The 54,639-nt window shown below is 31.6% G+C and overlaps 2 protein-coding genes across 2 annotated transcripts; one reads left to right on the top strand and one right to left on the bottom strand.

Annotated features, from left to right (window-relative positions):
- Positions 1-1,096: 1,096 nt before the first annotated feature.
- On the bottom strand, positions 1,097-33,092 carry LOC134727488 (centriolin-like). Its single transcript, XM_063591869.1, has 23 exons — positions 33,003-33,092; positions 23,627-23,719; positions 22,926-23,086; positions 22,290-22,398; positions 20,794-21,714; positions 20,203-20,447; positions 19,496-19,721; positions 18,801-19,010; positions 17,701-17,844; positions 17,141-17,233; positions 16,387-16,521; positions 15,801-15,894; positions 15,297-15,444; positions 14,401-14,463; positions 13,274-13,469; positions 12,704-12,744; positions 6,794-6,965; positions 5,408-5,985; positions 4,751-4,931; positions 4,203-4,367; positions 3,027-3,101; positions 2,093-2,173; positions 1,097-1,275 (listed from the first exon to the last, which is right to left on the bottom strand). Exons 2-23 carry the CDS (start codon positions 23,666-23,668, stop codon positions 1,150-1,152), a joined length of 4,206 nt encoding a protein of 1,401 aa, XP_063447939.1. The 5' UTR covers positions 23,669-23,719; positions 33,003-33,092; the 3' UTR covers positions 1,097-1,149.
- A 177-nt stretch (positions 33,093-33,269) lies between these two features.
- On the top strand, positions 33,270-37,576 carry LOC134680729 (transmembrane protein 17-like). Its single transcript, XM_063539935.1, has 4 exons — positions 33,270-33,412; positions 34,684-34,787; positions 35,619-35,732; positions 36,631-37,576. The coding sequence occupies exons 1-4, from the start codon at positions 33,295-33,297 to the stop codon at positions 36,904-36,906; spliced, it is 612 nt and encodes a 203-aa protein (XP_063396005.1). The 5' UTR covers positions 33,270-33,294; the 3' UTR covers positions 36,907-37,576.
- Positions 37,577-54,639: the final 17,063 nt, after the last annotated feature.

Below are 54,639 nucleotides of genomic sequence, written 5' to 3'. Positions count from 1 at the left end.
ACATTTATATGAACAATACTGCCTGAGAGTTGAAGAAAGTCTAAATATAAGTAGTATTAAAGTATTTACATGAAATAAGAAGGGGCATTACAGAAATAAATAAACATGTGGTTTGGGGGCTGGTTTCTATTAATAAAAAGTAAGCTACTTTCATTTTTAGCTTCAAGTACAAGGATGTGTATTTTCAAATGGAAAAAAGGATATATGGGGTGAGGACTGTTCCTTAAAAAGATTTCGGACCAAGGGAAGTTAACTTGCACTATGGTTGGGTTGTTTAACTTTGAAATTGCATGCCATTCTCCAATTCTTTTCTACAATAGTCATTGATGTGGTCTTCCCTGGGTTCCATCAATCAGTCCTAAAGTTTTTCAATATTGTTGAATATTTGAAACTTTATTATTACATTACATTTGAAGTATTTTATGTGCCATTTTTACAGATCACTGTTATTTGTATAGAACTCTTTCTTTAAATGACTAGATAAGATTTCTTGTTTGACACCAAGAAATCAAATGTATCCCTCAACCTCAACAAAATTAAAAGTTAAAACAGTTACATGCATTTCTAAAAAATATCATAATCTTCTTCATTTGTTTTAAAACTATGTTAATTTGTAGTTCCTATAATTGTTCAAGCTACCTTTTGTGAATAGCACCAAAAATAATATTTACATATAAGTGCAATATATCCTTTATAGTAATTCATGATATATACTGTGTACATGTTGAAAGGAAGAAAATGGAGAATGGAAATGGGAAACGTGTCAATGAGACAACAACTCGATCTATTGATGGTCTTAGTATTACAAGTGATGTACTTATGAAATTACTATTAAGATTAAAAAGTCACTTAAAATTATATCAACATAACAGACACTTTGCAAATTTACCTTTTTCAAATTAAAATAAAGACAAAATTTTTCTAAATAACCATTTTTCTGAATGTTCCTGTAAGTGTCAGAAAAACAAAACTAATCAAGAAAAAATATGTACTTCAATTTAATGCAATTATCAAATTAGTACTTTCACCTTAATAATCATACTAAAAACACTTCAGAGTTAGAAAAACTATAATGATGTAGTAAATTTAATTGATGATGATCTGAGGTATATATTGTTTTTGGCTTTACAAAGTCTTTTGATAACTTCACTACCATAGAGCTGTCTTTACTGGCTTCAATGGTTTGGGTTGCACACTTTCAAATCCATCAATCATTCTTATAATACGTGCTAATGGTTCCTTGTGCTTTGGTATCAATCCTGAGTTTATTAATGTCTGGAAAATAAAAACAAAATGAAATGTTTTGAAATTGTAAAAAGACTACAACTAAATTTCATGAAAATATTTTGGACCAAAGAAATTACAACGAATGATGCATTTAACACACAATTTAATCTTTTGTACATTACACATACACTGTTGGATATTATAAAACTTTTTTTTAAGAAAATGTGAGTTTTCCAAGCTGAAAGATTGGAAACCCCTAGTTGATCAAACATGTACACTTTATATCATAACTTGCCTCCCTAATTGTATCAAATTACTAATCAAACTTGTACACTTCCTCTTTTGACTTACCTCCCTGATTGTACCCACTAACTGATCGAACTTGTACAGTTAATATTTTGACTTACCTCCTTGATTGTACCCACTAACTGATCAAACTTGTACACTTCCTATTTTGACTTACCTCCCTGATTGTACCCACTAACTGATCAAATTTGTTCAGTTAATATTTTGACTTACCTCCCTGATTAAACTTGCACAGTTTATATTTTGACTAACCTTCCCTGATCGAACATGTACAGTTTATATTTTGACTTACCTCCCTGATTGTATCCACCAACTGATCAAACTTATACACTTCCTATTTTGACTTACCTTTTTGATTGTATCAACCAACTGATCAAACTTGTACACTTCCTATTTTGACTTACCTCCCTGATTGTACCCACTAACTGATCAAATTTGTACACTTCCTATTTTGACTTATAAACCTCCCTGATTAAACTTGTACAGTTTATATTTTGGCTAACCTCCCTGATTGTATCCACTAACTGATCAAACTTGTACAGTTCCTATTTTGACTTACCTCCCTGATTGTATCCACTAATTGATCAAACTTGTACACTTCCTCTTCAGCTTTCTTCCAATTTTCATCTAAAGTTTTTATCTAAAAACATATGAACACTGCTATTAATAACAAGAATTTGCAAGGTGTTCCTATTTATGTATCATTGTAATTTTGCTTAGTTTCTTTTGTTACCTGTTCTGAAATCAGACTCAAACTTCTTTTAAACTGTGTTTTACTGTATGAATTGCGTTGAGTTTGTTTTTTACATTGGCTAAAAGTGTATGAGGAGGGTTGGGATCTCACTAAACAAGTTTAACCCTGCCACATTTGTGCCTGTCCCAAGTCTGGAGCCTCTGGCCTCAGTTAGTCTTGAATGTTTTTTTGTTTAATTTCATTTGTGTGTTTTGAAGTTTTAATAATAGTATGATGTCCATTTTCACTGAACTAGTATACACAATTGTTTAGGGGCCAGCTGAGGGACGCTTCCATGTGCTGGATTTTCTCACTGTGTTGAAGATCTATAGGTGGCCTTTGGCTGTTTTCTGACCTTTGGTCTGTCATATTACCTGTTTCCATTCTCAATTTTATACCATATATGTTAGTAAATATTTACAAACATTAGAATGTTTAGTGTGAATAAAGGAAATCCAAACTATTAAAGGTAGTGAAGGTCTGATGAGCTGAAATTTCAGATGTAGATCAAATACCAAATCATTCCTTAATATAAAAAGCTGAGAAATATGTGACAAAACATCAAAAGTATGAATAGACAGACAAGACCAAAGAGTTATACACCTCCCACTAGATGTATAACTCTTTGGACAGGTTGTTGTCTCTTTGACATATTCCCCATTTCTATTCACAATTTTAATTGTCACTTTTGATTGTAGAAGATACATTCAATATATCTATGCTTTAAAGCAGATGCATGATATTGTCTGTTTCACCTTACCCTCTTAGAAGCCTTTATAGCTAATGTTTCATGGTATTCTTCCCCTTGTTTCACCTTTTCTTTTAATTTCTGAATCTGAAATAAATTAAATATAACTTTCATCTTCATTTCATTTCATTGCTTTGTATTTCTAAAGCAGTTAAGAATATTTGTTTGAAAATATCAATTCCAAAAAATTAATTAATTCTGATATATCAGGTTTCTTCTTGTAGTTGTTTTTGTGGTGGGTTTTTTATAACCCAGATGGACATTTATCTGTCTATTTATTTTGTCTTTGATGGATAGTTTGACAATCATATACCGAAACCTTATTTTCATATTTGGCAAAAGTGTTCAAATACAATACTTTTATTTCCATTTCAATGAAGAAGATTAATCTTTTCCATTCATATTAACCATATATAATTGTTTACTGCTCATACCCCAAAAAGCAGTACTAATTACAATCTTATTTTAAAGTGTTTATGCTTTTAATATTTGCAAACTTTGACGACATTTGATATATGTGAGAAATATATTTTTCCTCAGTTGTGAAATATCTGTTTTCGGCAATTGATTGGTCCAAATCTAATTATGATATCAGATTTTCTTGGTTTCCTCTGAATTTTCCTATTGTGATGTCATAAAAAAAGGCAAACATGACTGATTGTCATATATAAAGAACACAACTTTCTGAAAATCTTTGAAAGGGGAGAATAAAAGTCATTAGAGAAACCCATTCCACCATTTTAACTTGTGTATAGAAATATTTCTCCACTCTCAATTTAGTTAAATTTTAATCATTTAAATAGTTTGGCAAGCCTCACAATTTGAATGCTAAACAAATAACTGTCTCCATCGGAGAAATTTTGTAACACATTTGTTGCAGTGCTGAAATCTACTGTGGATTCATTATAATTAGTTGGGTACCCATCTTCGTGGATTTTGTGGGTACAGGTGAACCACGAAAATTAAATGTACAACAAATGACACATTTTCTGAAGGCATGTATGCAAAATTGGGCAAGACCATGAAATCATTTTTATACCCAAGAAAATGCAAGTTTTTCTCAATCCACAAATAAAACCCAACATATTCATCCGAAACACAACAGTAGCTACTTGATATTTGTGTGGACTTCCAGTTTATGTGTAGTTACATGGTTAAGGTATTTAGCTACTAATTATTGATGTGTACCTTCAGTTTAAGAGTAGTTATATCATTGTGGTATTTAGCAAAGTTGCCTGTAGGTTCTCCTGTTACACCTGCCAGTACAGCCTTCAGCTGAGAAGATAAGATCTGTTTTTCTGCCTCCAGCTGTTCAATCTGTGACTTGGCATTGGAGAGGTGGGATTTCAAATACTATAAATAGATTAATTAGTAACTTATATTTGTTTGACAAAATTGATTTCATAGAAAACTTGTATAAGTACAACATAGTTGTCCCTTTTTCAAATCATAATTTTAATTTTAACAAAAGTAATCTCATCTGAAAACTGAAATCGGATGTTGGTGCAATAGAAATGAATGGAGCCTATAATTGCACTTTCTGAAATGCATTTTTACACCAAGTTCAATAATTTTAAATCACTCTGGAAAAAGAAAGACTTGAATATTTATATAAATCGGTGAAGTGGAAAAAGTAATTAAGAGGATGAGATCTTCATAAAAAAGTTAATATTTGTCATTTTTTAATAACATTTTTTTAATATAACCCCTTCATTATCAGGATATAATAAACCTACACTAATTTCTGCCTCCTGCTTTACATAGAATCCTATCTTGTCAGAGAGACTTGTAATATTGTCTGTCAGTGTGGAGATGTTTGCCTGTGCTTCAGTAAGATGACTTTTCTTCAAGGACAATTCTTCTTTTGTTCTCTGTTCTGATGTTTGGCATATATCTAATTGTTCACATAATTCTTTACTGTAAATAACCAAAAAAATCAATACAGAAAAGCTGAAGATCATTTAACATACAGCAATATTTTTAGCATGCAATTTTTTTTATAATAATTTGAATCAATCTGACCTAGTGATTATTTGATCTCTTTGGAATAGTTTTACATTTTGTTATCTCAGGGCCTTTTACATCTAACTATAGTGTACAGGTTTTTATGGTTATTTAAGGCTATAAGTAATTGTTGACCTTAAGTATTCACATCCCTACCCTTGGTCTCAATTGACACCGTACCATATCTTCCCATTTACAAAATCATTTTCTGAATAATAATATATTTTTTATGTGCAAAGACAAGAACATTATCTCAGAAAATAAGTATGTGCAAAAAGTGTGAGTCTTAATGCATAAGTCATGATAAGTTATTCATATTTTTAAAAGTTATTATGATTATTACATCTACATGGCAAATCACATGCATGACATGTAAAAGTTGAACTTACTTTTCTAATTGTAAATCATCGATAGAAAGCCTTGAAGCCTTTTCTATGATGCTAGCACATCTAATAATTTCACTAAATGTTTCCCCAATACATTCTATCTGTTCAGCCAACCTAAGGTTTGTATCCTCTAACTGTGACTGTGACATAACACTGATATTCTTCATCGTAGAATCTAATGGACCAGGCTTGGATTTAATTACACTAGTCCCAGTTCTTACTGGGGCAAAGGCACTATCTCTCTTAGAAAAACCTAATCTATCCCTACTCTGAGCACCAGGACTTTCCTCAATGGAGTCTCTGTCTTTAAGTTTTTCACAAATAGTGGACATTTCATCGAACGGAGTGACGCCATCTATGTAGGGTGATATACTCCTAGATGATTTGTCACTGGGACTAGATTTACAGGATTCGTATTCACTGTCACTCTGGCCTTCTGCTGCTTTAATGACCATAGATAAGAATGATCGATCCTGGGTTTTACGACAAGAGTCTGAAATATTGTTTGTTAGTGTCTTCCTTGCAGACTTCTTAGCTGATGGTTTTAATCTTGGTTTCATACAGCTGGTTAGTGGACTTGACTAAAATAAAAAATATCTTGTATATTTTACAAGTACATGTCTTTATGTCATTGTGGAAATTTTATTTGTTAGTAGATCAGGTGTTTTTTTTAAACAGTGATCTTGAGGATGTATTTAGGTAAGGTTTTGTAATTTCTGTCTGTTTGGACTCCTTGGGTGTTTTTCCTTTATACCATACAAGGTAAAATATTTTACTCCATAACACCCTTTTATTTTTTCACATAAGACTTAAGGTGGTACCTAACACTAGAGGGAAATAACTCTGTTAAGTCAGCTTAATGTTTTAATTATGTTGTGTTGTAAAAGGAATGTTAAGCTTCTCAATGATCAAAATTGGTGTTTGTCAAACTGCTTTAAAACCAGTGTAATTTTTCTGACAAAACGGTTGGTTCAAATTTTTTGATTTTTTTTATATTTTTGTTAAAGGGTTTAAGTAAGTACTTTGACAAAATTTTATGAAAATTAAACGAGCCAAATTAATTTTAGTGCAAGTGTTAGGTACCACCTTAATACCATACAAAAAGGTAATTTACCAAAATTTAAGCAGATTCTTGATTTCATTTGTATTGATTTGAGACCTAAATAATATATATATGCAAATATAAGGTAAAAGTTGAGTCAGCCTTTTCCAAATTAAAGAGTTTCAGCTAAATGATTAATTGTCACCATACTAAAACCTCCGAATATGAATAAAATTGCTTGGACATATTTTTACTTCTTTCCTTCTTCCAGTGTATTAAATGTATATGATTATATGTGAACAACTTCATAGCTTATGTATCATTAAAACAAATAAAATCATTCATACATTTATATGTGATCTATCAAGTCCTGCTCTGCTCCTCAAACCTTGTAACAAACTAGCCATTTTGTTTTCTAGGTCCACTAATAAGAAAGTGCTCTCCCTTAGCTCAGCCTTCCGTGTCTCAAGTTCTGAGGACTTTCTCTGGAGCTCACTCTCTGCTAGATCAATACCCTGTCTACAATGACACAAAAGTACCAACTAGAATAATAAGATTTTTTTAGTAAACAGTTTACATTTTAAATTCATACAGCTAGAAAACCTATTCTGGTTTGAACAGACAACCAAGAAGGAGTTTTTAAATAAGATTTTTGATTTTACTAGAAAACTCATTTAAAAATAGGTTATCAACACACAACTTCCAATGAATGATATAACAAACAAGTGAAACTGTGAGCTACTGCTCACTGATGATACCCCCGCCGCAAGTGGATAATATTAATAGTGTAAAAATATGCAAGTGTTCGGTAAACAGGAAGTTGTTGAGAGATGAATCTGAAAACGCATCACACAGTATAGCTGACTTATATAAATCCTGAAACCAAATTTCAGAAATCCTTATATTGTAGTTCCTGAGAAAAATGTGACGAAAATTTTCAACTTGGCTATCATGTGTAAAATCATACAAGTGTTCGGTAAACAGGAAGTTGTCAAGTTATCAATCTGAAAACGCATCACACGGTATAGCTGACTTAGATAAACCCTGAAACCAAATTTCAGAAATCCTTGTATTGTAGTTCCTGAGAAAAATGTGAGGAAAAATTTTCAACTTGGCTATCATGTGTAAAATCATACAAGTGTTCGGTAAACAGGAAGTTGTCAAGTGATCAATCTGAAAACGCATCACACGGTATAGCTGACTTAGATAAACCCTGAAACCAAATTTCAGAAATCCTTGTATTGTAGTTCCTGAGAAAAATGTGACGAAAATTTTCAACTTGGCTATCATGTGTAAAATCATACAAGTGTTCGGTAAACAGGAAGTTGTCAAGTGATCAATCTGAAAACGCATCACACGGTATAGCTGACTTAGATAAACCCTGAAACCAAATTTCAGAAATCCTTGTATTGTAGTTCCTGAGAAAAATGTGACGAAAAATTTTCAACTTGGCTATCATGAGTAAAATCATACAAGTGTTCGGTAAACAGGAAGTTGTCAAGTGATCAATCTGAAAACGCATCACACGGTATAGCTGACTTAGATAAACCCTGAAACCAAATTTCAGAAATCCTTGTATTGTAGTTCCTGAGAAAAATGTGACGAAAAATTTTCAACTTGGCTATCATGTGTAAAATCATACAAGTGTTCGGTAAACAGGAAGTTGTCAAGTGATCAATCTGAAAACGCATCACACGTTATAGCTGACTTATTTAAACCCTGAAACCAAATTTCAGAAATCCTTGTATTGTAGTTGGTGAGAAAAATGTGAAGAAAATTTTCAACTTGGCTATCATGTGTAAAATCATACAAGTGTTCGGTAAACAGGAAGTTGTCAAGTGATCAATCTGAAAACGCATCACACGTTATAGCTGACTTATTTAAACCCTGAAACCAAATTTCAGAAATCCTTGTATTGTAGTTGGTGAGAAAAATGTGACGAAAATTTTCAACTTGGCTATCATGTGTAAAATCATACAAGTGTTCGGTAAACAGGAAGTTGTCAAGTGATCAATCTGAAAACGCATCACAGGGTATAGCTGACTTAGATAAACCCTGAAACCAAATTTCAGAAATCCTTGTATTGTAGTTGGTGAGAAAAATATGACGAAAAATTTTCAACTTGGCTATCATGTGTAAAATCATACAAGTGTTCGGTAAACAGGAAGTTGTCAAGTAATCAATCTGAAAACACATCACATGGTATAGCTGACTTAGATAAACCCTGAAACCAAATTTCAGAAATCCTTGTATTGTAGTTCGTGAGAAAAATGTGACAAAAATTTTCAACTTGGCTATCATGTGTAAAATCATATAAGTGTTCGGTAAACAGGAAGTTGTCAAGTGATCAATCTGAAAACGCATCACACGGTATAGCTGACTTAGATAAACCCTGAAACCAAATTTCAGAAATCCTTGTATTGTAGTTCCTGAGAAAAATGTGACGAAAGTTTCATGTGACGGACTGACTGACGGACGGACGGACAGACAGACAGAGGTAAAACAGTATACCCCCCCTTTTAAAGCGGGGGTATAATTATAGAACCCTTGAAAATATTTAATTCACTTTGTCAGCTTTTGAACACATCTAAACAGATGGCTGTTTGAATACCAATGCCATTCAAGGGTAATACATGTTCAAATAAATGTTTGTTTTATACTGGTATGGCTTTCTTGTTTTGTAGGTAGAGTGAGTGCCCCTTTTTTTTTTAAACTTTTGATATAAGTAATACTGTCAAACTTTCTGCTCTTCATGGTTTTCTCTTGATTAAATTTATACTCTTATAGTGCTCATCTGTTGTTTCTCTTAAGTAGTTGCCTTTACCATTCATAAAAGTTTTTTGGTAGGTTTGTTTTTTATGCTAAGAGCCTATCTTACTAGTCACACACTTTCAAACAGATTTTTGGTTTGTTTTCATGTTGTGTTGTACATGTAACACCATTGTCCCAGAAAAAAGAGGAGGGTAGGGCACCAAAAAATTGTTGAACCCCACCATATTCTCAAAGTACCAGTAAGGTCTCTGTTCTTCAGAGTTTGACATTGGTTGTCAAACTGAATCTCCTTTTTATAATGTCTGTTTTTTTGGTTGCAGAACTCACCATTGCAATACTGAAAATAACATCAGTCAACAATATCAAAGGAAATATATTACTAGTTGAAGTGTCTGATAAGTGTAAATATTAGAGGTTCCTGTATAGGTGTGTGTGAACCACTACTTTTCGTCTTGATTTTTGTGAAATTACGAAAGCAAAGAAATTGGTCTGTAGTAAAATAATATAAATGAGGTGACAAAACTAAGTAAATATTGCATTGCTTATGATCTATACACCATGAAGAGCACATTATTATAATGAGCCAATGATAAGTGATTTCTCCCAATCTTACATAAGGGCTATTCCATTTAAACATAGCTCAACCCCAAGGAAGGCACCTGAAATTTCAAGGTACCCCCCATAGAAGTGATATTTTTCAAGTTCGGCAATGGTAGTGAAGTGTTTTTTTCTGTTCCACCACCACCAATAGAAGTGGCTTTTTTTACATGCAGACACCTCCTACAGAAGCATTTTTTTTCTTTATAATTTACTACCACCAACAGAAGCAAATTTAAAATTCTTAATTTTTTTTGTTTAAAGGCAAAATTGGAGGGTATCAAAATTAATTTAATTTTGAGATGAGAAAGGTTTTTTATAACAATTACTGTCAGAAACCTTTTAGTTTAAACAATATTTATTAATAAACAATTTCAAGACAAATATTACAATGTTACATAAAGTACAAATATGGGATTCGGAAACAAGTTTGGAAAAACTTCTATAAATCCGTCTCCCTTTGCTTGGTATATCATGTTGTTTTGTTATATATACTGTATGTACCTATGTTTCTGGGATGTGGAATGGCATAATACACTGTCCAAATTGTGTGAAAGTAAAGGGTACAAGTTCACTATATTATTATTTTTTTCAGAGGAAAGGAAAAAGTTTCAAGATCCAATTTATGGGCAGAAGCAAAACATAAATTATTTTCAATTCTAACGACAGAATATTGTTGATATCTTAAACTAAATTTTGTAAAATTATTTTGTCATTTTTTTTGTAAGGCAATACAAAGTATTCTGTTTAAATACTCCCATGTAATTACCTGTATATTTTTGTTATCACTTGTTCAATGAATTTATGCAACTGTTTGCACATCATGATTGGATTTAATCGAGTTGTTTGTTAAAATCACATACCCCTGGTTGCAATCAGGGATGGATCAATGATTTGATGTTGGGGGCAATGGAAGGCTGATTGCTTCTAGGCCTAAAAATAGGGAAAATGGGCTAAAAAAGAGAAAAAAATAGTGGAGGGGTGGGAGCACACAGTTTTTAAAAGAGATCCTGGTCCACCCCTGGCAAGCACACTGAGGTTTGATAATAAATATTCATAACTTGAACTTTTAATCAGTATTAAGGCAGTCTTTCAATATTAAAGAGATCTTAAAGTTATGCATCTTAAAATTTCTACTTGCAAGGTTCACAATCATATAAAACTGAAGCAGCTGTGAATGTAATTGAACTTTGACCTTAAAAATCAGAGAGATTGCTACGTATATTTGTGTTAAATAAAAAATCTTGGAATGTTGCAGGAAATTTAGGCCTTAAAAAAATAATGCTGCGTTTCCGATCACCCCCTTGAAATGTTGAAGGGACGGAAGGTAGGTTATTTTTTTTTTTTTTTTTTTTTATATTATTAACAACAGTGTATACATAACATTTCATGTTTCTACTGTATATAATTTTTGACTTTTAGCTTGACAAAAATAGTTGACGGACAGATAAACAAAGTGAAAAGTATAGAGCTCCTGCATCCTTGATGCAGCAACTGAAATATAATACAGCAAGCTATAAAAGCTAAATCAAACCCTAAAAAAGGGAAGCACTTCCCCTTAGAAATAAGCTTAAAAAAGTTTGGGATTTAATAGAAAGAGATTGATTATATTAACCCACTTTAAAAATCTCCCTGAGATAACTTTTAGTTTACCCCTTTTAAAATCCCCCTGAAATAACTTTTAGTTTACCCCCTTTAAAAATACCACTGAATAAAAACTAAGTCCAAACCTAAAAAAAAATTGGGCAGCACTTCCCCTAGGAAATTAGCTTTTTAAACCCAATTCCCCTATTTCAGGACCAAAAGTTTAGAATTGTCAGAGAAAGAAATTGAGAAGATGTGGGGCAGATTCTTTTATAGGAACATGAACCAAACATCATCCCAAACCTACAGATAGACAAATATATTATATACACTGTACCTGGCAGGACACTTTCTTGTGTGTTACAATCTGTAAAATTTGGAAATATTTTTTTCTCCGCGAAATGGTCACACTTTCCGCGTTGAACATTGAATAGGACGCGTTGTGTTGCCATGTTCAAACACTGACAAATGTAAATAACTACTGCGCATGCTCCCGCAAATATAATTAGCCAAGAAGATTCCACTTTCCAGTACTGTGACATTCTAAAAATAAGCCTCGAGTTTAAAATTAGCGTTGTTTTTTTTGGGGCAATAAAAAGATTGAGGGACTTAGAATTATTTTTTTTCCTTCAAAAACGGTCGGTAGGTATACAAATTATTTTTTTTCCCACATCAGCTTTAAAAACTTTTGAGTTGAGGGTCTGAAGGACGGTAGGTATTTTATTATTTATCATTTTGTTGCAACAAATGATACATTTAAGGCCAAAATTTTTTTTTAAATGTTTGTTTCAGGTAGCCTGATTGAGCCGATTGAGAGCCTCCCGACTGTAAAATTTTTATTGAAAAAAATTGTAAATTTTTTCGATTTCCGGATTTTTTTCGTTTCTTTTCCATATCCGGTTGCCTTTTTCTCTTCTACTTCCATCCCGCAAATGCGCTTTGAACTAAATCTGGATTCCTGCGTATACCCGTGGTTCAAAGCGGTAAACTGATTCAGATGTCAGATGTTTTGGTTTGGCTGAAATTGTCAAACAAACGCAAAAAAAAAACACAAATGATTCTCTCACCACTCATAAAACAGCCCCCCCCCCCCCCCCCCCAGAGAAGCGTTTTCATTCAAGCTAACAATATCCATGTAGTGATGCATTTTTTATAAATACACACACATGGATAGAAGCAATTTATTTCAGACAACAGCCAGGGATAGAATTTTTTTTCTTTGCCGTCCGTGGGTATGAGCTATGTTTAAATGGAATAGCCCTAAATTGAATCATAATAAACTGTCACATTTATCTAAAACTTACTGCAAATAGTCCTGATTTCCTCTGAACACAGCCAAACGATCCTAAAGAAAAAATATTTACAAATACATTGTATATCAAAGTTTGGCAATATCAGTTTATTCGTTGTATCCATGTTTACATTCTTACTATGTTTTCCAAAGTTTCCTGATGTTTTCCCAATTTACTTAAATTTGCTTTTTTATGTGATGGTAACACTTTTTTTTTTATTGAATATCATTATTATAACTAGCCTCTTGCAGCTTTAGGTCAAACAGGATTAGAACTGCTAAACATAAACAATATCATAAACACAGAGAAGGAATTTTAAAAGACGTGTGTCAATATTCCTAATATGTTCTATATAGTGTAATCTTAATATTATACTAATCAAAGGTGAATCTATATTGCAGTGAAGAAGATATTGCTATCATCCATTTCATTTGTTTTTGAGTGGAAAGTTTTCTCATTGCCAAATTAAACCACATCTCCATATTTTCATAAGTTTACCCTTATTTCAGTTTCAATATCCATATCTAAACTAGTTAATTTACTTCAAAATTTACTACCAGCAGGAAATAGTCAAATACCTACTCTAAATTCCATATTTTCTAGTCTGGTATGACTCAGTTCTTGGTTTGCCAGGGATAAGTCTTCATCTAGTTTGACAAGTCTGGAAGCTTGCTCTGATGAAAATTCTCTGGTAGAAAACAGATCATTCTCTAAAGTATCTATGTCTTCATTTAATGAGTCCACTGTCCTCTGGAGGTTTACTGATAGTAACTCTAATCTGTCAAACAGAGAAGTAAACAGTATGAGCATTCCTGATTGTTGAAGGCCATACATTGACCTATAAATTTTAATTACTGTGTCATTTGGTCCCTTGTGGAGAGTTGTCTCATTGGTATTCACACCTCATCTTCTTTTATTAGTGTGAATGAGTCCTTAAAATCATCATCAGTAGACAACAGACCGATTCCAAATAAAATTAGTCAGAACTTTTGATTTTGGGGAATCTCTAATGCCGTAATGGAACCTTATACAAATGTGCAAATTGGAAAGTGTTGACATGTAACTTATGAACAACTTATATAAAAATTCTCACTTAATTTTGATTATCTCACAGATACAAGAGTTTAAATGTAAAGCCATTTTTTATATAGTGTCCAAGTTGTCTTTGGACTGAATTGAATTTTTCCATCATGAACAATCTTGCTGTCAGTCTAATCATTTATCCTGACAAAAGACATGCACTGTTACCTGATTACTAACTTCATGTGTTTCATCAATTAAAGTTCCATTATTATTGCCTGTTATGTTATCTTTACCATGCTTCTGAGTATGGAGTTCCACAATATCTAACAATATTCTTATTTAAAAAAACTATTAACCAATGCAAAGGGAAGATTTAAACAGTTGAACACCAATATTTTTAAATGAAATCAAATTACATTGTTGCAAAAGTGACTGAACATTCTCACTTAATGGGGATTCATTATTATTCATTGGATACCAATTTTTTAGGGTTTCGTTGGTACAGTTGAACCACAATTTCAAATATTCAACAAATTACAAATTTCTATAGGCTTTGTTTGCAAAGATTGGCAAACCACACAATCAAATATCCAAAAAAAATGCAAGTTTTCCTGAAAATTGATACCCACCTAAATTAATGAATCCACAGTACTTTATTAAATACTAATAACAAACTATAATCTTACCTCTCTTTTTCCTCTTGGAACATTACTATTTTTCCAGCTAATTTCCTTTCATTGTCATTTGACCTACAAAATATATTGTGTCATATTAGATCTATTTCTATTTTCTTCTTGTGTAAAATAATCATGTGTTATTTTCAATCTACAGTCAGAAACTGATTCAGGCATTATTATGATAATGCATGTGGTCATTATAAATATAATATTGATGCCTGCTCTTTATTTCAATTTATAAACACCATGCTGATGCAGACATTATCTGGGACTAACAACTCTTAAAATACATTAATGACCATTTGGTCCAAGATTTATTATTCTTTTCTGCAAATTTTAGAGGCTATTTATTTGAGCAAATAATGTGATTTTGTAATTTGGACTTATTTTTTTTTTGTGCAGTCCGACTTTTTCTTCAAGATTGATTTTAACTTGCATAAATGTAATTCTAGGTGTGTTTATCAACTGCGGCAAGAACGATACCACCACCGTAGAAAATTATACATAGCTGGCTAGCAGGGCCTGGGGAGTAACAGACTAACAAATAGAAGCACTGACCAAAAACATTATGCTCTTAACCCTTTCCTCCATTGAATATTTCATTTGGCATACCTGATTCGCATTGGATTTTTCAATAAAATGCTGAAATTATACTTGAAGTTTTAATGCATTGTGAAAAACAAATAATTCATCAAATAAATTTAAGTCAGACATTCCTATGATAGTCCTTTTCACATTGAATACAAATTTTATTAAGTCTACTACAGACACTCTGTAGTCAAAGTGTTTCAACTGAGTTACTACACAGGCGTCAAAATGTGTCATTATGGAGTAAAGGGGGTGGTTTCAAAAAGCGTCATTATGGAGGAAAGAGTTAAGTGGGGCATAAATACTACAAAACAAACCATTTCTTGAAGTCTTGATATTCATTTTCTTGAGCTTCATTGATGTGCCTGAGATTTGATATTTCCTGGACTGCAGCCTTGTCGTTCTCTTGTAAGTCATCTACCTGTTCTACTAGTGACTGTTTTACCTGGTTGGCTTCTTCTAATGCTGTTACCCAAAATTACAACAAAAATTAGGGTCAAGCATGATATATGTGGTTTATGTCCATGTTCAGGAAAATATTGAAATCCTTTTTACAAGAAGTCTTCTTTTAGTACAAAAGTAAGAAATGAATACATAAATTCCAAACTACCTTTGCTTTAAAACTATAAAGACTAACATTAAGTTGCATGAATATAAGATTATACATATATCCAAGACTACTTTCATGCATAGATGTGTTATTAACCTACATAGTTTGGTGTTAAAGATGAGTTTATTGCAGCCACTGATGTGATTAGTCTAATTTTCAAAATAAATCCTTCTTAAATCCTACTTTCCAACACAAAAAGATGTAAACATACCTGATCTTGTGGTCATCAACTCTCTACTCAAGATCTGTACTTGGTTTGAGGCACTTAACAGATCAGCTGATGTACTCTCATACAATGTTTCAATCTGAAAAGAAATTGATGATATATTATAATGCATCATGTATATGTATATATTCACATTCATTAGAACCAATTTTCTTTACCAAAATAAATTTTGCATATTTAGATTATGTAGCTGTGCCTACTAACTAATTATGTTTTTGGGCATTATCTATTACTAGCACTTATTTTTTTATAAAATATGCCAAGCTTAAAGATTTTACATTTATAAAATGAAAATATTCAAACTATTTGAAATGAGTAATTTTTTTTTACACTAATGTCAGTTTTGGGGGCCCTTTATAGGTTGCTGTTCAGTGAGCCAAGGCTCCAATAATGGTTTACTTTTGCAAGTTGTGACTTGGAGGAAGATAGTCTCATTGGCACTCATACCAAATCTTCTTATATCTATAAATTTTCTATCTGAATGACGTAAAAGGGTCTAACTATATGAACCAACCTAAGTCAGCAGGGCCATAAAAATCCTAAATCATTTTCTTTTAATCATTTTATTTACCTGCATCATACTAGACCTAGATGTTTCCAGAGTACTCTTCAGACTGTTATAATTGTCAGCCATTTCTTTCTTCTCTGCAGTAAACCTCTCACATTCTTTCTCATTTTCACATTGTTTTTGCACAACTTCAAGTCTCTATAAAAGAATAAGGTTTTATTAATTTCTTAAATTTTTCTGGTTCTATTTTAAGTTCATCATGCTGTCTTATGTTCCTTAGGTTTAGGCAACTAGTATGTAAATGAACTACCTCACAGATTATTATGCAATTGCATGCAATTAGAGGATGAGGAACTCCATATCAATATCAATAAAAGTGATAAATATATCATATTTATATTTTAAATGATAAAGCAAATTAAATATACTATCAATAACTTAACATGTATTGACCAGTGGTAAAAAAATCAGCACTTTTCTATCTCTTGATATCTAGAAGTTTAAAAACCTATACTAAAATTGATAATGGAAATGGGGAATGTATCAAAGAGACAAAAACCCAACCATAGAAAAAACAACAGCAGAAGGTCACCAACAGGTCTTCAATGTAACGAGAAATTCCCGCACCCAGAGGCGTCCTTCAGCTGGCCCCTAAACAAATATATATACTAGTTCAGTGATAATGAACGCCATACTAATTTCCAAATTGTACACAAGAAACTAAAATTAAAATAATACAAGACTAACAAAGACCAGAGGCTCCTGACAGGTGCAAAAATGCGGCTGGGTTAAACATGTTTATGAGAACTAAACAAACCTGTATATCTACTCCTCTCTTCATGTTCATTAATCTGTCAGCTGCTGACCTGACTTTCATGTAATTATCTGACACAACTTTCTGTATCTCACTCTGAAAAATAGAAAACTTGGTGATAGTGTTTTTTTTTATCTACCTGGCAGTTGGTAATGAATTTGGCCTTTAAACAGAAATTGAGTGTGGTCTATTATTTAAAATTGAAACCTGGCAACCTTAATCATGGAAATTCAATGATAACACACTGTTGGAAAGGAGGGGGATAATTAGTAAATAAATTAATGATATGACTATGTTTTATCATAGTTAAAAACAAAACAAAAAGTAAATAAATGAAACATAGGAACACTATTTTCTAGTTTGTTTTTTGCATGAAGTTCAAATACAGTTAATTATATGGTGATGTTGGGTTGGCAGAGAAAAAAGTTTTAGAACTAATTTTAAACTGTTACTGATTCTAAGTGTTATTTGGATCATTTAAAAAGACATTTGATTATTAACTAATGACAGAATGTTACCATCGTTTATAAGCAAAAACTATAATACCATATGATAATGAATACCTGTAATTGTTCTGCTAACTTGAGACTGTCTGTTAGTTCTTTATACTCTACTAACTCAGTCTGTAATTCTAATATCAGATTATGTGCACTTCTCATCTGATGATCATTCTGTTTATGTTCTAGTTCTTCTTTTAAAGTGGCAATCTATAAATATATAATTTAATTTTGGATGCAACGCGTCTTCTGATTGGCTGACGTTATTTTGTTATGAGCCCATATAATGGTATAAATCATTCAATTAGTGAATTAAAATAGTAGAATAATACGAACCTGTAAAGATAAACATAAGTTAACAGAATCAAAATCAAATATTTATCTAGCTATTTGTAGTAAAAGATAATATGTTATAAATAACATTGTAGTTATTATTGGTAATCATGCAACATCTCCTTATTTTTCAGTTTAAATCTGATAGTATAAAGTGTTATTTTCATTTGTATCATCGTTTTCAATATAAAAATTGAGAAAAAAACAGCAGTCTTTTCCCTTCACTTTAGAATGGTGTACACATTCTCAAAAAAAAATCACCAAAAAAAATTATTTTCAATATTAACTGTAGCCTGCTATAAAACCACAGGAAGAGCTTATTCATTTCAAAAATATTAAGATTAGTCATTTTGTTTGTTTGTCCAGTTTTATATAAATTTTCAGGACATTTCGTTTTGTATGCAATAGTTGTAAATTATCTCCCTTGAAAATATGGATTTGCAGTAATTTTTTTCCTTCAAATATTCCCTTTTAAAAAAACAAATATTGCTGTTCTATGCATGACTGTTGAAATTTTTAGAATTAAAGTATGTTATAACCACTACACAAGGAACTAAATAATTTGTTTCAATGTAAGGATATACAATTTGATTTTTTTTTTAATATTAGTTTAGATCCTGAATTATCTCCCCTCTTATTTTTTTAATAGATGATTGTCAATTACATTATATGCCAATGCTAGATAATCAGTAGCAAGCTGGTAAATGGTATGTTTAAAGTCAGATACATTATCTGTTTGTATGAATACTTATTACTGAACTTCAGGTACCAAACAACCAATTAAGAGTTACATTACAAATCATGGATGACTAAAATTTTCTTGATGCTAATACCTCAATGGTTTTTGTTTGTGTAGAATCAGCTAATTGTATTTCCATTTCACTACACTTTATTTTCAGACTTTCAATCTCTGAAACAATTTGATCTTTTTCTGTTGAAGAACTGGCATTTAGCTGAAAAATTTCTTCTTTCTGATCTCTAACTATCTGTTCACTTTCCTGAAGGCTTTTGGTTAATTTTTCTATTTTCTCTTCATAATCTTCCTAAAAAGGGTATATAATTAGAATAAATAAATAATAAAATTTTTGTGGATTCTGGAAAGCTTGCATTTTTGTGGATAATTTATTCCTGGTTTTGCCATTCTCTGCATACAAAGTCTATAGACAAGTTGTTATTCATTAGATATTTGAATCTGGTTCTCTTGTTACCATGAAACCACCAAAATTGTTATCCAACAAATAATAATGGATCCACAGTATATCAAAGTAGTTTTGTCCATATAGCTTTTTAAAGTATTAATGTTGCATCTTTGGCAATTTTGATCACAATCTTTTTTTTCTGGTCTTTATTTTATAAGGCTAAATCATCATGAAGAGTTATGTATGAAATTTTTAATTCATAATCATATTTAAACTCATATTTAAAGGTAAAATAAATCCACAAAATTTATATGATTGAAAAAATTAAAAATCTTAAAAAAATTCTCTAAAAAAATCAACCAAACTTCACAATAAAAAAATGTGCATACCTTCAAATTCTTTTTCTCCAGATCCACTTTCCCTTGGCTATCATTTATCATCTTCTGTTTCTCCTTAATCACTGCCTTTAGTTCTGTTATCTTAGACTTAAAATGGTCTCTTTCTTTTTCTACTTTCCCTATATCAAGTTTATAACGTTCAGCTTCCAGGGCATAAGTGTCCAGTTTATTGGCCAAGATTCTTGGATGCTGCTTCCTAATCTCATCTGCTGTAATCCTATTTATAAATAATTTTCAAATTTCTTCTGTTACAAGTTTGATGACCTTGATTTATTAAATTATATATTTGGCTACCTATGCCAATAAAATGCTGGCTATATAGTGTGCTGTTTTTCAAGATATATATAGAATAACTGATCGTTTTTCCCCCATTGTAAAGAGTATAAAATGTTTTGTATTAAGTCTATGTTATTATAGTGTTACTGTTAGTCTAGAGAAATTTATTCCTGTTAAGACCAACATTGAAATGGTTGATGCTGCTAAACATTTTTAAAGTGACATTGTTTCACAATACAATATTGATGTATATACTATTGTTTTGTATAGCTGTAAAGTACATAACATTGCTCCAAAAATTAAAATACATTTTCCTTGGATTTGCATCCAATCAATTCTTTTTTAAATTTTAAATTTTTAATGTATAGATTTGACAAATATACATCTGTTTATAAAACAGATACTATTAGCTAATTTGTTACCTATGTCCTTTCTTATTGAGAAGTTTAACAGGTGTCATTGATGTTTCATTGTTTACTAGGAGGTATTCTGTCATTGTTGACCCTGTGTTCATCATTGGACGGACATCCACACCTTGATCCATCTGTTCCACAATGACCGTGTTGGTCATCACATCAGCCAGTGTGGATGTGGCTGATATTCCACAGTCCTTGGTTTGTAGTGGATGTAGAGGTGAACATAAAACAGACCTTGTATCTGGTACTGCCTGAAAACAGAACTAGGTGTCATACATATTGCAAAAACATCTAAAGGTGAAGAAAAGTATCACTGTAAATATTAGGATGTAATTTTACATGTTTGAAAACCAATTTTAAGATGCAGTTGAATGCTTTAAGCAAATAAAGGGAGTCTTTTGACAACTTTTTATTTCTTTTTCTGTTTTTTTTTTGCAAATGGCAAATGCTTTTTCAGAGGTATTTTGTTTTTATTCATATAAGATATTTATTTCTTAAAATAAAAATAAAAATGATAACTAAGATGATCAAAGTTGCCTCTGTTGGTAATTTTCCCTACACAGTTTAACAACTGTCTTAAATTCAAACAATTATTACCTGTAATGCCATGTCATGTTTTACAGGCGTAGCATTTGTCATAGTTGAAACAGAACAACTGTCATCACTATACAGAGCTGTAAACTGATTGGTTATGGGAGAACATGCTGTAGATTTCATGTCACAAGGTATAGGAGAACATGCAGCTGTTACAGTGTCAATCAAATGCTGGACTGATATGTCACACATCTCTGGCAGTTTGACAGGTGTGACAGGTTCCGTCATAGTTTCCTGCTCCACATTACAGGTGTGACAGGGTGAACATGCCATGTCATGTGTGCTAATCTCAACCAAAGAGCCAATGTCTCTGGTCTCTGTAACAAGAGGTGAACATCCTGTCTCCTGAAGTGATGGCATTTCTGTAGAAGTTTCTGTACTGGTTTTAGATACAGGCGTCATTGGGGAGGTACCACACTCATTGACATCATTTCTGTCATCGACACTACACGTGTGACATGAGAACCCAGCATATGTGTGGTCACTTCCATTCCCAATTATAACACTTCCATCATTCTGGTCTGTTACAGAACTTTCTAAGGGAGATAACTCAATGTTACTTAAGTCTTTGGTAGTTTCAGATAATACACCTGAACTGTCAATGTGGGCGTCACCATAAATTTCTTCATGACCAATCAAAATGTCACTGCCAACAATAATCTGATGATAGTTTTCTGCATATAAATCACTGTCCATCTTTGTTGGCTGTAGTTCCTCAGATTCATCTGTCTCCACTGGTTGTGATGTGTTAATAGATGTCTTGCTTCTGCATGAAGTCTCCTGATCATTATCTGCTGATTTGAGATCTTCAGTGACTTGACAATCGTCAAATTGTAGATCTCTGACATTGTCAGGACTATAAGATACTGTTTTATTACATATTGGTGTTGCTGGTACCACATTAACAACAGGCGGACAAATTAACTGCAAGTAAATAGGAAAGTTTAAAAACAAAAACCGGATTTTGAAAATATGTTGTTGATTTCTTAACAACAAATTATAGATCAAGTTTGTAAAATAAACATGTTCACATTCAGTTCTGATCATAATATGATTGTTCAACTATCTACATTATCATGATTATTTTTCATTCTTTGTTATTATTTCAGATAAAATGTATTTCTAATTTTATATAGTAATTACATGTTGCTTGTTTTCAAGAACTCTACAAACATTGTATAATAACAACTTTGTACAGTAAAAGATTCACTACAAATGCCAGCTTCATCACATGCCTGTTCGAATTTTGCACAAATGAAAGAGATCACTACTGTGAAAATATAAGTCAAGATGGACTTTAATTCAAGTTTGTTAAAGATGAATTTGGTCTTTTCAAAATTTGCCAATCATTTGCTTCTAAAGCATGTAAAGGTAACAAACAATGACAAGGGTATATCTTGAAATTTGCACCTTAAGCAATACTTCACGCTCAAATTATATATGTTCATAAATATTCCTTGATGTACCAGTCTGACCTATCAATGCCTTATATGACTTACATGCTGAGCATTGTTGATGACTTTTGACTCTTCCTTAAAAGCTAATTTCTTTATTTCTTCTTCAGGCTGGTTCTCTTTGTCTTGGTACACAAGAATTGACCGCCTTATTCTACAAAAATAAGACATGAAAAATGTAAAATTTTAAAATGAATATTTCATTTTGAAAACAACAAATATATCAAGATTGATATTAGATGTTTATCTGTAAATGATATAAAAGTGATAAAAGTTTGAAGTTTTGTTTGTTTATGTCACATGTGTTACATGTTTTTCTTTCATTTTTTGTATATAAATTAGGCCGTTAGTTTTCTTGTTTTAATTGTTTTAAATTGTCATTTCTGCCCTTTTATTTATAGAGCTGACTATGCGGTATGGGCTTTGCTCATTGTTGAAGGCCATATGGTGACCAGACCTATAGTTTCTATTTCTGTGTCATTTGGTCTCTTATGGAGATCTAGAGTTGTCTAATTGGCAATTAAACCACATTTCTTTTTTTTTTTATAATTAGCATCCCTATTCCTTACATTATGTTACTTTCATCACATGTAACTTGATAAAATACTTTACAATAATCCCCCAATTTTTTACACTATGACACATTTGGTATACTGTTATCAATGCAGTTTAAATACACACTTGGAAGATTTTCTTGTAGGTGTCCTCAGTGAAGGCTCTGCAGCTATCACATGACTAAGAACTGTCTTCTTTAAACTTCTGTTGATGACATCCTGGTTCTTGACATCATGAAGAGGTGTCCTCAATGGAGTCCTTGTTATTTTCTGTATGTCCATAACAGTCTAAGAAATAAAAGGTAATATATCAATGATATTACATGTACAAAGAAAACTTTAAACTAAATTAAATATTGAACAAAAGGTTTATTGGCTTTTGGCAATAAAAAAGCTAGTATTTAGTAAATTAAAATGCCGATGATTTCCTGTGAATTTTATAAGTCCAGAATTGCTCGTTTTTGTATTTTGCAAAACTTCAAGTTTTAATTTTGTCTTCAAAAACAAAAGAAATGTTAGCAATGTGTGATAAATTTATTGTTTTGAGTCATTAATTTATTTCATTTTTTAACTGTTGCCTTCCCTTATTGATGATAAGCTCTTGCTCTTGAACGATTTTAGGAAAATGGTAGGAAACTTCATGAGGTAAATGCAATGCAACAGTTAAACAAATTCATTGAGGTAACAAGTATGAGCATAATCAGTTATAAATGTGATTTTTACAATCATTTTTTTAAGAAGGGCACCAACTTTTAAGTTATCTGATTATCTCAAAATGACCAAAATAAGGTAAAAAAAATCCAGATCCTTGTATATGAATATGAGTACCTTTTCAAACTGGTAGACATTTTCTTTATTTTGTAATTCCATTATATTCAGAGTTTCATAACATTTTGTCTAGTCTTTGAGTATACTCAAAACCTGGAAAAAAACATCATCATGAATAAAAGTATAGGAATTTTGATAGGTGAATATTTTTTATGCAGCAAAACTGCATCATGCATACACATGAAATGAAATTTAAACTGATTTTCCAATAATGATAAAGTTTGATATCTTACATAGGGGCAAAGTCAAAATAAATGGTTCCTTGCATATATAGCAATATTTATCAATCATGCTGATAATTTTATTGGATAATTTGATTTCAAATGATGTGGCTTAATGTGTAGAATATTCCTGCAAAATGTCTTTTGAAAATCTCAAGTATTAAAAAAATTATGTTAAAAAAAGATGCCAAAATTGTCAGGAGTGCAACGCTTTTTTGTGACATTTTGAAAAAATACTTTTTTTTCAAGACACAGCAAATTGTTTTATGGAGTGATATGCCTTAAATTCTTATTTCTTTGTAAACTGTTATATCTTAGTAATGACTTTAGCTCCAAATGAAGCTTTTCCAATGAACCGTTTTGATACAGATGTGTTTGGGAAAAAAGTTGTGCCATGTCAGGAGTGCAACACAAAAATTAGGATTACTGAGGAATAGAATGAATTTTGCTCAAATGACATATACTTAAACATAAACAAATGTCTATACTGTTAAACAAATATGTCCTTTCTAGAATAAATAGGTTATTTACCTGATTATTGATATAAATAATGTGCTTGAGTCAAGTAAATAAGGCCTCCCTATGAGTGTCAGGAGTGCAACTTTGAAGTTTAAAGACTCACACTTCAAAAATGCAAAAGCAAATATATGGTTCTGTTTTATTTTTCAAAAGATACTATACTAGATACAAGATTGCACCCAAAGAGTAGTCTGATAGACGAGGAACATTTCTTTTAGAACCATTTCTTTGATGTCAGGAGTGCAACACTTTTAAAATGACATTTTCTTGGACTTACATTTTATGATAATCTCACCTCCTAGTGACTTATTTACATGTAAACATGTTTTCTAACTATTTAGATTACATGTATGAGATATAATAAATTCTTAAAGGTAGGTTTAAAAGCAGGACTTAGATCCAAGAATTGTTTTTTGTCACAGGCAAACATATTTTAATGCTAAATACTCAAATAATTTTCAAATTATGGAAGGTAATTGTCTTAAACTTTGTCATTTGATTAGGAAATAACCATATTTCATTTTACAAGTTTTAGAATGGTTTCATGTGACACTTATTAAATTATTATAATTGTTATACCAAACTATTAATTGTGTTGCACTCCTGACATGGATTTACTATAACAAACCATTTATCACATTTTAAGTTCAATTTTAAGACCCAACCTGTCAATGAATGAAAGATGGGTAGGATGGTTATGAAACAAAGCTTAAGAGTAATATCAGACAGGCTAAGTGCATACCAAGTCAACAACAACTTCAACTTTGAGGAGTAGAAAATTGAGAAAAACATTGAAATAAGATCCTAATCTGAAGGACCATCTGGACAAATATAAACAAAGAAAGAATAAAGAAAACAAAATAATGTAAAACTTAATTCAAAAGACTTTGACCAGAATTAAAACACATATGAGAAAAGGAAAAAAACCCAGAGAAAGTGGCAACAAAAGAGAAGAAGAAAATTGGCACAAGCTGAAAAAGTTGCAAACCAACAGAAAATTTTCCAGTCATATAGCAAAAGTACAGATGCACTAACAATACCTAAAGAAATCAGAAAGAGAAGTCAAAGAAAAAGACATTATCTGCCTGACCATTCCAAATATTGGGCTAAAACAATAGACCACTTTTGAGTTCATCCGTCACTGGAAAAAAATCGTCAATTATACGCGCCTTTATCATCGTCATTTGTGCGTTTAGGGGCGTCGTCACTTCCTTCTTATGTTGAGTGAGTGGTTGGAAAACTATAATTCTATATTGTACGCATTATTCGGTAAACTGAATTCTCAAAATTGACAATCAACACTGCTGTCATTAGGGAATTGTCAGTAAGTACCTACAGAGCAACCATTATTTCTAGTTTATCCTGCACAAAGAGGATCACTAAGACGCTTGATGAGCGTAAAGAGTGCAGGGATACAGGCGAGCCCCTCTATCTGGTAAATGACGTCATAAAGACGTGTATAATTGACGAGTTTTTGCCGGTGACGGATGAACTCGAAAGTGGTCTATTGAGAACATCATATTCACAGCTTCACCAAAGTGGTTGTCAGAGTTAATGAGGACCGATGGCAGCTGTGTACAAGAAATTGATGAGTCTTAAATATGCTGAAGTATAAACAAAGATGAGGAACCCCTTAAATATCATGAATATCTGAAAACTGTTGAAAAGAAAATGACATTTTCAAAGAGTTCCTTAGTGCTACGTCTTTTTAGGTAGCCTCTATTCTTTTTGAAAATGCCAGTTTCTTTTCAAGTTTTCAGATCTATTAAGGGTCTCAACTTTGTTTCCACGTCAGCACCCCTCAATTTCTAGCACACTTCCATCAGTACTGATAAGTTCTTACAACTACCTTGGTTTAGCTGTGGCTATGATGTATTCAATTGTTTAAGGGCAAGATTTGGGTTTGTCAGGACAAATTTTCCCTTTGCTTAGTCTTCTTTCTGATTTCTCTAGTTGATGTATCTTCACCTGAACTTTAACTTATCAACTGGATATTTTTCTGTGGATTTGGATTTTTTATTTTTGGCTTGTGTAAATTTATTTTTCTCTTCTGTTGCCTATCTCTCTGGGTTTTTTTTCTCCATTTTTTATTTTTATGTTTTTGTTTTTATGTTAAGGTCTTTGTAATTAAGTTTTACATTTCTTGTTCTTTCTTTGGTTATATAATGTCTAGTGTGTCTTTGAGGTGGATCTTCTTTCAGATTTTATTCTCAATTTTCTGCTCATCAAAATTATAGTCGATGTTGACTTTGATGGTGTGTTTTGGTCCCTTAGTCTGTCTGATTTTATTCTCAAATAAATTTAGTAAGTTTAGTTTCATCAACTATCTTTCCCATCTTTTATTTATTTTAAGGTTGGATAAGCAAGATGAACTCAAAATTTGCAAAACTTTCTAAGATAAAAAATATTGAATATGTACAAAAACTTTTTGTTGTGGTAAATTCATGTCAGGAGTTCAACAAAATTAACTGTTTGTTATTACAGTTCATGAAACCAACTTTTGAAATTGAAATATGGTTATTTCTCATTAAAATGCACAGTTTATATGAGAATCAGCTTCCTAAATTCTAAAATTGTATCAAAATTTGTCATTCAAGAATTTTTGATTGGGACAAAAATATTTAAATAAATAAATTTATAAGTCCTGCTTTGAAATTCTAAAAGAAAATGTTTGTTATACAGGATTGACTTTTGTTTATTTTTAGGTGTGAGCCATTTAAGCAAAAATCGTTCTATTCCTCAGTAATATTATTTTTTGTGTTGCACTCCTGACATGGCACAACTTTTTTTCAAAACACATCTGTATCAAAACGGTTCAATGGATAAGCTTCATTCTGAGCTGAAATCATCACTAAGACATACTAGTTATAATATATATAAGAATAAATGGCACATATCATCATATTACAAGTTTCTGTGTCTTTCAAATAAAACTCTTGTCAAGAAAAAGTGTTGCACTCCTGACAATTTTGGCATCTTTTTAAATGTAATCTTTTTAATGCTTGAAATTTTCAAAAGATATTTAGCAGGATTATTCCACACATCAAGCCACAACATTCAGCCCATTTTAACATTGCAATCACTGCCATTTAAGAAATTTAGTAGCGAAATGTGATGAGATGTGAATTTATGTATACAATAAGTGATATGTATGATATAGCTCCAAGAAATATAGTTTAAATGAAAATAAATTGTCAAATCTGAAAGGCATAAATGTATTTAAACACTTAATCTAAAAATCATGGTATGTTTTGATGATATATAAACTATTTTGTTATGATATATATTGAATGTCAGGAGTGCAACAAGATCGGGGAAATAAAGTACCTTATATAGGTAATAATTTTAAAAAAAAGAAGAGCTCAGAAAATTTTTGAAGATTGCACATCTCTTTTTAAGCTGTCAAACAACAATTCTGATGAATATTTAATGGAATTAAGTTCATAGTTTGGTAACTTACCCTCAATTGTATAAGAATGTGTCAGAAAAATCAATTCAAATATGGTCTGAAGTGCATAAGATGCATAAGGTAAAACAGAAATTACATTCAAATGACAGATTTAGGTCTTTATAAACCAGCAATGATTAAGGTAACACGATACCGATTGACGTTACGCCACGAGTTATCGTTCCTGACGTTATCGAATAACGTTCACATATTCAAGCCAATGCATCAGGTTTTGCAATCACAAAGTGATACAATTATAACAAAAAATATTGGGTTTTAAGGTGACATTTTTATAGTAACTTTTTCTGGATACTTGATGGAGTAAAGGAAAATAGTTCCGGAACGGAATCGATTATTTACTGTACGGAGTTTGACGAATGTCCTGACAACCTGACAATGTTCTGACAGAAATGAAAATGCTAAATACTTTTTTTTTTTTTTTTATTATTGGAAGGATTAACTTGAAATTTGGAACCAAGCAAGATGAGAACTTATATTTTAATAAATAAAAGGAAAAAATGAAAAACATATTGATAAGAGTTAGAAAACTTGCCCTGACCAAATTGACTTTGAAACTTCTTATATGATCTTATATCCTGACAGCAATGAACCAGCGATTTTGTTTTATTATTAACAGGATAGACAAACTCAATACCATGGCAGATTAAAATATTTAATACAATAATACAAGGGAAAAAAAAGAAAGCTTGACCTGACCATCTACATCTTTCCCGTGACTAATGTCCTGACCGATGTAAATTGTTTATAACTTTTTTTTCTTTGAAGGATCGACTTCAAATTTGATGTCAAGGAAGATTCTGACATAAAATATAGAGATATAAGAATCGGATCATTTAAAAAGTGTTAAAGAGTTAGAAAACTTGACCTTACCAACTTCGACTCTGCCCAGACTTATGGCCTGACCGATGAAGAAAATGTTAATAACTTTTTTTGTTATTGCTCATTGTTAATCTTTAAAAATGAATTACTTTACTTTTAAATATTCTGTTTCTTTAAAATTTAAGCATCTGACCGATTTAATTACATATAATAGACTAAGTTTTATCACAAGTCTTTATTGTTGGTATATGTTTGCAATAAATACTTTTTAATGATGAACGCCGTATTCCCATGAAATTTTGTTTTGAAAGTAGAAATCTAATCTATAGAAACTTAGGATGATGTGTAAAAAACACGGGGAATTGTTGGTACATCTTTTAATTCGTGTTAAAATGGTCGTCAAAAACACAACTCGGGCAAAATGGAAAAAGGAAATTTATCTGGATGAGAATACGGATAGAATTAGGCGATAATGCACAATACAAGCAGACTTTGCAACTCATACACAATAGTTTGTTTGTATGGAATTTTAAGAAAGTGGTTTACTCGGTTATTTTGCCGAATATCTTTCTCTATGTTCCAGTATAAAAAGTCTTTGAAATTCATTGTTCTGCACAGAGTAAATCCGATATAGTTTCGGAAATATTTTGAAAATAAAGTGCTAGATTTGTAATCATATAGACAAAGTCTACACGGGATAGACAGAAACATCGGAATGAAGCCTGAAAAAGTTGAAGTAGGCTGAGAAATACATGGGAACTTGATTCGGCAACAATAAAATGAAAAAGCAGGTCCCGTTACAGTCTGACTAAAGCCATCCCCAAGTTGCCACTTGCGCATATAAATGCAAGTTGATAGTCGGGACTGGCTATAGTCAGACTGGTTTCGTTACAAATTTTTCTCTCCAAATTTACAATCAAACGACTGACTAATTATTATTCAAACGGATAAAAAGAGACTGAAATAGCAAGATCTTGAAATCCTTAAGATTTTATTTTCGTGTTAACTACGCTTGCATGGGTATTTGGTGGTAGTGTGTTTTTTGTTGTATGATTTGAGGTGGAAATAATGTACATGTACAAGTTCGGAGACAACACGACTGAAAAAGAATTAACATAGTTGCCTTTTTAGGCCCTGAGGGAAATATTGCCCACATACTTAGGGCGCAACCATTTGATTTTCGGGGGGGGGGGGGGGGGGGGGCTATACATTTTTTTCTGGACAAACTTTTGTTCCGCGAAAGACAATCTATTTTTTTGGCGACAAGACGAAAACTTTTCTCAGGGTCAAAAACAAATTATTTTTTTCTCCAAAAACTGGAAACTTTGTTTTCCAAAAAAATCCATAAATATATGATATAAAAAAAATTCATATACATGTATGTAATACTGTAATACTATAGTATAAAATGTATTAGCATGAGCTTTAGAAACAAGATGGAAGGCGAGACTCGCCGAGCTTTCCACTTATTTCGTAGCGAGTGCAAAAAACTTTTATAATTCTGACAATGTCTATTGCGCATAAAAGTTTTATATTTTCTTTATATCCTACAATTTACTCCCTAAGGCCTAGGGTGAATAGGGATAAATAAAATATGGTCACTTGGTCTTCTTCCGACCGGCAGTAAAATGCTTCCAAAGTGAGGCGTCCATTTGGCTGTGCGGGATGTATTATTTATTGTTAACTGCGTCTTGAACATGCATAAAATATTTGCCACTGGACGTAAAAATACCAGCAATCAATCCTACAATTCAAAATCGCCACTTGAAACTAATATAGAGCACACATCATATTGTTTCATCCGTGTAAATTCGACCGTCATTCCCACACTTGATAGTCTTTTTGCTTCAGGTTTAATTTTTGTACCTGTTTTTTAAAGGTGCGCATATCGTCTGTATTTTCTTATTTTTTTTGTTCATGACAGGTTGCTTGCATAGGCATTTTGATAAATTATAAAGGCCCGCAGAGTACAGACTCCGGGTAACATCTCCTACATGTGGAATTTCAAGTTTGAGTTCTTATGTTTCGCAGTTTGTTTTACTAATAAAGAATGCATATATGATCTCAAGATTTGTTTTATAAAATAATTTTCCACAAATGACAGACTGTTGCACAAATAGTGAAATTTTGCATACAGTTTGCAATGTTTGTCCGACATGCTGAGCAAGCAACTCACACGTTTACACCACGCAAAGTACACTATACTAACGTACAAATGTACGTAGCAAGTCAAGAATATAAGTTTTGAATTTTTCTTTGAGTTTTGTTATTTTATTTATCATGCATGAACTATTTGCCACTGAACGTTAACAACAATCAAAAACAGAGCAATTATATCACTGTTAACTGAATCAAATTTTTAAAGTACTATTTTTCTGCATGGATGAAGCAATGACACCACCATTGTCATAAAGGATGGAGTTAAAAACTCAGTAATTCAAATGAATCACACGTAAAACATTTCATATTATTTTAACTCGAATTTTACAAAAATATGTAGTATGCTCGTTAGGTGTAAAAATCAGACGAGATTAATGTTAAATGCATGCATGTTAGTGAAATTTCTATGTGCAGGACGAAATAAATTATATCGGTATAATCTCCTATCACTAGGAAATTTACGGAAACCTGACAGGGGAAAAGAAAATAAAATAAACACCCTTCAGATCCCGACACATTTTGTTTTTTTCCATTTCTCATATGTCTGAGGAGAATAACGTTACATTCCGTATTCAATAACGTCACACGTTTGCGGTCAAATTCTAAGGGTATCAATCAATTTTGAAGCCATTTATCTCAAAAACAAGGATGGTGACATATGATTTTCTATATATGTATGAATTCAGTTTGTAATTCTGAATATTATGTTAGTTTTTTGTTGTTCTCCGTATATAAGAACATAGCCATCCATTGGAAAATCTAAAAAGGTTAGCCGAAAAACAGGCATTTCCCCTATATACCTAAGTAAATTTGTCACCCAAATCGACGTTTTCCAACGAAAATACCAAGAAAACAAAAATGGTGACCCCCATTTTTTATTACATATTTCGATGTAACTCGGTGCAAAGAACGCGTATGCCAAAAAGTTTTGAAATCGGGAGATATGCCATTCGGTATCGTGTTACCTTAAAAAAAAATAAAAATCATGAGCATTTTGTTCTAGTTTCTGTATTTTAGCTTGGTGTATAATATGTCAGGAGTGCAACAGAAACAGGGGAAATTGGATGTATTTTCTTTTTGATACATCTTTTTTATTAAAAAGATTTATCTATCTTTTTTTTTCGTCTGTGAATTCATAAAAGGGTTAATTTTGATAAGGAGAAGGTTTTTTATCAACTTATTGATGAATTATTTTTTGATTAAAACTTTTTCAATCAACTTTAAATGAATTGATACAAAAAATAGCCAAAAACATTAAAAAAAAATATTATCAAAGATGATATTATCAATTTTTGCATTAAAAGTCATGTTTGGATTTCTGCAATCAAATGGGGCAAAAATAATATTAATAATTGATAGTATTTGTTTGAAATCATATTCCCAAAAGGTATACTTTATTTTTTTTTTTCAATTGGTTTATGTCAATAAAGTTTCAGAACTTTTTTGTTTCTTTATACTTTTTTATATCCTTTTGGATTTATTAACTTAAATGTATATGTATCAAGATACTGTAAAAGAAAATGGACTAAAACAATGTTGAAATTTGACCAAAAAAAATAAATCTGGACCATTTTTTTTGACTTTGCCCATAGACATGATAGAGATACATGTAGTACTACATCAAGCATGTTTCAATATTTCTCCACTCAAGAATGTTAAAATGCAAGGTTCGAAAAATATAATAAAAGTTTAATTAGTACACTGAAGGGAAAATACCTGATAAGACTGACCTATTGTTACAAGTGGATATGAACAGACCAGCAGGTAATCTCTTTTGGGATTCTATGTTGGATTTATTTACGGGAAATGAGGTCTAGCGGCACACAGGAAATGACAAAAAAATGAGAATTGCATACATAGTGTAAGCGGGATATGGAAATCTGACAAAACAGTAAGCGTGATCCGGGATCAGACCCCCTGAGATATCTTAAAAAATGAGATAACAAGAAGGCAAGTGAGTTAAGACCACAAGATGTAAGATTATTGGTATGAGTACATACTTGTTTGACATAGTTATTTGAAAATTAAAAATAGTTTTAAATTATTTGAAAATAATAAAAAAAAAGGGGGGTGCATGACAGGCTTTTCCAATCACTCTTTCGTTACATGTGGGCTTATATCACTTATGATTCATTATCAACATTAATCAATTTTAACAGATTAGTTTTAAGATAAGCTTCTATTTTACCACAGACTAGGAAATTATCGACCTGTTTCATGTGTTTACGTTTCCGTGTGAAGGTTTCCGCTTGTTTAAAATTTGGTGCGAAATTTTGATTGGTCAATAGAAAAATCTCACAGTTTGGTAAAAATTAAACTTTACTTCCAAAGTCTTTAATTTTTTTTCTGAAATCATATTCATTATGAAAATATCAAATACTGTAAACTATACACGCAAATTTTTCTGAATAAATTTACGAAAATATTGAAATGCACACCGGATGTTTACATCATGTGACATACCCCGCTAAAAGGTAAACATGGATTCTCCACTGTTGGGGAGATCTCTAAGAAAAACGGTCACATCATTCACTGACGTGTTGTTTCCCATATCAAAAGATGCACAGGATCCACAACAATACCAACTGAAAAAGACAGGTTAATAAACTTATTATAAATCCTGTTATTCTGCGAAGGTTTAGCTTGTACAGTTGCTTCATGTAAAAATCATGTTGAAACACAACACTCAGATTGATTTCAGCAGCAGGTTACCTCACAATCTATACTTAACTACTGGTACTACTCCTTTCTGATTTCAAACTTCTTTCCTACAGATTTTTTATCAAAAAGACAAAACAATTTATTCAATTAAACCATTATCAAAACAGATGAGCATGACATGAGGGAAGAATGCTATTTCGGCATTTATCATCACACCTGAGGGGGGATAGAACCTTTATCAGGACTCCGGGATCAGGTGTTTTTAAGCACTGGATTTCGGGATTGATCCTTTCGGGATCTGGGAATTCTTTTTTCTTTTTTTTTTAACTTTGAGCCCCCTTCACACCTCCCATTATTTGCTACCTTTGGCAAAAAATGAGCCTTTCTACTTTTATCATTATTTGTCCAATATCAATCTGTTACAACCATTTGGATCAACTAAGATAAATGCTTCTCATAAAAAATTATAACATAGTTTTATACCATCAACCGTCATGTAGGGTACCCCATTACTACCTTTGATTTATATTTACCCTCAAGGTGGTAATTTGTTCAACATTTAGGGCGGTTCATTGTATTAAAATACTGACAAATAAACTTACTTTCAGGATTAACAGCAACATAAACCTTATTGCTAGTTGTAAGCTGAAACAAAACTTTACACTAAACAGAATATTAAATTCATTACATTTCACTTCTCTAAGATGGCTTCACTAAGTTCATTAACACCTGAACCTAGTCAATCAAACATTGGGTTATTATTTAGGGAATTATATATGCACTGTATTAAAACATATTATGTCAAAAGAAATCATAATTAATAGAGTTATGGCACATGTAACTGTATTTGAACATGTTTGAAATATTTGCAACTGGACATGAAGCAAGTAATATGCAGAAACAATACCAAACAAATGAGAGGATGCAGTAGGCAATAAAAGTGTTGCAAGTAAATCAGCACACACATTTATATCATTTATAATATTATTATAAATGATATATATGAATAAATGTAAATAAAAACAGAAAAAACATGCAATATTTTCCAAGAAAATCAACATTCATGCATAAGACATTCAATCATTATAATATCCATGCTGTTCTATGTCAATTAATGTGTATTGAAGTACAAGGACATGAACTATGGACATGTGCATTCCATGAAAAAATATTTAAGGATTAATATAGCATATTTTTTTTATTTTCAGGAAATGAATATGTTACAAATCTGCCCCTACAGATGGCGCTTTTCTTTAATATTTTCTATGCTCCATTCTGGTTAACAGCGACACTGGTCACATTTGAAGTGAAGGTAAATATCTGCAATAATGATATTTTATTTGCAAATTAATTTTTTTTTCGGAATAAAGTAAGATTACATGGATATGCATGAATATTTCTCTAATTTTCTTCTTGTGTATCTTTCTACATGTACATGTATATTGTTCATGGCATTGTACATCAATATCAATAATGTGTATAAAAGCATCATTTTAATATCAGGAGAAGAAGCATTTTGAGATTTTTAGACAGCTAGTTATATGGTATAATTGAATTAATTTAGTTGTGTTTTTACTGTACCTCTGTTTATGTTACTTGTTATACTGTTATTATATGTTGTTTTTTTATCTTGCAGAATTATATTGTATTCTATGATGTAAATGTATTTTTTTTTCTTCCATTTTCTTCTGTGATTCATGGAAAATATACTTTTTTAATCAAGAATAACTAAAATAAGAAAGACAATCCAAGAAGCCAGTATAATGAACAGATACCATGACAACTCTGCATTAGTTTGTGAAATATCTAATAATAATTTATGTGCTATAATCATGATAACCAAATCTACCTTCAATCAGTATTCACAATTTCACTATTTGATGGAAATCAGCATTTCATTTATATGAAAACACTTCATTGAGATAAACAAAAAATTGCCATATTTTTCTAGATAGAAGATATTTGAATTTACAAAAAAGTGAACGAAATATATAATCCTAATCATTTGAACATTCAAAGAAATTGTTGATGTATTATACTTATTATAATACTGTTATAAATACGTATTGCCAGGGATTGTATTTTTATTATAACATAAATGTTACAAATCAGTGATTGGTAAAATTTATGTATTATGTTTCAGTTTTCTTACTTGTCAACCTTATATCTGATATTACTGATAGCCATATATGTAGTGTTTACCATAATGGAGGTCGTCAGATTATATGTTGGTTTTGTTGGCAACTTAGCAGAAAGGGTAAGATTTATGTATACAGACATTTAAAATACCGTCAGACTTAAACACTTTACTGAAATAGTGTTGTCATCACTGCTGTCTGAGAGTAATTTAGTGTCCATTTTCACTATGGTGGCTGAGTGGTGTGAGTAGTATTGACTATAATCAGTCACTGAGGTTGTGAGTTCGAACCTTGCTCGTCAGGTGCACTCGACTCCAATCTTAATTGATTAGGATTGTCAGTTCTCCTATCAAAGGTTTGTTTTTTTCTCTTGGCACTGGTTTCCTCCACCAATAAAACTGGCCGCCAGGAAATAGTCTAAAAGCAGTGCTTAAACTTGGCCTTAAAACACCAAAAATCCAATCACTTCAAAATTAATGGACAAAATCATAGTTGTTCACTAGGTGATTTAATAAAAAATATGTGACACATGACATCCACTTTAACATTAAATTGCCAAACATCATACATTAAACATGAAGATTTTTTTACGTATTGACTTTGTCTGCACAATGTATTGTAAGAACCTAGACAAAATCTCTCTGAATAGATAGTTAGTTTGACCTCATAAGGATCAAATTTATGTCACACCTCATAATAAATCCTTCATTTATTTTGCAGTCTTCTGCCCGTTTGTCATAATTTTTCAAACACTTTTAATATATAATATGAATCAAACATGAAGATAAATGAGACTATAACCCAAAGCGTTTCTGGTTATGAATTAAAATATATTTGTCTTGATGTCAAACAAGAGAAAACCAACTGTTCATGAAATAAAACTAGAATAAAAAAATAAAAATTTGGAAACTTTCTTCCTTTCGTCCTTTGAAAAGCTAGAAATTGCAATTAAGATAAAACATGTTAGCTAATTACAGTGAAAACATTCTGATCTGATGATTTAATTATTCATTACAGGTACCAGAGTTGGCTGGTTCCTGGTTGTTGACAGTACTGATTCAGTTACCACTCATATTACTTCTACTTTTCAACACTCAGCCTTTACTGTTACCATTTGAGCGTGCTGTACATATTGTAGAAGCCATGTTTGTAGTGTTTGAAGCAATTTGTGGCTACTTTGCTATCAGGACAATGGTTAATTATCAAGTCACAAAATTCCATTTAAAACAATTTACAGACTTAGAAAATATAACTGATGATGACTATTGGCAGGATAGATATGATTACTCATAGCAGCATTGAATGTTAGAAAATAATAGGACATATTATATGACACCATTTTATAATGGTCTGAAGGTCTATATTGTTAAGAAAAATATAAGAACACATTGCATATAAATCATATTGATTAAGAAACTGAAAGACATCTTTGTTTGATTTAAGAAGGAAAGAAGCTACAGTAGAATCTTACTTACACTTTTGTAAAATAAAATATAATATTTAGAAGTTTGGTATTGCATACTTTCAGCAACAAGCATATGTAATGAAAGTTATTTAAGAAATATGTATTTTTCTCAGCAAATGGTGTATTTTATCTTCATTGTCTCCGTCCAAAATATTTTTTACAGTAAGTTTAACATTGAATATTCATAGGCGGACCCAGGGGGGCCAGTCCCTCCCTTTTCATGGGTAAAATTTGGTTACTTATATAGGGAATCACTGAAGCATGACTGGAGCGGGCTCACCCTTAGGTCAGTCAGGGGCCCCCCCTTATGGAAAGTGCTGGATCTGCCACTGATATTAGATAAACAAATTTTACTAAGTATGCTGTATGATTTATTGTAGAATACCTTTTGTCACTATTTTCATAGTGCTATTCTGAAAAAAGGGTGTTTGTAAAAAATAATGCAGAAAGAGAAAGTTTATCAAGTTTATGGTAAAACATTTTTTTTTTATGAATGTATAGGAGTAAATCTAATGCTAGTTTTATTGTTATTAACTACTGTAATTAAATATTAAAAATGTATAAAGATTAAAATTGGCTTTGTTTCTTTATCATTTTAGAACCAGGTTTAATCCACCATTTTCTACAGCAGAAAATGCCTGTATCAACTATCAAATCAAAGATAGGACAGTTGTTATCCATTCATTTGATGTGTTTGTGCTTTTGATTTTGACATTTGATTAGGGACTTTCTGTTTTGAATTTCACAAAAGTTCTGTATTTTGGTTTATTTTACTTTTTAGTAAAAATGAACCTGCATATAAGTGTGCCTCATTGCATAGCCATCTGGATAAAAAATACATAAAATGCAGTACCAGTGGCTGTCATGAACTTGCAATGAATCTTGAGTCTTTTCCCTATGTTAATCATCATCGACTTTTAGATCTTAATAAAATAGTTGTTCTTTTCCTTCAATTTGTTAAGTGGATGTAGAGACTTTGTTATACTACCTACTGATTTGAATTATAATACTTCTGTAATTTGAAATAAGATGTGGTATGAGTGCTCAAAATCAGACAACTCTCCATCCAAGTTGCAATGTGCAAAAAATAAATCATTATAGAACAAATTACAGCCTTCAACACAGAACATCAAGCTACAATATAAACAGAAAAACAAATGGTGTAATCGTAAAAAAAAAAGGAGAAACACTTATAAACCACATCAATCAATGACAGCCATTGAATAACAGGTTCATGACTGTATTCATGGAACATATACCATTGATTCAACTTGGTTTAGTGTATGGGAAATGTATAAATTGAGAAGCAATAAATCAATGGAGATTAAAGTATAAATTGAGAAGCACTAAATCAATGGAAATTAAATGTGAAACGTTTTGGTCATATTGATGTTTATATGTGGATATGTTAACTAGTATCCACACCTGAAGAGTCTTGTGTATAAAAACTGTTGAAAATATAATAAAATATTCACAATTAATTTACCCCAACTGAAAAATGTAACAGGATCCAGCAATTTTAAAAAGGAGTTTCCCACCATATGCTCCCATTTAAATGCATTGATCATCTAAAAAGGGGTTTTCAATTCAGAAGCCCCACCCCTTAATCTGCCACTGCAAGTAACATCTGATTTTTTTTAGAAATATACTAGCAAGGTCATCTTCCAGTGATTGCTCTCAGCCTGAACATGCATGAAACATATGCCACTACATGTCAAGTATCTAACAATCAATTTAGTAGTCATCTTTCAGGGATTATTTTCATTTTTAGCTCGTCTGCCCGAAGGGCCAAGTGAGATTTCTCATCACTTGGTGTCCGTCGTCCGTTGTTGTTAACTTTTACGTGGTTAAATTGTTAATCAGATCAAGATCTATCTGCCCAGACATTTTCACACGAATCGGACATTCCGTTGTTTTTGTTGCTGCCCCTGAATTGGTAATTTTAAGGAAATTTTGCCGTTTTTGGTTATTATCTTGAATATAGTTATAGATAAAGATAAACTGTTAACAGCAAAGAAAGATCTACAAATATGTCAATATTGTTAAAATGATCAGTTGACCCCTAAAAGTGTTATCACCCTTTATTGAAAATTTTTAACATTTTTTCGTAAATTTTTGTGATCTTTTACCAAATCTCCTCTGTTACTACTAAGATAAAAATAACCAAACTTGGCTACAAACATCATTAGGGTATCTAGTTTTTTAGAATTGTGTCTGATGACTCGCCCCACAAACCAAGATGGCTGACATGGCTAAAATAGTATACAGGGAAAATTGCATATTTTGGCTAATATCTCTGAAACCAAGGCATTAAGAGCTAATCTGACAGGATAAAATTCTCCATTAGGTCAAAATCTATCTGCCCTGAAATTTCCAGACCATTCAGACAATCCGTAGCAGTTTTTGGTTATTATCTTGAATACTATTATAGATAGAGATAACTGTAAACTGCAACAATGTTCAGCAAAGTAAGACCCAAAAATAAGTCAACATGACAAAAGTTGTAAATTGACAGCTTAAAGAGTTATAGCTCTTTATGGTAAATTTTAAACAATTTTCATAAATTCTATAAATTTTTACAAAATATTTTCCACTGTAACAACTGGACCAAGTTCATTATAGATAGAGATAATTGTATTCAGCAAGAATGTTCAGTATAGTAAGATCTACAAACACATCACTATCACCAAAACACAATTTTGTCATGAATCCATCTGTGTCCTCTGTTTAAAAGAGGGACGAAAGATACCAAAGGGACAGTCAAACTCGTAAATCTAAAACAAACTGAAAACGCCATGACTAAAAATGGAAAAGACAAACAGAAAAACAATAGTACACATGACACAACAAAGAAAACTAAAGAATAAACAACACGAACCCCACCAAAAACTAGGGGTGATCTCAGGTGCTATTATATTCACATAGACCAAGGTGAGCATCACAGGCTCTTTAGAGCCTCTAGTTTCTTGGTGTTGTTATTTGTGGTTGTATCAAGCTCCCATTTCTGTATCAAACGGAATGAATTCGCATTTATTATTGTCCACATCTTTTTATGGTGTACTTTCTCCCACAAAAAGGGGGTGCACCCTTGTTTTTGCTTTGTTTGATAATGCAAACTCTGTGTTTCAACATACAAGACAAAAATACAAGGCTGGTGAAACAGTTGTTGGACTACAAAGACTAATCGTCTACCACAGAGGGCCCCACAACACACACACAGAAATATAGAATCTAAATAAAAGGTGAAATAACTCAAAAACAAAAATGTCATTATAACACTTTGCACACAACCTTTACAAAATCACGGTGTTAAGAATGCTGTTAACCACACAATTCTATATCCTTTAGAAATTGAGAGAAAAAAAACGTTGATTTAAAAGATAAATACTAGGCCAACTATAGAGTCATTAAAAATCAGAAAAAAATTAGAATGAATCGGTCATCCCTCACAAAATATAAAAGCTTAGTTTTTTCATCTATCCAGCTTGACCAGCTGTAAGTTCAAAGATCTAAACTACCATCTTGACATTTGTGTCGTATCACAGACACTTGATGTTGTTTAAAACAATAATCGATTTCTGCAAATATATTTCCAAGAAAACAAATAAGCAGTTCTCTAGTGATTGGAAATAAATCTGTCGTTATTTTAGATTTTAGATGTGTAGATTTTGAGCTTAAATGAACGGTGACCCCATTTTTTATTTCACATTTAACTCACCTGGCCTAACATCACTTGTCGTCCGTCGTCGTCCTGCGTCCGTCGTTAACTACTCCTACTTCTGAAACTACTGGGCCAAATTTAACCATACTTGACCACAATCATCATTGGGATATCTAGTTCAAAAAAAAATGTGTCCGGTGACCTGGCCAACCAACCAAAATGGCCACCATGGCTAAAAATAGAACATAGGGATAAAATGCATTTTTTGGCTTATAACTCAATAACCAAAACTTTGAGAGCAAATCTGACTTGGGGATGAAATTGTTTATCAGGTCAAGATCTGTCTTCCCTGAAATTTTCAGATGAATCAGACAACCCTTTGTTGGGTTGCTGGCCAAGAATTGGTAATTTTAAGGAAGTTTTGCTTTTTTTGGTTATTATCTTGTATATTATTATAGATAGAGATAAACTATAAACAGCAATAATGTTCAGAAAAGTAAGATCTACAAATAAGTCAACATGATAAAAATGATCAGTTGATCCCTTAAGGAGTTATTGCCCTTTATAGTCAATTTTTGTCAATTTTTCTTAACTTTTTGTTATCTTGTACAAAAATCTTCTCCTCTGAAACTACTAAAACAAAATTAACCAAACTTGTCCACAATCATTATAAGGGTCTGTAGTTTTAGAAATGTGTCCGACGACCCTGTCTGCGAACCAAGATGGCCGACATGGCTAAAAATAGTACATAGGGAAAATTGCAGTTTTCGGCTAAAATCTCAGAAACCAAAGCATTTAAAGGAAATCTGACGAAGATTAATGTGTTTGTTAGGTCAAAGTCTATCTGCCCTGAAGTTTTCAGACCAATCAGGCATACCATTGTTTGGTTGCTGCCCCAGAATTAGTAATTTTAAGGAAATTTTGCAGTTTTTTGTTATAATCTTGAATATTTTTATAGATAGAGATAAACTGTAAACAGCAAAATTGTCAGTTGATCCCTTATTTGTCATAGGAGTCATTGCCCTTTATAGTCATTTTTTAACAATTTTCATAAATTTTTGTAAATTTTAAGAAAATATTTTCCACTGTAATTACTGGGCCAAGTTCATTATAGATAGAGATAATTGTAGCAAAAAGAATGTTCAGTAAAGTAAGATCTAAAAACATATCATGATCACCAAAACACAATTTTGTCAAAAATTTATCTGTGTCCATTGTTTATTATGCACATAGACCAAGGTGAGCGACACAGGCTCTTTAGAGCCTCTAGTTCTATTAAGTATATGATAAAGTTCATTTAAAAAAAATATAGCGAAATCCTATATTAGAAAAAAAATATTTATACACAGGAGCACCCTTAAATTTTAAAAAACAAAAACAACATTCTCTTGCTAGGGATGGATACCTAGGTGCTACGGGTGAGTTAGGAGAGACTGGAATTGAAGGAATTGGAGAAAAGGGAACACATGGATTGGATAGAATATCAGGTATGTATCAATAATTTACATATATTCATAGCTATTTTGATGCTTGTTAACGGGGTTCTCGAAAGAAAAATTGGTTATTGCTGTAGGGATGTATGGCGGGCGTGTGAGTGTCAACCAGTGTCTATTCATTAATATGAAAACGATTTGAAAAAATCTGCAAATTTAGATATTCTGTTTCCTCTGACTAAATTAAGGTCAAGTTCGATTTTCATAATTTGAGCTGTCTAATTATTGAGTTATAGACCTTTCATTAGCAAATATGATTCTTATTATACTATTCGAAGTTATTTCCCATTGACAGAAATGGTTTAATCAAAAGGTTTTTAAACCAAAAAAATGTGTCATTGGAGTTCTTTACCTAGATTTTTTCTATTGAAGCATACTTACTAGTTTAATGTCCAATTTCAAATTCATTTCCTTGAACTTATTCATTGTGTTTTACAAAAGTATGCTGTTTCGAATATTCAATCACAATCCAAATTCAGAGCTGTCTTACGCTTGAATGTTGTATCCATTCTGACCCAAAAGGCGTCCGTCGTCCGTCGTCATCATCCTTAAATCTCGTCAGAAACTACTGGGTAAAATATATAACTAAACTTAGCCTAAATCTTTCTTACGGTATTTAGTTTTTAAAAAATCCATCTGACGACCCCGGCCATCAACCAAGATGGCCGAATGACTAAGTATAGACCATGCAGAACAGAATAAGGATCAAGGCAGTATTTTGCCTATATCTCTTCAAATTCAAGCAGTTAGAGAAAATTTGAATGTGGTAAAAAAGTTCATTAGGTAGGAGTCAAACATACGCACAAGACAACTGGTTGAATTGCATTCCCTGACTTGGTTACTTTTAAGGGCATACGATACAGTAACAGGGAAGGTAATGACGTTGCTAACATAAAATGTTATTTTTGCGACGTCAAACTATGACATATCGGGAAAAGATGCAGTTTTCGACTGCATTTTTATTATTCAAACTGATTTAATTTGAAGACGAGTGCATGGACACCTATTTTTCAAAACGGCAATTTGTTTCATTTTGCAAGGAGATTATGTGACCCAAATTTTATAAAACAATAAATACCGCATTTTTTTAAAATTTTGATAAACATGCAGCAAAAAATGCTGTTTTTTCCCCTATTCATGAACATTTGATAAATATGAGTTATTTCTGAATAAAATTGCATAATTTTTAATGATAACTATAAAATACAAAACATACCGATTATTTAACTTAAAACAATTTGTGTTTATTTTTTAAAACAAAACAATATGTCTTTCTTCCCAAACAGAAAAATACGACCACAAATCTGAATTTTGAGCAAATATACAAAGTTTCGACCTCATTTTACTCAAAAAGTAGCACATGAAGGTATATTTTTTATTACAAATTTGATTTAATCAGTTAGAAAATAGCCTTTATACATATTTTCATCAACTTGTAAATTCAGGTTCAAAACTGTATCGTATGCCCTTAAGGACATTTTTGAAGTTTTGGCTTTGATCTTGATTATCAAAATATATTGAGATAATTTTCAACAGGAAAATTATTATAAGGTTTACAAATAAATCATCATGACCAAAATTGTTAAATGGTCCCATATAGAGTTAATGCACTTTAAAGTAGATATTTCACATTTTTTCGTATTTTTTTGTAATTTTTTCATAAATCTTCTCCTGTTAAACTGCTGGGCCAAACTGAACCAAACTTTGTCTGAACCATCCTTCGGGTATCTTGTTTAAATGGCAGTTGTTATATTATTGTTCGTTTCTCTGTGTGTTACATTTTAACGTTGCGTCGTTTGTTTTCTCTGATTTTTTAGTGTAAATTCACATTGCGATAAGACGTGTCATGGTATTTGTCTATCACAAATTCATGTATTTGGTTTTGATGTTATATTTGTTATTCTCGTGGGATTTTGTCTGATGCTTGGTCCGTGTCTGTGTGTGTTACATTTCAGTGTTGTGTCGTTGTTCTCCTCTTATATTTAATGCGTTTCCCTCGGATTTTGTTTTTTGTCCATGGATTTATGAGTTTTGAACAGCGGTATACTACTGTTGCCTTTATTTAAAACATGTATCCGATCACCCCACCTAACCAACCAACTTGTTTGACATAGCCGACATGGCTAAACAGAAGAAAAGAAGTAAAATGCAAGTTTTGTCTATCATTTAAGAAAACCCGATACGAATAGAGAATCCGACGGTGTGAACATGTTCAAATTCTTGAGCTTTTTCAACTGTCTGTTAGTGGCAAAATTGTTATGTGACTTCTTAGGAGTTATCTCCCTTAAATGACAAGTTTAACCATTTAATTAATGTTTGCCTATTATCTTGAAAACTGAAATAGATACAGAGTAGTATTAACATGCAAAAATGATCAGCAAGACAATTTCAACAAAAAGTTTACATCGTCTAGCAGTCTACTTCTTATGAGAGTATTTCCCCTTTAATTTTGATATTTACAAGATATTGCTTTTTGCCTATAATTTCTTAAATTCTATAATCAGCAATACAAGATCTACAAAACAGAGATTTTTCTTATGAATTCGATTCTTGTCGTCAATGTTGTAGAGTGTCTTTTGTTGAATATGCACATACACCAAGGTGAGTGTTACAGGGTCTGTACAGCCGCCTCTATTTCAATTCTTAACCCAGATTTATTCTGTATCAGAAAACGATGATATGTCAAATATTTAATCACAATTCAATTTCAGAGCTGTATCAAGGTTGAATGGGATGTCCGTACGAGCCTTAATTGTTCAGGGTTTGACCCTGCTGTTGGATCAATCCCGATAACAACATGTGTCTTTACACAATAGCTTTCAAATGATTAAATTTGGAACAAAATAAAGGAATAGTCCTTGATACAGCAAAATAAAAAACAACAACATTTTTACAGGCTCCTGACTTGAGCTTGGGCTGGTACATAAACAATGTGACAGGTTAAACCTGTTTAATGGCACCAAATATTCTCCTTACCTTGTGTACAATTTGTTTACGGTGGTTGTATCTTTAAAAAGATACATGTTTCAAAGGAATTGATGAATAAATAGGTTATTGTTAGAGAATAGCGTATATGATACTGTTAATCAGTGCAATACATGTACAAAACTTTTCTAGTACTTGAGTGAGATATAACATGGTGTTATAAACATTTAAAGCAACACTGCTTCAGTATTTATCCAGATGGCATCAAGGGTCTTACTTTTTTTGCGAACCATTTCAAGAGGTGATGCTGTATCATTGCATTGCAGCAGGTGTTCCAATTGTACAGAAATATTAAGTGCTATTTGTGACAAATCGCAGCAAGTTGGTAATTCAACACTGTCACACCATGCTACAGAGGCACACGATTTATTATTTCTTCAGAAAGAAACAATTATCAGCATATGTTTTTGTGATAATCGCTCTGAAAAGAATGTTGACCTTTATTTAGTATTTCATGATGTTGCTTGATGTCAGATGTGCATTGGTGAGAATCGTAGAAGATGTCAACAGATTAGAGTAATTGATGATATGTCTAGTGGAATCAAGTCATCGGTTTTATTGACGTGATTTCGAAAGCAGTTTCTTCCTCATTACAAACCTTAGGTTCAATAATAGAAAACCGCCAAAATAACAATCAACTGGTATATTCATAAGAATAAATAAAAAACCCATTTAGAGCTTATTCAAGACGATTGTACTGCAACACCAAGGTTTGGCTGAATAATCACTTCTCTCAAGTTTATGTAAACTAAATGATAATGAATAGATGTCAATGAATATGAGGGAAAATCATCGCAGAATATATAACTCGATTTCAGTATAGAACATGGTTCAAATAAGCAGTATTTCTCGTGTTGAAAAGCAAAACATCTCTGAATTAGAAATACTTGTAATAATCAAAGCAAACATAAGTATGACTATGATGCAATATCGGTACAGACTTAAGTAGGACCGCTTTGGGGATATTTCAAGCTGGAAAACATCCATACTTATTTTCAAAATACTTCAATTAATGAAGTAATTATGTTTTCATACTAAAAAAATGTTCCGAATTCTTTATACTTCTATAATAAACGTCAATCTTTTTGTGGTCATACTGTTTTTTGTATGTGTTGATATTGTCAGAATTGAATTATATAAAATGCAAGTATTTGTAAGAAGATTTTACATTTTTTAGTTGAGAAATTATTTTATCCGGCATACATTAGTAAATAATTTGTTAATGTTGTAGTAAAAAAAATATATGATCTAAGGTTTTCTAAGTTCCATGCATTACAAGTAAAATATTATCATCATTATAAATGCACCGCTTCGAATGATTTTTTTGTAATAATCTGTTATACACACATGCCTCATTAAACTGTTTAAATTTTGAAAGAAAATAGGACAAATTCGATTATATCACATTTATTAGTTCTTATACATAGGCTATCTAGAATCAATATTCTTTTTTTATATTGATCAATGATATGATATTTTCAATGTAAGGATAGGATATTTAATACAAATGACAATAACGATCGCTCAACATCGCAGTAATTCATAATATGGTAGTTGTTTTAAATCAGGTTACCGACGATTACATCTTCATTGTTCTTTTTCCTCTCCTAAAACAATACAGTAACTTATAGAATTTTAACGATTTTAGATTGTTCGAAAAAAAAACTACCACACTCATATTATCAATTTGTCTACATGTGCCTATCGGACTCATGAATGCCTCTAGTGGTGCATGATTTGCTAAGTATGTCATGTAAAAACTGTAGTCGACTATGTACAAGGACTGCTTCAAAATATTTCTTTTAATTCGAAAAGTAATTATGATCCAAATAAAATGGGTTTTTCCCTAGATAGAAAGTTATATAATATCAAAACAAACCAAAAAAAAGAGAATAACAACGAAAATATTTGTTTCTGATTTGTAAATATGGATTTTTTTAAAATCCTTCGATTTAATACGAGGCATATGTATTGATCGTCGGAAAATATTTGTGTGATACATAAGATATTTAAATATTTGTATTGAATTGTAGGACAGATATTTCCCATGAAGTAAACAATTTTTTAAAAACCATCCTGGATATGTTTTGACATGCTGACTTTTAAAATAGCATAGGACTGGAATGTCTTGACTGGAGATTGATATAACAACAGCGAAAAAGTAAGTAGATAGACTCATCATAGATACCAGGACTAAATTTAGTTCATACGAATATACTTTTTACTTTTCAATTACACAATTAGGTGACGACCATTTGATTATTGAATATTGCCGATTGAATATTAAATATATCTATAAAAACGCCTGTACTTTTTTGTCACTTTTGTACACAATAGTTTCCGTTATTTTGTGTTGCAGAGTTTAACTGTCGTCATCTTTTTGAAAGACTTTCAATTCTTACCACACTATGATCTTAATTCTAAAAGCGCCACTTCTTATCGTCTCCGAAATAAGATTTATCTCTTTTTAGGTACTTCTGACTATTGGCATTTGTACAAAGTCAATCTCTATTTTATGGTTATTTTTATAATTTAGTTCAGAAGTTAATGTTATGTTTATGTTATATCAGATTTACATTATGACAGTGTGAACATATGATTATTTCGTTCCTTAATTTCGTAATTTATTTTACGTTCATTTGACAAGTAACAAAGATGCTATTTTGTAATCAGTATAATATAAATGCTATCTGGACCGTCAGTAAAACATTATCATTAGGTCATAATAAACATTTTACAATTTGACAATTTGACGAAATGATCGATATTCATAGTTTTTTTTAAAACTTTTATATAAAAACAGTCTTATCATAGAAGATATTTTACTCACAGCAAACAGTTTATATTGAGAACAGTTGGACAGCAAGCTCTTCTTTTGTTGCCTTGAGTTGCCCAAATGAAGTCCGGCCAATCTCACTTAAATTTATTTCATGACATGATCATTTCAAATCTGAACTTAAATTCATAGTATCTCATTTGCATGCGTAATGCATTTAGGTTCTACAGTATTGTGATTGGTTTGTGAAAGGTTTAGCATATTATCTCATTAAAAAGTATCGATATCATAATGCCTGCACAGGTAGGTAACGATTCATATGTGGTGCACACAACAACTAGTCTACAGGTTTTACGCATAATTCTTGCACATGGTGTTCTCAAACAAAACAGGGCTTACTGAGCTTTGCGTGAATGTGTTTCAACACGAATACATCATTGAACTATCTATTTATGGAGAGGATTTGAATGACATGCAGATGGTAGGGAGTTTAATATTTCAGTAAACCAATTCAAGGAAAAAAGCTACATTGTATAAGACAACTTCATTCAGATCATACTTATGATATTTCTTTTTATACTATTATCATAAAGGTAGAGGAAATTGAGAAGGAGGCAAATGCCCTAATATATCTATGACTCAAAGGGTAAAAAAAAAGAAAAAAATGACAAATTCTACTTGTAATTGAATATGACAGAGATTGTTTGGCAAATGCTAAATGGATATTATTTCACTTCTTTACAGATTTCCAGGTATGACATCGTTACTCGGCGTTAAATACTGATGTTAAAAGCATTTTATTACTATTGGCAAAATAGATATGTTTTAAAGGAATCCATGACAAATCGACCCACACCTAATTGCCCCGTTCTTTCACCAACTTTTGTTAACCAAATCGCCCCACTTATGACAAAGGGTAATACCCCATTGATAATATTAATATTATATAGACCGAAGAAGAATAATGTTTAACAACAAAAATATTTTCACTTACCTGTTTATAATATATCGTAATTTTTTCAAAGTTGGTGTTTTTTTCTAAAATTGATTAAAATTTCACATCAGTTTTATACTTTTACCTTAACAATGCATCCCTTTTTATAAACTCTTTATCAGTATTGTATCACGGACCAAATTTATTCGTTCATTGTGTGTTTATTAGTATCACTTCGATTTTAGCTCACTTGGCCCAAGTGAGCTTTTCCCATCACTTGGCGTCCGTCGTCCGTCGTCGTTAACTTTACAAAAATCTTCTACTTTGAAACTACTCGGCCAAATTAAATCAAACTTGGCCACAATCATCACTAGGGTATCTAGTTTATAAAATGTGTGAGGTGACCCAGCTCATCAACCAAGATGGCCGCCATGGCGAAAATAGAACATAGGGGTAAAATGTAGATTTTGGCTTATAACTCTGGAACCAAAGCATTAAGAGCAAATCTGACAAGGAGTAAAATTGTTTATCAGGTCAAGATCTATCAGTTCTGGAATGTTCAGATGAATCGGACAACCCGTTGTCGGGTTGCTGCACCTGCATTAGTAATTTTAAGGAAATTTTTCCGTTTTTGGTTATTATCTTGAATATTATTATAGATAGAGATAAACTGTAAACAGCAATAATGTTAAGCAAAGTAAGCTCTACAAATAAGTCAACATGTCTCAAATGGTCAATTGACCCTTAAGGAGTTATTGCTTTTTATAGTAATTTTAACCAATTTTCCGTAAACTTTTGTTATCTTTTACAAAAATCTTGTCCTGCTGGAAACTGCTGGATCAAATTTAACCAAACTGAGCCACAATCATAATTAGGGTATCTAGTTTAAAAAATGTGTGCGGTGACCAAGCCAACCAGTCAAGATGGCTGCCATGGCTAAAAATAGAACACATGGATAAGATGTAGATTTTGGCTTATAACTTTGAAACCAAAGCATTAAGAGCAAATCTGCCAAGGGATTAAATTGTTTATCAAGTCAATATTTATCTGCTCTGAAATTTTCAGATGAATTGGACAACTCGACGTTGGGTTGCTGCCTCCTGCCCCAATTGGTAACTTTTAAGGAAATTTAGCCGTTTTTGATTATTATCTTGAATACTATTATAGAAAGAGATAAACTGTAAACTTCAATAATGTTCAGCAAAGTAAGATATAAAAATAGGTCAACATGATGAACATGATCAGACGAGCCCTTAAAGAGTAATAACCCTTTATAGTCCATTGTTAACAACTTTCATTATATCATTTGGTAATTTTTGTAATTTTTTTAAAAATTTTGCTCATATCTCAAGGGGCAAGTTTATTATAGATAGAGAAAATTGTAAGTAGCAATAATGTTCAGTAAAGTAAGATCTTCAAACACATCACCATCACCAAAAACACAATTTTGTCATGAATCCATTTTTGTTCTTTGTTTAATATGCACATAGACCAAGGTGAGCGACACAGGCTCTTCATAGACTCTAGTTTGATTGAGTTAATTCATTCTAATTGATATTTTATAGTGTGTCTTTCTATGTTGGAATGTTATACTACTGTTCCAGAAAAAAAATGACAAGGTTTGATACCTTTGTAAACGTTAAATCCCGCTGCAATTGTTTGCACCTTTGAGGAATCAGATTTTCAGGGGTTTTTGTCTATTTATGTGGTTCATAAGTTTTCTCGTTTCTCGTTGTTTATAGATTAGACCGTTGGTTGTCCCATTTGAATGGTTTAACTCTTGTACTTTTTGGAGCCCTTAATAGCTTACTGTTGGGTGTGAGACTAGGCTCCGTGTTGAATACCTCACCTTGACCTGGTTTACTTTTATAAATTGTAACTTGGAAACTTGTCTCATTGCACTCAAACCACATCTTCCTATATATATTGTCATGTTTTGTAGTGAAGAACCTTGATAATTAAAAGAAAACTTATTTCATACAAAAGACAAGCATTGTTGTACTTCACACATGCTGTTTTCTTAGTTTACAATGTTCCAGCAAATTCTCAAAATTAGCGAAAATAAATCATAACTTTGGTGTTGTGCTTACCCAACGCGTTCATACATGTTTGTAATTTGGGGTCTATTTTGAAATAATCCGTTATATTGTTAAATCCTTAAATTTACTCATTGCATTTTAACACCATGCATTTGGGTAAAATTTAAAGTTTTAAAAAAAATTGCTGGTCTTAATGAAATATTTTTTTATATATCCTTTATCTTTATCTCCTCATATATTTTCTTTTCCAATGTAGTCCACTTATAATTTTGATTTAGATAGATCATGCATATATATGTGATCAGTAGATATAAATACTTCATAGAATAACCTTGAATATAACATTTAAACCGTCTTACTTTAATTTTTATACTATTTATTTGCGCATTTTGTATTTTACATTTTAAACAATTTAAAGAACCACTTATTTTCGGAAACTTGTTTATCGTTAAAGATGATCTCTTTTTCAAATTAATTAACTACATAAGAATTTTGTAAACATTAACTGACTTTAAGTTAATTATTCACATTATCAAGTCTTCATTAGTAGATTATCTTTTTTGAAGCTAGATCAGTTAAACTAAAATTCATACAAAAGAGTCTACAATGAATAATATATATTTCCATATCTAGAACCGAGTATGCACATCTATTGATACTTTGCCAAATTTAGTTTTTATGTTTTATTTTCAAAAGCAAAATGAACTTAAAAGGTCGATTTGTTTTTATACAAACTAAAAATGTCATTTGTTAGTATTTTACAGTTTAAAGTTTCTAAAAATATAACTATGACGTGACTAAGAAGAAAACAGAATAATAGTTGATAAGAATAAAATGGCGCTAATTAACTTGTTTTCTTGCTTCATGTATTGATAAGAATATTCTTTTACATGTACATTTCTGCATTTCTAGTTTATGAAAATTAACTATCTGAGTTGCATCCCTTATTAAACCAATTTTTCTGTATTGCTATAATTATAGATTGTCGTTAGTTATCTCAACGAGATTACTTTCACTGGTATTAAAGAGATAATAGTAACTGCAATTACGATTATCCCAATATGGCGACGGCAGATATAGGTAAAATCTTTACAGTCAATTCACTTAAATGTAGCATGTTTTTGTTAATAGTTACTCAGCTGCAAGGTTTTTCTATACCATTACATCATATTTGAATCGTAGCCGTGCACTGGAATCGTCTAAGCGCTTTGAAAATTGCCGTTGAAAAATTCGGGATGATAATCGTAACTCTATTGTATTTTACTTGTTTGATAATCGTAATTTCTTTATCGGATAATAGTAACCGAAATATTAAATGTGTATTAAAATGCAAATGTACAGTTAATTGATGACATTAACGGAAAATAAGAATAAATGAAGAAACTTACAGGTTAACATTTAAGACAAATTTTCTTATATATATATCTCTGGATTTATTGGCGGTCTTTTTTACAAAACCGTGATTTCTTGTCCAAGCCACTTTTAAAAAAAAATGTTTTTGATATTTACAAGTAATTTTTGTGCAGTCAGTACATAGAATTAGATTTAACATTTTTTAAGCAAAGAAACATACTTTTTTTAGAGGGACTAATAAGCTATGGATTCCTGGCATTTCCCTAGACGCCCTATTCAACATTCATGCTCAGTGTTTGCAAGAGATATAAACATAAGGGTCTTACAAAAGAAATGATGTTTTAATAACGGCATTGTTGACAAAAAAGAGCACATCAAATGGACCAGAGAGATATCGTATTTTTGTTAACGTCCACGTCGAAACGGTTCAAATCTCCTTCAGTATCTGGTTTTAAAATTATGAAAAAAAATCAGTGTACAGCTTAATACGTGTTTTGATGAATATAATCATTCTTTGTTACTATTGCAATATGGAGATTGTGGGGAAAAACATGAAAATATGCCCACTACAAAACGGTCACCTACGAAACAAGTATTGGAGATTTTTATTTTTTTCAATTCTATTCGTGCAAAACAAAGAGCAAGGGTAAGTTTCATGTAATTTTCAGTATGTTATCAACATAGTATAAGGTTGATGTCAACTACGAAACTGTTTGTCCACTACGATCCAAACGGGTTTGTCCACTACGATCCAAACGGGTTTGTCCACTCGACACTCATGAAAATGTCTACTGCGTAACATAAGTTGTATGTTCATAAATGTATGTGAAGTACTGTCTAATATTTATCGATAAAAAATGATTCTCACATTCAGAAAAAAATGAGATCTTTCTAGTTTATAAAGTAAAACAACATAGAATGTCTATAGGAGACATTAAAATGCAATACGATGTGCGTTTAAAAGCAGTTTCGTAGTGGACAAATGTCTCCTGCATGCGAAACAGTACATACATTATGAAAATGATATCGTTTTAACGAGTATTTAAGATTGCACTTTTTTTTACAAACAGGTCTACAATAGAGGTATTCAAAATAACTCTAGAAATAAAAATTTCGACAAGTTGATTTTTTCATTTTTTTAGTCTGAAATTCACACTTTTATTGAAAAATGCCCTTATAACAGACAACACTATGCATTACCTTTTAATGTATACATGTTGAAGGCCGTACATTGACCTATAATGGTTAACTTCTTTTAAAATTGTTATTTGGATGGAGAGTTGTCTCATTGGCACTCGCACCGCATCTTCCTATATCTATGTACCTGTTCAATATATTGACAATGAAGCAGCTGTCGGGTCAGGTATTGTGGTAAGTAGATATTCTAAGTGTTTTCAAAGTTTCAATGTTATGTGCGCGTTTAAGGTGATTTTTGGGGGAGAAAATGGAGGGGGATTAGCAATATCCAATAAATGTATCTCAAAAGTGCAAAACTGTTGTTCTTAATTTCTCGTCAAACTGTCTCTGGCGAATACTAAACGTCTTTCCTACTGCATTATGGCTTAACGGGTATGGACTAGAGTTGAACCAGCAGTCGCTTCCCAGGGGAAGAAATATCACACATAGCCACCTGCATTAAATGATTTAAAACAATAATTACTATGTTTTTATTCAGGATAAATCAATGTTCTTTAACAGTCTTAGGGCCATCTGAAGGACTCCTTCGGTTGCGGGAATTTCTCGCGACATTGAAGACCTGTTGGTGACCTTCTGTTGTTGTTTTTTCTATGGTCGGGTTGTTGTCTCTGTGATACATTCCCCATTTCCATTCTCAATTTTATTAATCATAAATCTGATGTAGGGTGACACATGCTTTTCCCCTGACAAGTATTGCCATATATCATAACTTCCTTTAAAATTGCCTCTTCGCTCATTCCCATATTTTGTGACATTTCTTGGGAGTTTTGTGTATTTAAACATAGTTCGTGTTTTTCCCATATCCAAATTTTTTGAGGCTTGTTCACCCTTCAAATTTATGTAGCTAGTTTAAACATATTTATTTATAGTGGATTGGGAAACAAGTTTTGCAACTTATATTAATCCCTTTCCAATTTATGTAGCTGTTTTCATTAGAACCATTAATAATATATGCACAAAAAGATTTGTCATAAGAAGTTGAAACGTGATTAATTCATCACCATAATTTCATCATGTGCTATCAGATATACGTTTTTAGTGTCAATATCAATAAAACTCTATCCAGTTACGATTATCTTCTCATTTTTTAATACCATAATTACGATTATCTTTTGTTCCGAGT

The sequence above is a fragment of the Mytilus trossulus genome, chromosome 8 (assembly GCF_036588685.1).
Source record: "Mytilus trossulus isolate FHL-02 chromosome 8, PNRI_Mtr1.1.1.hap1, whole genome shotgun sequence".
Classification (NCBI taxonomy): Eukaryota; Metazoa; Mollusca; class Bivalvia; order Mytilida; family Mytilidae; genus Mytilus; species Mytilus trossulus.
The sequence above is the reverse complement of the archived record's forward strand: the minus strand, read 5'-3'. Positions and strand labels throughout refer to the sequence as shown.

Coding starts and splice junctions, on each gene's coding strand:
- LOC134727488 (XM_063591869.1), bottom strand. CDS start 23,668: ATGGAATTACAAAATAAAGAAAATGTCTACCAGTTTGAAAAG. Junction 14,464..15,296: donor TATCAAGACTTCAAGAAATG/GTTTGTTTTGTA, acceptor TATATTTTGTAG/GTCAAATGACAATGAAAGGA. Junction 6,966..12,703: donor GGAAATCAGGACTATTTGCA/GTAAGTTTTAGA, acceptor GTGTCATTGTAG/ACAGGGTATTGATCTAGCAG.
- LOC134680729 (XM_063539935.1), top strand. CDS start 33,295: ATGGATTCTCCACTGTTGGGGAGATCTCTAAGAAAAACGGTCACATCA. Junction 33,413..34,683: donor ATACCAACTGAAAAAGACAG/GTTAATAAACTT, acceptor TTTTATTTTCAG/GAAATGAATATGTTACAAAT. Junction 35,733..36,630: donor TTGGCAACTTAGCAGAAAGG/GTAAGATTTATG, acceptor TATTCATTACAG/GTACCAGAGTTGGCTGGTTC.